This window comes from Frieseomelitta varia, unplaced genomic scaffold, assembly GCF_011392965.1.
Source record: "Frieseomelitta varia isolate USP_RPSP 00005682 unplaced genomic scaffold, Fvar_1.2 scaffold_936, whole genome shotgun sequence".
NCBI classification, from domain to species: domain Eukaryota; kingdom Metazoa; phylum Arthropoda; class Insecta; order Hymenoptera; family Apidae; genus Frieseomelitta; species Frieseomelitta varia.
Genome location: NW_025110741.1, coordinates 1819 through 73907, shown reverse-complemented (window position 1 = coordinate 73907; position 72089 = coordinate 1819). Strand labels below are relative to the sequence as shown.

General features: G+C 48.0%; 2 protein-coding genes across 2 annotated transcripts in view; both read left to right on the top strand.

The window, feature by feature from the left end:
• LOC122537862 (multiple inositol polyphosphate phosphatase 1-like) overlaps window positions 1–32 on the top strand; it is a 16653-nt gene extending 16621 nt beyond the window's left edge. The window contains exon 10 of the transcript XR_006308711.1: window positions 20–32. The gene's annotated coding sequence lies outside the window, so the exon portion shown is untranslated. The remainder of the gene's footprint in view (window positions 1–19) is intronic.
• A 24697-nt stretch (window positions 33–24729) lies between these two features.
• Window positions 24730–39301, top strand: LOC122537854. Its single transcript, XM_043671464.1, has 2 exons — window positions 24730–26553; window positions 38922–39301. Exon 2 carries the CDS (start codon window positions 38951–38953, stop codon window positions 39299–39301), a length of 351 nt encoding a protein of 116 aa, XP_043527399.1. The 5' UTR covers window positions 24730–26553; window positions 38922–38950.
• Window positions 39302–72089: the final 32788 nt, after the last annotated feature.

The window sequence follows — 72089 nt, the reverse complement described above, 5'->3', positions numbered from 1 at the left end:
GAAACGGGAGCAGCTGGAGAAGAAATTTCATCTTTCGCGATGTCGTCGAGAGATCGGCGACTGATCGGCGAGAGATTTATAAAAATCGGGAAACGTTAAATAACCAGAAGAAAGGGGTTGGAACAACAGCGGAGCGTTCGGTCACGAGGCAGAGAGAAGCGATTGAAGCGAACAAATGAAGCGGAGGAGGTGAAAGGGCCCCGGCGCGTCTGGTGGGAAGGATGGAGAGCAGACTGTAAAACTGGAAAGAGAGACTCGCGTCTGTCATCGGGTAAAATCGATCTCGGGCAAGCGTAAGACAGAGCGGGAAGACAGAGAGCGAGAGGCAGAAAAGCGAAAGAGGGTGTCGCAGGAATGAGGCAAGTGCCACGCCGCGAGAAGCGAGTGCGTAGCTTAATTTCCTGCTAAATTACTACTTTAATAGGAAAGATGAACGCCGTTGATGAGGAGGGTGAGCCAGAATATAAATAGGGGGTACTCTCCCTTTCCTTCTCTATCTACTCGACGCCCCTTGACAGCCACCGCCACCACCTTTTCCCCCCTTCTATCTCTCGTTCTCTCTCTTTCGCATCCCCTTAACGCGAGACATCATCGTCGCTCGGTTAACAGCGTGACAGGAGATGGAGGATGATGATTCACGGGCGTGACGATTTCACAAAGAGTTTTTTTCCCTCGGATGCTGGCCAATTTCACGTGACTTTACGACCAGACGACGACGACGACGACGACGAGATAGGAAAATCGAGAGCTCGTGGAGTCGGATGGAAGCAGAGCGCGGCTCCCTCGTTCACCTTTCGCAAAGAGGACGCAGGAAGGAAGAATTGCGAATTGATTAATTGGTTATCCGAAGGGAATCCTCTACCTTCTGAGTGAATTTTTATTTTTACACGTCGTTTTACAGGAGTGCCGAAATATTTTTGACTGTACACGTACCATCTTACATAGAGATTAGGGGGATCTTCTCCGATCGTCAATGTCTGACAAAAGTCTTTCGATTTCAATTCCGTGGCGTCTAACTAACTCGGAAGGTCCTAGAGAGTCACGAACGATGGAGTATACTATAAAATTTACGACACGAGCGTCTCGTGGCGCCACGAGATTCTTAAAATTAAAGGTCGTCGGGGGAGGACGCTCGAATGAGGAAGAATTCGTCCGATTAATAACCAAGCAACGGGGGAAGGACTCGCAATTAAAGTTCGATGCGGCCGATAAATGAGGCGAGGGGGCGAAGAGGGGGAGGGGGGGGGGATGGACCGGAACCGGGGCAAGAAATTCGCATAATAATTATCGATCGTTCGTTAATCTCTTCTTTGTTCCCCTTTCTGGTCCCCTTTGTGACCCCTCCCCCCTCTCGCCCTGCTTCAACCCCCGCTCCCCCCCTCTCGCCGCCCCTGGGCGCGCATTTCAACAGAGGAAAACGAGCCCGCCACAAAGCGGATCGCTTTAGTCGTCTTATACATCTCGTGGAAGTTAACAAACATTGTGTTCCTTATCTCTCCCCGGCACAATTAATGCGAGAGTGGAACCCTTTGGCCCTCTGCCGCGCGGCACTTTCTTCTTCCTCCTCCTCGTTCGCCGTTTTCATCCAGCATCGTCGCGTGCCCCGGGACGCCTTTGGTGCTTTCCTTAACGCGGCATTACTTATGTAGATGAGCCTCGCAATTCCTATACATTATTTGCAAAGAGCTTCGACCCCCGAAGGCCGAAAGGCGGCGAAGAAACGGCGAGGCCGTCCCTCTCCGGACAGAAAGAGAGAGAGAGAGAGAGAGAGAGAGAGAGAGAGAGAGAGAGAGTGAAGGGGAACAACGACAAGGCGAGAGGATCTCGAACTTTCGAGATTGCGCCGCGGCGCTGTGCAAATTCCGATTCGCGCCGCGGAGAACAAAGAGAAAGGCCGCGCTCCGGGTGTATTGGCCCCGCTGTCAGCATCCTCTTCCGGGGGGAAGACGCGTGTCGTTTAAACCCCACCTCTTTCGTCGAACGCCCCGATCCTTTGCTCGTTCTTCACCTTCCTTCTGTTCAGAATCGTCCTTACCAAAGCTTCACCAAAGATCGGCAGAAGTCTCGGTTTAACCACTTGCGCTGGCAACTGATTGCGGACCATAACGAGTGACCAAACCACAGTATACACACAGGATCGAAATTATTGGAGGGTGTGGTAAATTTATTATTTGTTTTGCCTATTCTGTTTTACTTAAATATACTTGAAACTGAGAAAATAGATACAATTTTGGATTAATAAAAAATTCTCGACGTGCGTCTCATTCCAGCTTGACTTGTTTAGATCTCACTTTTTAATGATTATGACTTTGGTAAAATCCCGAGTTGCAGTAGTCGTTGCGTTCGACGAATCAAAGCGCGGAACAGCAGGCTACCGATAATTAATTCGGTAATCCTATCAACGATTTCTTTCTTCGAAGGTGTCATTGAAGTTTACCGCAAAGTCGATGCTGCGTAATGGATCGCGAGAGCAAACGAAAGATCTCTCGCATCAGCTTTCGTCTTATTACGAAATCACGGCTAATCGTTAAATGTCTGACGGTTTTCGTTGATATACGACAAGAGCTCCGTGACTCGAAAAAACCTTAACAGCGCCGCGAGGCAACAGAAAACGTGACACTTTTATCGTGTCGTATATTGAAATGTAAATTCAATCTGTCGCTCGATGGGCGGTATATCTACTTTATAGCGCCTATTTTCGGGGCAGTGATATCCTTGCGCTTAATGTCGCAGCATTTGAATACTCTGCGCTCTCAGCATAAATTCATCCACGTGTGCGTCTATCGTCTTGCGACTGCGATCCGTGCGAGATTTGAAGTCTTGCTTTTTACATCGTCCTCCGTGCAAAGTAAACGATCCGTAAAATCTAACCTTTTCTTTCAAAAAAAAAAAAAAAAAAAAAAGTACTCTTGCAAGCACTTATTGTTAGGGAAAAATGGTACTTCCAGCTGGAAGATTATACCCGCGAAGAAAGAAATACCTGCCCCTGATAATCGACGATAACGTTTCAAGGCGCACTAATATACTGTAATTACACGCATGATAGAGGCGCACGATAAGCAAACACGCGAGAGAAACGCGGTGAGAGTCGCGATGGAAACCTTCGAGTCTCGCGCGAGTCATTTCGAGTTCCCCCGCATCATTGCGAATTAAATGACCCGTGGTCGGCACAGTAGTCGGCCGTGTTTCCATTAAGGCAGATCGCGCGATTACAAGCGCGATCCAGGGTGAACGGCACGAATTCGCAATAAGAAGGCTCGCATTAAGGTGGCAACTGGCTGGCGAACGGATTTACCACGGCACGCAGCCGGTACGCGAGACTGTAATGAGAAGGACATTGGAATCTTATCGGCTACACCCACGGAGCTGGCTAATTATCCAACCGCATTGATTCCAAAGCCGGAATTAACGAGCGAGCCTTTTCTCCTCTCGCGAGATCGCGATAAATTACGGTGACCGCGGCATTTCGAGAATTATCATCTCTGAGTCAAAGGATGTTTTCTCTTTTTCAACGTTATTTCTTTCTCGCGTTATTTAATCTCGAGTAAAGTTTGGTCAGCTCTCGTATTTAACGACGGGCATTCCCGCGAAAAGAAAATTCTCGAGGGTTACTTTGTACTTGAAAATTAAACATCCAGAAAAGATACTTGTCGCGTGTTTAAAGAACGAAGGACGTATCTTTGAATTATGTAAACTATCTTTCAAACTTTCGGCCAACGTGATCGTTGTTAAAAGGTAGAGAAACTTGCCCTCCCTTTGAGTGGAGGAACGCGAACGAGCACGCAACGAGAAGCCATTTTCATCCTGAGCAAAACCAAAAAAAAAAAAAAAAGGAAAGAAGAAAAAGGCAACAGAGAAAAAACAAAAAAAAAACGAGAGAGAGAGAGAGAGAGAGAGAGAGAGTGAGCGGGGAGAAAAAGAGAAACACGTTCAATCAGTTTTAAGCGGCAGAACATTCAAGAAGATTTATCCGGAAAGCGTCCGCGTTCCCAGTTCGGTTGTAAAAATTGCCGGACCATTACTAATTGTCCCGTGTAATTATTTCATGCCGGTAACTGGTAACTCCGCGCGGCGGACCGTTGGTCGGAGGGTGAAGATTCGTCGTAAAAAGCTGCGGTGCATCGTTCATCCAAATTTACTTTGCAACGCGGTTAAATAATAAATAATGCACTCTGTCACGCTGCCCCGTAACTTCCTCCATTTTTAAAAGTCGCGCTTCATAACTATTGGATGCCACCGCTTCTTTCCTTTCTTTTTCTTTCTTTCTTTTCCTTTCCCCCCCCCCCCTTTTTCCCTCCGCGACTGACGTTCACCGCCAAGGCCGTCATCTCTATCTCTCTTTGCCTCTGGTCTTTCTCGTTTACAGGCTGGTACGAGAGTAGCGACGATTATCCGACGTCTGCGAAAATATCGGCACCGATCCTCCCCTCCGCGCCGTTTAATCCTTCGTCGTCTTGCCGGTCGTTTTCGTCGTCGGCGAAAAAAACTGGGCTAAAAGTCGCTCCGTGCAATCAACATACATTTACGCGCGTTCACCTGTATATTATACGCGTCGTTTCACGTTGCGTCTGAGCTGCGTACCGAGAGCCTCGGACAGCAGACCCCGTCGATCGGGCAGGAAGTTGTTCGTCACGTCGGTTCTTATTGAAACATTCACAAAAGGGCGATCGTAGCTTTATCTGCAGTTTGATTGTAGATTATTGATGTTCCTCCCCGTGTTCGTTCATCCAGGCAAGCGAGGGCCGTCGCCCGTAAAAAAAGCCCCGAAAAATCGACGGCAAAGGGTGGTCCACCCACGCCACCCTCCACCCTCGCCCTCCCCCCCTTCCACCAGCATCCACGGTGGTGTCTCCCCCGCTTCCCTCTCGGCCCCTCGTTCCCTCTTCTCCGCCCCCTCAACCTGGCCAGTCGAATGCATGTCTCTCCCGGTGCACTCTCTCTCGTTGCACGTAAAAAAAATATCTACGTCCTCTCTCCCCGGTACGGCAGCTCGGCGAACCGCTCGCTCGCTCGCTCGCCAGCTTTTTTTTCCACGCGTGTGCGTGAACCTCCGGCCCTGTTTTCCGCGTATGTATACACACACCTGTGTGCACATTGACGCGGGCAGCGGCGGCGGTCGTCGTCTCTCTGCCTGTGTGTACGTGTGTTCTGTCGTCGAAGGGAGAGAGAGAGACAGAAAGGATCGAAATCGAAAGAGAGAGAGAGTGTGTGAGAGAGGGCTAGGGAGAGTGAAAAAGGGAGAGACGCAGCACGCGAGCGAGCGAGCGTCGCCAACGTGTGTATGGCAACGATGTAGGTGGACGTGGACGCGTAGAGACAGCGGCGAGAGCGGCGAACGTAGGACCCGGGCCGCGTTGTTTTCGCGTATGTAATCTCGATTCACAATGATTTCACATACTTTTGCCATTAGAGCCGATTCACAAGTGAGCAAACAATGCGTCCCATTCTTCCGATCGCTACAAAAGGGTTTTTGGCACACTTTCGCGCGCGCTCGAGCATACGCGCGTTTTCAGCGCGAGAGCAGAAACAGGACGGGACGGCGAAGAGAAGAGAAGAGAAGAGAAGAGACGAGAAGAGAAGAGAAGAGAAGAGAAGAGAAGAGAAGAGAAGGGTTGGGAAGGGAAGGCTGAGCGGGGAAAGGAGAAACAGGCATAGAACGCGAGACCGGTGAGAGCGAGGGAGGAGCATAACCGTGGACTCTGCGGGAGCGTACCACCGTGGATAGAGGCGAAAGAAAGAGGGAATGAGGCGAGCGTGCGAGTGTGTTTGCACGCGTGTGTACATACACGTGTCTCTATGTGTGTATGTGTGTGTAGGGGGAACAGGCGAAAAAGGGAGGAAGGCTCGTTGCGAAAGAGGCGCCCACCAACGGAGGGACAGAGAGAAAGAGAGACGGTGGGGGGACAGAGGGGAAGGGGGGGGGGGAGGTGAAAAAGGGGTGGTTACCCACCCGTCTGAATTGCATCGTCGATGCACCGGCGCATCGGATTTCCATGCGACTCTTCCTGACAATCGCGGTCCTCCTCGTTGGCAAACGAAAAGCCTCTGCCTTGCTTGCACCCCGTTACGAGGAAAGTTTGGCACGGCTCGCCGAAGCTTATCTTGTCACGGGACGATTAGCGAATCGCAGATACCGAACAGCCGATCCGGCGTGCACACCACGGCGGCGGGATGGGGGGAGAAAAGAAAAAAAGAGAAGAAAAGGGATTCCACGAGGGATATTTTCGTGGCTCTTTCCCCCTCCATTAATTCCATTATTATACAGCACGTTTGTTTTTCTTTCTTTTCTTTTCGTTCGTTTTTTTCAAAGTCTTGAATCGGTTTGGAGTACGTTCTATCGAATCTGTCGAATATATACGGCACGCGATTCGTTGATTCTCCCTGTCGGCGGTTGTTCAGTGATCGGTGACTTTTCATTCGGACAAATCGATTTAATATGCACGAATTCGTGTAATCAGTCGCCGATGAAAATTTGTCATCCGCGTGCGAGAAGACTGAAGCGCGATCGTCCGTTCGTGATTCTCCTGTTCGCACGGCTGTCTCGATTAATTGTCTTAATTAATTCGAGGACTTTGCGATCGTATGTAACGAGAGGAACAATCATTCAGACATGTGTTCAAACGACGTGTTTTCCACGTGTTCTAATTACCAGACACCTTAGCCTTCGTCGTTCCCCTTCGCCTTCATGCTCCTCACGTCTCTTCTTCCTCGTTTTTTCCCACCGTTGGAAATTTCGTTCTTCGATGTATTTTCGCATCCCGGTAACACGATTGCCGCGAATGGGAATTCCTGCTGATGGGAATAAACGATTTCGAAACAATATTTGTTGTCTTTCCAGACAGCAAATACACGGGCACAGGGCCGTCGCGTACCGGCGGCTGTTACATAGAAATCAAAATGTAGAAACACGCGCGCGCACCACTTGAATATCAACTGAATTGGATATCGAGAGCCTCTCCCCGAGTGAACGCACAGGGCTGATCAAATATTTTTTTTTATGTATTTTTTTTTTTTTTTTTTTTTTTTTTTTTTTTTATTTTTTTGTTCTATCGTACTTGACGAAAACACGTATCTGCACCGGACTAATCGTTAGCAGCAGATTCTGAGCACATCTGGGGGGAGAGAGGGTGTGTAGACGTCGTGCGGATAGGGTTGCCATTCGTCGTTATCACCCCCCTCAATTGGTTCCACGCGTTGCGAGAGACACACCAGCTACGATAGTTCCAACTGCGATAGTTACAACGAGTGATTCGATCGCCACATCGTTCCAGTTTCTTAATGTCGGGTTGGGAAAACTCTGAAAATCCAGTGCGGGTCAAGAAGAGTCTATTTTTTTTTTTTTGTTTCCACTAGACCGGTGGGAACCGGCGCTCTCTAACCGATCAGAAAAATTGCCTTCGACCTCCGGTGTTGGACAGTTTTCGATGCGACTGGAACTCCCTCCCGCGACTTTTAGAAATTGGACGTCGAATTTCATTCCATCGAATTTTCTATCGAGAGATAGAGCTCTTCCGGTTCGGATCGAAGGAACGCTGAAAGAAATTTATTAGAAGGTGTAAAGTGTAATTGACGTTTCTCTGGCTGGGTAATTACTATACTGCGGGTTTTCGTGCATCTTTGAATTTTCGTCAACGTATATTATCGTAAATGTCCCTTCTGCGTGAAAATCCGCAGTCCAATAACCACGTGATTATTATACTCCATTCCAGCACCCGGGAAACACGGAAATATTCGGAGCTTGACGATGATCAATCATCGAAAATCGGAGGCATCGCGAGCGACGGGGTGTTTACGACAATAGGTGCGTCGGCGGCGACAGGGAGCCGTCTGCTCAGCTGTCATCGTCGGATAGAATCCTAAAAATTCCGCCTTGAAGGCTCGTTAGGTGAACGCGGTGGGCATCAGAGCGCGGGGGCTCGGTTGTCTGGTAATATATCGAATGATGAATCCGCGCATCGCAAACCCATAAAAACCCGTCAAGCCCCCGGACAGATACGAGATACGCCCTATTACTGTCCACCAACACCCAAGCGGTCCACCGGGCCGCGTCCGAGCTCGCAACGGCTAACTAAATTACCAGTTACATTTTTTACTGTCCGATCCCTGGGCGTTTTTTACCATCGTATCGAACGCAATGAAATGCTTCCCTAGGTCGTCGCCACCGTTACCGCTGCCGCCACCGCCGCCACGGAGCGGAGGCTCTGAAAGGCCGGCTGCGCGCCCCCCGAAAATGTTGTTCGCGTGCTTTTTTCCAACCCTACGTTCTCGCCCCTCTATCACTGCTGGCCACGCAGGCTCCGCTTTTCCTGCACACTCGCCGCGCGATGTGCTCCGGTTTTAAAACGATAGGTTCGGCCCGAAAGAACGAAAAAGAAACGAGCGGGGGAAAAAATAAAAATGTGCATATACATACACATATATATATATATATATATATATACACATATACATATACGTAATAATAAATACGCTCGCGTAACGGGCATAAATGCGCGAAAAAAATACGACTCGTATCCTGGCTCCCCTCCGCAGCGCTCCATCGAGGGCGTGACACGTTTCGCTGTTTTTGAAAAAAATGCTCTCGCCCGTCGAGAGCAGCAGCGCTCTCGGTGCTCGCCGTCCCAGGGTATCGAAACATATTTTTATAGGGCACGGAAAAGGTTTACTAATGTCATATAATACCGCGCGAGAGGGGAGATTCGACATCGCCGTTGGCGTTCGCCAAACGACCGAGAGCGAGCCTCGCGAGAGATCAGCCATGGCGTCGCTCCGAGCCCCGCGTCGACGCAACTTCGACGACACACAGCGACTTCGACGGCCGGCAATAATTATCGGCGCTCTGTTTAATTGATGAAATTGGACCCGACCCGTTCGCGATCCGCCAGCCACCGCTACATGCGGCGCATCGTTGCACGTCGTTAAGAAAACGACGTTCTTAAGTGAGCGTAATTGGAGGAGGATGTAATTAGAAGCTTATTACTCGGAACTGTTTTGTCCTCTCCGACGGACTATCGCTGACGAACGTTCACGTTCGACAGGCATCTCGCATCGGTAAATTATCCAACGAAAACCACAAAATTGATCAGTTTGGACAGATTGTTGAGAAGTTTTCTCGACGATGTGGTCTGGGAACGCAAGAACATACCGTATCCTGCGGAATGTTTATTATCGTCAATTGTCGAGGCTTCGTGGCCGTCCGTTCTCTCATTTCCGCATTAGCTGGACAGTGTAACCGATATCGTCTCGTCGATACATCGCGGCCAACGAATTTCCGCAAACACGGCACCCGTGGACCACGGGAGAAAGAAATTTATTAACTGCGGAGGGAACCCACCGGTCGGGTTTCTCGCACAAGCGTGATCGGTTTTCGGGACGAGGAGATGGACAACGGCGATTTCATTCTCACGGAAGGATTTTATTAGGCGCACGCAGAATCATACAGTCGGTCGTAACTAATATTTTACCGTTGTGCTCTGGACCAAAGAGGGGGCGGTGCGGGGGAGGAGGCAGTGGGTATGGGGGGCAGAGGTGTAAAATAAAATGTTGCGCCCCGTTTATGCAACTGCCGGCCCACTCGTTTCGGAAGTGAGACGGTGTAAATTTCGCAGCGCGCGAACGATAAACGTGCGCGCCAGATGAAACATGGTCCGGACCATTTTTCTTCGCCATCCATTTGCGCGTAAGTCACCGTGCTGGCGCTTTTCTCCCCGTCCCCAACTCCAACCCCCCCCCCCCTCATCTCCCCCCTTCACTTTGCGCGCGCGCGTGTTTGCGTGTGCGTGCAACCGGATCGTTATCCTTGGATCATAATCGTTTTCGGACCGGGTACCACATCGAACGCGTACGCGCTTCCGAAAACGACTCAGCGAGGCAGAGGGAGGGATCTTCGAATTGGCCGGATCGTCCGATCAGAATCGACGAAACGATCGCACGGATGATAAAAATTACCCGCGAAAGATTTGTCATCGTCTTACGATGGAAACACGACAGATGGTCACACTCTCGACACGGAGAAATCAGTTTCTTGGTTTCCTCAGATACCGAGAGAGCCGAGCGAAACGACGAGTTTCGAAAAATGTGGGGAATGATAGTAATTTTAACTCGCGACGCGAAAATACAAGGCAAAGTGGCAACGTGAAGAAAACCCAAAGTCTCGTCGCAAATAGCAGTCCGTAACTACGAAGAAACTCGCCTTTGTTGCACTTGTCCCTATCTTTCGCTCCGTCTGGTCGTGAGGTTTGCAACTTTGTTGCAATTATAGAAAACGATAATTCCATTCGAGGGGGGAGACCGGGCAATTACGTATCACGATGAAAAAGATTACGCTCTCGGGGAAGTTGAAAAACGCAACGTTCCCGCTTGATGTGCCAATTTCCCGGAAGGAGTGTACCGTGCAGTTAGGCTAATTTATGCCAATGTCTTGCCGGTGGCTGGAGAGAAACGTCTACTCTTTCGAAGAGGTTAAAGGTACTGCTCGGTTTTTGAGAGCCAAGTCGGCTCGTAATACGGATAGTCCGCGTTCAACGTGGCTAACAATAAGTTACGACCACGAGCCGGCCCTCGGCTTCATCCCTCGTAAAAAAGGCTGGAACGACCTTCCGAAACGAGGCAGTGCGCATAATTATCCCGCTGCGTCCCTCTCTTAACTTTACTGTCCGGCAGGAGAGCTGTGCTGCACGCCTGTCGAAACTTTTCTGAAATTGCGCGCTGGCCAAGTCAGCGCCAAACCCGCGATCACGCGCGTCCAAAACGTATATCTCGAGAATTTCTTCAGTTCGCGAAGAGTTGAAGAATTATAAGAAATCACTGAGAATATAGGAAAATGAGTCTAGATAGTTCTAGTAAGCAAAAGTAGATATGTTAACGCGTATCAGTGTTGCAAATTGGCGAACGAGCTGTTTTCAAAATTTCACTGTCGTTTTTATTTTATTTTAAAATTTATTTTTTACAATCGTCGGGTTGCTCGTGAATCTTTGCTTCGGCGGACTTTCAGTGACTATCACTTGGACGAAATTGCAGAGAATTCAGAAAATAAAGAGGCGACGATGAATTTAATCTCTCTGCGCTGGAATTGACGTGCCATTCACGTCTCAAGTTGCAACATTTCCTCAGTTTCAAGTATATTTAAATGTAACCCAGGCCAAACAAATGATAAGTTCATTACTTCTCGATCGTTCCTATCCCAATGAAAAGAAAAAGAAAGCGACGAATTATTGTATACGGTCACTCGTTATGGTCCGCAATCAGTTGCCAGCACAAGGGGTGAAGGCAATTCGTTGCATTTGATCCGGAGAAAGTCCCCGTGCTTGTAAACCGATTATCGGTTGAAAACGCAAGGAATTTGAGAAGAGCAGAGAGAGAGAAAGAGAGAAAGAGAGAGAGAGAGAGAGAGAGAGAGAGTTGATTTATCGAAGGGAATCCTTGACTGAGTTCATCCGGCGCGGATTATAATCAACGGCGCGGAGTTGCTTCCTTTTCGGTGAATTATATCGTAATCACTGAAGGAGGAGGTTCATCAGTTGCGGTAATTGCACGCGCGGAGAAGTAGTATTTCAAGGTTCGACGCTGGAACCAGGTAATAAAGTCATTCGAGTAGCTGATCCTAATTTATTCGTGGAGGCTGACGACAAGGAGGTCCGTTAATTCTTTGATCGAGGAACATTGTCCGTGTTTCACGTTATCCCGTCTTTATAAATTATAGCGTGTAATTATCGTCAAGTAGGTTCAGCCATAAACAAGAGGGGAGAGTAAAACGAAACGTCGTATTTGGATAACAATCTGAGGGATTGTTGAGATTATTCGCGCGTCGCGTGTATATACAGTTTCAGCGCGGATTCGTTTCTTTTTGCGTGGTCCACGAAGTGCGACCACGTCGATATCGGTCAGAATTTCGCGCAAAAAGGTGCGCGAATACGTAGCTACGCGGTTATGGCTCAATTAAGGTCGCGCAAGGTGCACAAGTCGTTCAAAGGGTAGAGAAGTGCGTCGCACCTGCTGACCGAAATTTCGCCAATTTCTCGCGATAGACGCAGTTGCACGCGCGACGTAAAGTGTGGCTTCTGATTGTCGTGACGAAAGAAAAAGGAATGAAAGAAGTGTCGTTTCGCGCCGCGGAATTAAAGTCACAGTTACGTGAAATTGTTGGCGCGATAAGTTGCACGAGGGTGCCATTTCGCACTGGCTCTGTTCGAGGAATCAACTCGCGATCATGAGCGATTTTTAGGTAATTTAGCTGGTAATTTACCCAGCGAGGGTGCCACTTTGCCGCGCAATGGTTTCGCGAATTATAATCGCAATTAGGGAAAAATCGGTACGGCAATTTGTCCGGAGTGTGTTATTTCTAACGTTTGGGGAAACGGAATCATAAAACGGGGAGGAACGAAGCCTGCTGACTCGCACGAAGGTGGAAAAAATTCTTGTTGCTGAAAATTCGCAAGGCGCATCCGCTGTTTTGGTAATTTCAACGCAAGTCCACGCGTAATGGATGCAAACAGCCGAGCCGATCGGCCCTGTAAGGGGTTGCGGCCGCGATAACGATTAACTCTTGGAGCGCGTAACTGGCGTAATCGGCAAGGCGGGCGCATAACCGTGCCGAGTTATCAAACTGATCGGGCCGAAATAATCTCGATGCGAGCGACCGGCTCGGTTATGCGCCATAAACGCAGCGTACGAGCAATACCGCGTGCGAGACGAGTGTGTCGAGCTGGCCAATGTTCGTGGGATCGCACACTGTCACATACACAGAGACAGAGAGTGAGAGAGAGAGAGAGAGAAAGTAACATAACGTAACATAACCGGTGTCACGCGCAGGACTTTACAACTCTGCCGCATCTCGTCCTCGTTGGTCCTCTCATCCCCTTTTGCGAGGTTCTTCCCTTTCGAAATCCGTCTCCCCCTTCGAGGTCTACGCCCCGCGATTTGATTTCTCCGACTCGGGGAAATCTACGACTCGTCGAGGTCGAAATGGCGTGGTTTTCCCAACGGAAGCTCGCTGATAGAGGCGGGGCTACACTTTTGGGGAGACTGTTGATTCTCTGCTCCGTCATCTGATCAAGAATCTGAGGAGTAATTTTTTTTCAATCTCGATGATTCGTAAACGAATGATTGCACGCGGGGGTCGACAGAAATTGGCTGATCGTTATTATTGACTCTCGGTGACATTCGGTGCTCTCTGTCATTTAGTCATTTTTCTCGTAGACGACGCGCTACGCTTCAAGCGTCACTTTATTATTCATGAACGATCTCGCGCTCGAACATACGCGCCGGTTCCACCTCTTTATTTTCCACGAAAGATGTAAATGCCTGTCTTTTCCGTTTCGCCAAGAGATTTTATTCATCGTGCGATTCTTATACCGTGAGATGAAAGTTAAGTTACGGGGGAATAAACTGTCGTGTCGTAATATTCCATGACGTGTAATCAAGTGTCTGAAGACGTTTAAACTGCAGTGTATATTAATGTACAAGCAAGCTGCGGTGTAATTCTCCTGAAAAATTCATAATCGCAGAGAATCTCAAACTTTCTTCGTATAATCAGAGAGTTTATCGTCTTATAAACCCTTCGTAAAATGTGTCGTTTGTCGTACGTTCGCTCGCTAGTCCGGCAATTAAACAGAAGTTGTCAGCTTGCGCGAAAGTGCTCCGTAAACATTGAAGAAGAGTCAAACGAAAACACAGACACAGTGGGCTGGCCTCGCGTGAAAAAGCAACTGATGCCTTCTTGGTAATGGATGTGGAAAGAAAGGTGGTAGCGTGAGCGACTGGTCATCGAAGTCTCTGGGAGTGACAGAATGACGGTTAGAGATAGAGTTCTTTCTCGGAGAGAAAGAAGACAAGGACCACTGGATGATGTAGCAAGCTGACTGGTGCTAACACTCCAAGGCTCCAGCACTCCTCTGGGTGCTGGCAGATATTACTATAATGCAACTCTGGACATAAACGCGTTTACGACGCGCTGCGTTGTCATTACGCGGCCCTTGCATCGTTCGCCAGTGGCTTTAACTTTATCGGCACCACCACTACCACCACCACAGTCATTGTTACTACCACCAAAAACAGCCGGCTATACGAGCAAGCGTCTTCCCCGTTGCTCCCAACGAGGAGGAATGTCCCTCGAGCCTCGAGAGGAACACCTGTCCGCCGGTGCTTTACGGTTCACTCGTAAAAATTCATCACCTGTAATTAGAAAAATCGCGAATGCGCGCGAGATGTGAGATTTTTCGGAGCTTCCCGCGCTCGGAGGGGACGTTTTACGATCGTTGGGGGATCTTCTTCCATCTTGCGCTTTATCGTCTCCCTGCTCACAAATGGAAAACGGCACTTGCAAACAAGAATCGTCAAGATTTCCTTGCAAGATTCGTCGTTACTTTCCTGAAATCTTTTCGCCGCCGATAGAGACGAACACCTTTGTGTTCTCAAGTCTCGAATCCGCTCCAGCAATTATTCAGAGAGTTAGAAATTTTTCAGGGCCTTGGGAATTTTATTTTCAGCCTGGTGGAAGGCAGAATTTTTATCGTGGTTTCAAGGTTCTTTAATTATCGGCGATCCTGAAGAATTGATTGTCCGATCGAATTTCCCTTCCACGTCGTCGTCGCGAAAATTTATTCAGTCTGCAAGAGAGACAGATTTGTCCACTAGTTTCAAGAAAATCGCAGAAATTCGTTAGTTTCCCGTGCAACTTCAACTTCCGCCGTCTTCAAATTTATTCCGAGAGATTATTAAATTGCCAGATTACAATACCGAAACGAGATGTGATGTCGAGTCACTCCGCTATTGATTTATTTATTCTAATCAAGCCACCTCCCGATGGTTGCATTGTGCCTGTTTAAACCAGCGCTGACATGACAGCGGAGCGGAGAGAAAGCATACAGGAGGAGATAACCGGCCGAAGGAGCACGAAACGACCAGAAGAAGACAAACTGCCTGAATATGTATTCGCGCGTGCGTTATATCCGTCCGTGAAACTTTCACGCTCTGCTCTGTCGGGGTGTTGCGGCAAGGAAGGGTTTAACGATTCGCGTAGCTGCGTCGATTTACGGCCTCTAAAACACATCGAATGCGCTTTATATGTATGTAAATTAGGTCAGCCGCTTTTGGCTCGCTCGTGCCCCCCCTGCCACCTCTTCGAACCGCAATCTTCGCGGTACAAAGTTCGTCAGGGTGGAACGGCGAGTACGCAGAAGCAAAATTATGACGTTTTCGTTTCGAAAAGTCCAAGTGAAAAGTTTGGCCAGCGTTAACTTCAACCTCGGTACGCGTGTGCCAGTGTCTGCGTGCGCTCTCCGCGACGAAACACTTTTCCCCTGGCCGTTGAAGCTCGGCTAATGAAAGGGAAGAAAGGAAGAGACTCGCGAGGGAACCGGTATTTTCTTAATACGTTGCGCTGCAAACTGCTGGATTCTCGGAATCGTTAAACGCTTGCGAGAGAAACATGGCTACCTCGCTCGTGTCGGATATATAACTTGCAAGTATCGGAGTCGGTATTCTTTTTTTTTTCTCCAAATCATCGAGTAGCAACGAAAGAGCGAAGGATCACTGTGAGAAATGTCACCTGAACTTGCTACTTCTCTCCCGCCGCTGTTCCAAAAGAAGAAACAAAGAGCAGGAGGGAGCGGACAATTGATATGGAAAAAGTCAACAGAGATAACGAAACGCAGTAGGAGAGAGCTCCAAATTCGAAACTTTAGCGAGGCCACGATATTCGTTTTCGTGGAGAAGTGACGCTGGTTATCATTCCACTCTCCGATTACCTTCACACTTGTTTGTCTTGCCGAAGTCCGCTAATGGCCGCCCTTGAGTCTCGCTCGGTGAAAGAGAGGGGCTCTTTCTCTCTCTCTCCGTCCTCGTTTCTCTCAGGCAGCAGCGAAAATCACGGCGTTTTGCTGGCAATAAATTGTAACAATGCGGCAAGAAGGTCGAAGAAATGGCGGATTTTGATTTGCGAGCGTCCGGATCGCGTCCGTAATTTCAGTAATAGCTTACGCGGTTTCTCCGCGTGCCTCTGTTCCGACGAGAAAAGGGTGAGAAGGGAGAGAGAGAGAGAGAGAGAGAGAGAGAGAGAGAGAGAGAGAGAGGATTGAGGGGCCACGACTCAAAGCACCCGCTTTCTGGCCGTGGTAACTTCATAAAAGAACCCCCTTCCCCCCTTTCCCCCGCGTTCAGATGATTCTCTATAAAACAGTATATCTCAATTCTCGAGGCTCACCGGCACTCACACTCGCAACACGTCCCTCCGTACGTTCGTCGTCGTGAATGTAACTGGTGTTCTTCGATCTTCTTTCGCGTGATCGACCAGCTTCACCAAGTTTGAGAAGAATTTGGACGAGTTGCGAGGGAACATACCATCGCATCACGTCGGCTTTCGTGCTGGGGCTGGTTATCTTTTTCGCGAGTTGTTTTTGTTAATCATTTGTGAATTCGAGATTCGAACGAAGGAGAAAAAAAAAAAGAAAAAATGAGGAATTGAGAAAGAGTCGAGGTAACCTTCAAAAACATTTACTTTTAGAACTGATTAAAATGTTATGAATTACCGTGGAAATGAATGCAGCGCGTTCTGGAGCTAGTTATCTTTTTCGCGAGTTTCTTTGTTTTTTTTCTTTTTTGTTTTTTTTTTTTGTTACTTCAACATCACGCTGAAACGCGAATTCGAGATTCGAACGAAAGAGAAAGAAAAAAAAAAATGAGGAATTGAGAAAGAGTCGAGGTAATCTTCAAAAAACGTTTACTTTTATAACTGATTAAAATGTTACGAATTACTATGGAAATGAACGCGGCGTGTGGATACAATGGGATTGGAGAGGCCAGCACTGGAACGAAACTTTACGATCACCCGGTACAAGTTGAACGGGAATAGCGCGAGTTCTAAAGGCTGGAGCGCCGCTGCCTAGTAGGTTGCAGTTTGAACTATAAAACGACGTAAATTATGGCCGCGGATTGCAATATTATGAGGCTATATACGCACGTTTAATGATCGAAGCTACCGGGCAAGGGAGCGCGGCTAAATATTGTCCGGAAATGGTGCGAGAGCAGCAGGGCTGCCACTCGTCTTCTGCCACTGACTGGCAAGTATTGACCGATATCCCGTTCGTGACTGCACGAACCGAGAGAGTTTCCACGATCATCTCGTGAGAGAAAACGCCTGGACTGAGAAACGATCGCGAAAGAAACGATCGTGGATCTGAGGGTCGTGACTCGGGACAAAATCAACGCCACCGTCGGGCGAAATCACGCCGAGTAAGCGCATTACGGCCGGTAATAATTGACACCTGTTTAAAGCAGCCAACTCTCCGCGCTCAAGTTCCCCCTCGATATTCGTTTCAACTAGGCTTTGCCACTTTCCCGTTCTACATTGGCGTATCGTCGCGATTATCAGCTCCGAGGTTCTTTAATTTTTGATCAGACAACCTCTTGACGTACATCGACGCAGATCTACTGACGATCAAAGTTCAAACTCTGTAGCAGAGAAATGAAAACGAAAGGAACAGGAGAAAATTTACAATACGACAGAGGGCACAAGCTTTGATATAAAAGTCAATCGAATCTCTGAAGATACACTATTATAAACACATAAAATTTCCATGAGAAATTCTAAAATTTCTGGTCGTTTCCAACAGAATTTGATAGTTTGTTAAATTTACTCGAAATGAAAGATCAAATGTCATTTATTGGTTGTACCGAGTTTCGTTCAATTCGTATGCCAAAAGGTTAATGTAAGTGCCACGCGGCCGCGCCTCGAACCGTTTTTAAATCCCTCCATCTCCCCAGTTTCCGGTACCTCTGACTCTCCCTCGCGCCGCGCGCCCTCGAAAAGTATTACTCCTCGTTAAATACTCCGCGCGGCGGCGGTGGATATTCCGAGTGGCGTTCCGCAGGAATCCGTAAAAATCTTTCGCCTTGAAAACACTCGATCCTCCTTCTCGCAATTAACCCGATGCCTTCGCTTTTTTCTCCGTTGGGAAACCTCGTTGGATTCGACCCTTCTCCATAAAGAGAAACCAGAAGGAAGACGCACAGGACGAAGAAGTAGAAGAAGAAGAAGAAGAAGAAGAAGAAGAAGAAGAAGTCGATAGAAGGAATTATTCATCAAGCAGCTCGCCTGTGTTTCTTAAGCACAAAGACGAGGGAGTCGTTTGGAATCCATTCAAACAAGGGCCAAGTGTTTCTCGTTACCGGATCACGGCGGGAACCTAACCGAACGTAACCTCGACGGTGACACGAAGATGCGGGTGAAATATCAAGTTGCTGTCGTTTCGCGTCCTACGTACCTGTCACGCGTTTTCAAACTCGTAAGTTGTAAACTTACTTTTTGTCGTGTGAAAATCGAGAGAAAATGAAACGCTGCAATGCAAACGACGCTATTGTACGTGTATACGTTCGAGGCTGAAAAATCGTGAATCTCGAGAGCTAGCTAAGGACGATAATTTAAGTTAATTGTGCCGTTGAAAGAAGCGACGTTTCCATTGAAATGCGGTGTAAGTAGAGCTGAGGGGCGATGAGAAGCGGATGAAGCGTTTGCTAACGAATCGGAACGCCGGAAGGGAGGCGATCTGTTTTTATTATCGGCGCGTGAATCGTGCAATAAACAAACGACGGAAGACAAGACTTGTACATATCAGGGGTTGCTGTCGCGGCGTTTGTGGTTTTGTTCGTAGACAATGTGTCTACAACGTGCGATGATGATACTTTGAAGCAAAATTAATTGCCCAAGAGATCTTGGGATCGTCGACATCGTGCCCTTTGACTGAATCGTCGGAAGAGTTTCAAGGACAGTCGCCCTTCCTCCCGGGGAGGAAGAAACAGCTAAAACAGAAGAAAAGGAAGAGGCTGTCTGAAATATTTAAAAAAAAATAAGGAAAAGGGACGAGACGACGCGCAACAAAGCGCAGGTTATTCCGTGAAAACGCGATAAAGGGGCGAACGAAGTTTCGACGAAACGGACTCATTGTGCCGGTTGTTCTTCCGGAGAAACATAAAGGAAGAAAGTTCTTTTTAGCGGCGATGTTGGCCTTTAGTTTGCCGAGTATACGTAATACGTATATCGAGAGGGCAGTTATTACGGCAACAATGATGCGCGAAATTATCGATCAATGGGAAGTTGATACAAAGAGATCTTCCCTTAGATTACTTTGTTTCCCGGGAATTCCCGACCGGACACGACACATCGCACATCCTCGCGGTATTATCATCATCAACCACCTGCTCTTCTCTTCCCTCTGTTCTCGACCTCACCTTTGAATATACGTCTATATAAGACGCGAGTTTTCGGCGCACCGGCCGTGATCACGCGACCAGCAAACAATATATTATACATAACGTTTCATTTGTACTTCTATTCCCGAAACAACGTGAACCGATCCCATATGGGCTTTCTCTCGGCCTGAGCGCACTCCACGCGAGAAAAGGAAGAACAAGACGTATCCCGTATGTCTGCATGCGTGTATATGTGTGTATCCTCCTTTCAATTCGCCCTCATTAGGTAATTATTCCGACTCCTTTTATGTTCTCCTTCCTTTTTCCTCTCTTCTTTTCTTCCCCCCCCCCCCTCGCTCATCCGCCATTCTTCTCCGCGTGCGTTCGTTTACCTCATTGTTTTCTCGCCTTTCATCGAACGTGCACCGATCACCGGGAGAAGTCTGCGATCACGCAACAGCGTCGTGCCGGTCGCCACGCTCTCCCGCGTTAATTAGCCCCGCAAGGAACCGGCGAGGAGCCAACCGGCATCGGGAACCAACGGCCCAAACGAAACAGCCGTTACGGGCCCGAGGAGCCCGAAGTGGGTTTATACTTCTGGGAAGATGCTCGTAAAGACTGCTTGGCTCTCGTTGGCTCTGTTATTAGCCGCGCATAGTTTGCGACTTGAAACCTCGGCCAAACCTGGACGGAGCTGGATGCGGTACCGGCCGTGGAACCAGAGTGGGGTGGAAGGTAGGGCCCCTCGAGGATATAATCGCGCCACTCTTCCTCGCCTTTCACCCGATACCACTAATCTTTCGTGGCTGCCTACCAGACGCGAGAAAAGGCGGCCGCGCCGGGATTAAAAGGCCACTTGTTTCCTTTGGAACTCTGTTTCCTTCCATCCGCTCGGATTGAGCGATCCCGGGGCGAAAGAATCGGGGGATCGACCGCGAGCGTTTCCTCCGCAGCTTGAGAAAGAGCTGACTCGTTGAATGGAATCTGTCGAGTTTGTCGATCAATCGGGTTCCGAGAGCGTGTCTCTTTTCGTGATGCGCGCGATTTCATCCTTTTTTGCCCCGAGTTTGAAATTAATCCGTCTTCGTCCGGAGCGTGTTGGAGGAGCAACATGTCAAAGAACATTTTACACACGCTCCCGAATCGCTTCGAAATCCGTTCAAACGGCGAGAGCTGAAATATCCGCGGGATTAGACAGTCAAATCGGTAGCTCGTCTCGCATAAAATGACCTCTCCTATTAAAACGCTTGCTGAAATCTCTTTCGATCGATCTCGCCGAAGAGAGACGGAGAAAGGAGAAGGAACCGAAACGAAGTATCGTGAAAAGCGGCAACCGGTGAGAGACAGAAAGCGTGAAAGGAACCGTAGAGCGAACCAAGTCACCCGGGGGTAAGATCATTAGCATCCGTTCGGCTGGAAGAGGGTGAGTCCAGAGGGTGAGAAGTAACGTCCGATCGGCGGCGGCACGCCACTGGGAAAACGGAGAGAAAGAAAGGTCCCGTTGAGCGCCACGCCGCGGGACGAAGGCAATCCCCGTCGGGATGGAGAAGTTTTACGCGGAGATTATCAGGAAGTGGAGCGGACGCCCATGAATACGGAGATCCTGCCCGATAAAAGGACGAAAAAGAAAGTGACGAGGAAAGGAGAGAGAGAGAGAGAGGAGGGGGGAAAAAGGAAGGAAGAAAGAAAGAAAGAAAGAAAGAAGGAAGGAAGGAAGGAAGGAAGGAAGGAAGGAAGGAAGGAAGGACGATAAAAAGAAAATACGAACCAAGGGAAGGTAGCGGTGGATAGTAGAAAGGCGGCGAGAGGGAGCAAGACGGAAGAGGAAGGGGCAAAGTGGGAAAGACAGAGGGCCAGAGGCAGTAGGGAAAGAGTTGGTAACCCAGTGCCGCCAGGAGAGTGCCGGAGCAATGTAGTCGACCACGAATGAGCGTACCAACGGATGGAGAGGCAACACTTTGTAGTTTTAATCGATCCGGTGGGACGGGGGAGAAAGACGGAGCAGCAACCCCCCTTTTCGTGCTCCCTCGGAGCAGAGGGTGAGGAACGGCATGTGCGGCAAGGAACGCGAGGGTGAGGAGGGAAGCGAGCGAGCGAACAAGCGGTGCTAGAGTGAGTGAGAGAGAGAGAGAAAGAGAGAGAGAGAGAAAGAGCGGAACGAAGAGGGTGGCTATCGGCGGAAGAAGGACGTGCCGAAGTGGCCGAGCAACGAGCGAGGAGACGATGGTGCAAGAGGGATGGAAGGAATACCCAGAGAGAGAAAGAGAGAGAGAGAGCGTAGAGACCCACATCCTGCCGACTCCTACAACTTCAACCACCAGCTGGCTACACCTCCTGCCTCCGACCGGGGGCGAGTTATATGTGAAAAGCACGTGGACCTTCGGGAGCAAGAAGGACGGCCGGATTCATTCATTTCCTCGTATATTTCCTGGAAAAGATCCGCACGTACTTTCGTCAATGTCGCCGAGGTTTCAGCCGCTGAGAAACAGGTGGAACCTGGTCCCTGTTCCTTTCCAAACGTTCGATCGTTCGCGTTTCGCGGGGATGATTCGAACTCGCGTGTGGAACAACTCTTCGGCAAAATTCGAAAGACAATTGGACGTTGAAGGAATATTCCTGAAAATGAAAGAGACATCGTGTCTCTCGTTACGATACGCTGATTCTCATTACGAATTGCCAAGGACTAATCGGAGGTTTCGCGATCGATGGATGGACGTCGTCGTGGCCGAGCATGGGACAGCACGTAAAGAAGTACAATAATTTACTGTCAGCTAGCGTGACCGGAGCGCGGTCGAACTCGAAAAGCTCGCTGTCTTCGAGCGATGTTTCGGGCCGAAATGTATTTGTAGCGGAGAGACGCGCCTCCAAGGGTCGAATCACGACAGAATATTGTCGAGGTCGATGTTGGAGAAATTGAGGGGAGAACATTAAAACACCGAGGGTGCGGACAGTAATAGTGGCGCCGACGAGGGTAGCTCGTCGCTCAAAAGGGGTAAAATTTGGACTTAATAAAGGCTGGCTGCGTAGTAACGAAACACGCAGTTATATTTACACGAAATTCGCCGTTCGCGAATATTTTCACGCACGATGAAGATCGTGGGTGGCAAACGCGCGAGTTATGAAATAATTTCCTATCGTCGTACTGCTCTTTGGCTAAATTCTACGGACTTTTCACAAGTTGTTGATGGAAAAATTAGTTTCCAAACGAAATGAGAGATGGTAAACGAGGAGGGACGCCGGTTTTCTGTAATTTCGTCGCTGATTTTCGACGGAAGAAAGTCGGGGAACGACCTGACCTGAAAATTTCGCTGAAAGACGAGTAGCAGGGCAAAGTGTGAAACGAAACGGCCAGTGGTACGAATTTTGCGGTACAGATGGCGGAAATAATTAACTTGTAAGTACGCGGGGCATGTGCCGAGTCAAAGATAAGGTGCGAAAACCATTCGTTATGTATTCAGCTGCGAAGCGACCAGGCCACTCGTCCAGTGGGCAAAAAATTTCAAAAGATTTACATCCTATGGTTGAGCGTAATGCTTGGGATTCGTCGGTCAGATCGACGCTTCAGATTTTAATACATATTTCTTTCCAACTCGTGTCGATCTCTCCTCGCTCGACACGATGAAAATTCAAACCGCACGTTATTTCATTCGCCGATGTTCCGGAGTAAGAGGGAACCGTATCGTTCCCTATTTTCCTCGATGGTCCACCATAAAGCCATCTCGTTCTTCCTCGTCCCCCGATATTTTCCCGATTCCGATTGTTACTTTCTGTTACTCGGACGCCCGATTATTCCAAACAGTCGCGAAAATTTTCAATGCGGGTTCTCCTAATAATTTGTTAGCCACGGTGACTTGTCTCGAAATTCTTTCTCGATCCGTCCGACAGGTCGGTCGAAATTGGCGAACCAGTTGTCCGGTCGTTTCCATCTGGGAGACAGAACGAAACGAAAATGGCGCGCTATCGGCTGGTAGCGTTGCAATTACCAGCCACGGGGTTCATCGCGCCCCTGAAGATAAATGAGACAGTGGATCAACGTCGACAAACTCCGACTTCTCTGTACGACGATTTATCAAAATTAATGACCGCCCAGGCCTACCGGGCCGACCGACCGTACGTGTAATTGGAGTGCATCTGTGACTTGCAATTGGCAGATACTTGAAGAACATGGATGGGACGTGCGTAATTCGCGGCGTGCGTTTCCTTGAAAATTTTCGAGCTACGAATGAAAATGCCGCGGAGTTGTAACAATCTTGGAAAATGCTTAAGAGCGTTTTTCTAATTATATATCATTCCTATATTATTCCTCTATTCGTATCCAGAACGAATATAGAGTGTCGTGCATGCTTTTTTCATTTATGATCACGAAATCTGCTTTCTCGGCCGGCAGACTTTTAAATGAACAAACTTCAAAGAGATTTTGTAAAACTAAATTTCAAATTCTCAAAATCTCTCGCCTTTGTACTCGAAGAACAAGTCCCAGTTAAAATGAAACAAAAACGGAATTCACCCGGATGAATCCCTCTTTTTCGTCGTTGTTCCAACCCCCGCGAAACTAAGGGAACCACCAGTCCGCTAGTAAAACCTCCGTTTCAAATCTGCAAGAAAAATCAGAAGAATCGTGGGTCGTGGAGACCATTCGTCGACTTTCAACTCCCCCCCTGTCACCGATTCCGCAGCCTGCACGTGGATGTGAACCCCCTGCTGTATAAGGAAAGATTCGTCAGACGGACGAGCCCTTAAAATCACATCGTTAGGAGGAGGTTGGTGTCAACCGGTGGTGTCCGTTCGGCGCGGAAGAACCGAAGCGGGTGCCGTGAGATCGGTCCTCGCCGGCAATCGCTCCTCCCGGGCATCCCCGGTCGAAGTACTCTTCAGCCCCGTCGGGCTGATTTGCATCACGGTTACGAGCTCGTTCGAGCTCGTGGTGGTTATATTACAGAGCGAGGGAGAGAGAGTGAGAGTGAGAGAGTGAGAGAGTGAGAGAGAGCGGCAGCAGGTTGTGGAAAAAGGGGGACAGAGGACGCGCGGGTCCCTCTCGCGCGCGCGACGTTCCACCCCCAGAGCAACCTCGCTGGAGGCAGCTCGGACACTCATAACAATCATAACAACGGGATCCTCGCGAGTAACTCGCGGACCACCTCCGCGCATCGGCACCGCCTCCAGTACCGCCTCCGTTACCCCTTCCTGATAAAACGAGCATTGGCTGGCGGCTAGGCGGGAGAGAAGCCACGGCGGGTTGCCTTCCCTCGACTCAACAGCGGGGCCACTACGCAGCCAGACTGCGGACCGTCAGGATTCAGGTCCAAGTTTTCGCGCCGAGCTTCGACCGCGCAACGTGCACACCACGCTGCCAGCGACACACGAGGACGAGACGACGTGCCAAGCCAACGTGATCGAGCCACAGCGAACCACAGTCCCAACCAGCTCGATCCACCAGCTCTTGGATCTCGCGGTCGATCGATCGATCGATCCATCCATCCATCCATCCTGTTCCACGATCTGAGGAGAGGACGACGATTGGAGCCGGGAATCCGATCTGAACCGGAGGATACTAGACGGAAAGCTTCTTGGATCCTGGACACGGGCACACGGGCCGTCGAGTTCGAGAAAGTTTGTGAAATATAATACAAGAAGCCGGTGACTAGCGGAGTGTCGAGTTGGTTCGAGTGTGATCAGGAAATCAGAGCGTAGAGGTGCGTGCGCCGTTCGAATCGGCACGTGGATGAGTTCAAAGATCGACGAAGTTACTGCATCATAGAGACAGAGTCAACGATCTTCCTGACTGTTTGATTGATCGTTGTGATCGACAGTGGTATCCGACAGATAATATCACGCAGTGGAATATAAGTGCGAATCGTCGGTCGTCTGACCACTACGTGCATAGACTACTACTGTGCGTCGTCGCGATCGATCAGCGACCGAGCTTCCGCGGCTTCCTTCCTACCCGGATCTCTGCGAACTCTTCAGCGATCGAAGCCTTGGTGCAGCTTGGCTTCGGCTCCAGCGGAGATTCGAAGACTGTCGAATATATATATATACATATGTATATATATATGTATAAATATATGTATAGATGTATATATATTATCGCGGTGTGAGCGCCACGTGCGGGAGGCACTAAACGCGGCAGGTGCTACGGACAGGTGGTGGGCCGAGTTAATTGCACGGCAATAAACAGTAGACATTCGGCAAGAAAGACTGATCAACGAGCGAAACTCTGTGTGACGTACGTGCGCGCGGACGGGACGGTGTGCGAAAAGACGGTGTGTGTGTGAGTGCACGAGGAGGAAGAAGCCGCTCGTATCATTCCGTTTTCTAACGACCGCGCGTCGCGCCGACGATGCAATAATAAAAGTGACGGCGATACAAGGACTCGGACTCTAATAAACTCCTAATTATAGCCGCTGGTAATTGCGACACGCACGTGACCGTCGCCGTTGTGTTCTCCGAGGTGGAATCGCGCGCGATAAGCACGCTGCGCCGCGCACATCGCCTGACAAATAGAATAATTAAAATCGCATTAAAGCAACGCTCGTCCGCGCGCTTTGTGTCCGGCTCCGTTCGTCCTCGCGTTACACGGCTATCTTCGAAGGTGAACTGACACACACACACTCACACACACAGACACGGGCACGGTTCTTTGGCTAGAGTTGAGAATTTATCCTGCACGACGACGACGACGACGACTACCAGGACTCTCGAAAATTGTCTCGGTGTGAAACGTGTTGTTCTTTCCCTGTAAAAAGATAATTTTACGTACGAAAAAAAAAAAAAAAAAAAAAAAGGGAAGAAGAAAAGAAAAAATAGAAGAGGCATCTGTTCCTTCCGGGACCGGCAGAAACGATCGAGGGAATCGAGTCTCGACGTATTATCGGGCCGTGAGCAATTAACTGTTTGCTTCTTAATCGCTCCTAATTAGTCACAATTACCCGGCGTAATTAAGTAGGCTGATGTCACCGGCGGTCGATGTATTTGTGAATCGTTTGTCCGTCGACGTCGGTCCACCGTCGCCATCCGGGCTGTTGCCTGTCGTCGCTGCTCGTTGGAAAATTACCGGAGGATCGTGAGAGAAGAGAAAGGCACGAGAGAGGAGACGAGACGAGAACGGCGCGGTCGAGGAAAGTCGCCGATCGAGACAGAAAAACCGGAGGTACTTGCGGTCGAGTCCGGTTGGTGTTCGAGAAGAGTCGAGAAGAGAATTTCATACCCGAGGCAAGCACGGCCAAATCCGCCAGACTGGGGAATCACGGCAAGAAGATTCTCAGTTGGTTCGAGCAGGTGGCATCGAGCTGAACAAATAGAGCCAATCAGTCGAGAGAACCTACGTCAGGACGACGTCCCACGTACATCAATCGCAGGTCACCTCAGGTGAGTGTGTCTGTCGTCATTTTTATCCGTTCTCGTGCCTAGACGAAACCGTAGGCGTCAATTAAAAACATCTGTCTCCCTCGATGGTAGATCAGTTTCGTAGAAACTAGAGAAGTATCGTTTGACAGAACGTGGAAATATATCCGATGGTAATCGGAGGTTCACTCGAACAGGAAATTCTCAGATAGACACCGTCCAATTTTACAGATAAGATTACGCTTACGCCGTCGAAACGAGAAAGATAAAAAGCATTGTTTGGTAGGACCAGGTTCGTCTAATAGAAAAGGCCTGTAATCGTGGTAATTGATGGTAGTCGAAAAGAGGAAAGGGGAGTATATGTATGTATATATATGTATATATATATATATATATATTTCCATCAAAATTCGGTTTGCTCGATCCAGCCGTGTATTTATATCTGGCCAGGCAATTGCGAGGCTCGCGAACGATAATCGTTGCCCCGATAGCATGAAGTTAATCTCTGTAATTAAGAAAGTTACTCGGGGGGGCCCCGGCCACGCGGGAATGTTGCTAGCGAGAGATTGAAACTGGCAACGGGTTCCGCGCGCGCGAGCACGCCCGGAGAGACCCGGTGATAATTCCCCGCGGCTACTTAGCTGCGTTCCAATAATTAGGGTGATAATTATGCGCGATCGCGTACGTGCCTGCGTGTCGAGTGTGACCTGAAAATGCTAATTGAAGGATCGGCCAGGCCAGGTGTACGTAACGAGCTGCGTGTTTTCTTAACCTTCGCGTCGTTTCGCGATATAACCGTAAAAATCTCAAGTTTCCGCCAAAGAAACTCTACCGAACGAAGTCGTGGCGCGTGTTTTCGAAATTTACGCAAGGTACGAAGCATTCTGTCGTGTTACTCCGATTATTCCGATTGTCCATCTCCAGGTATACGCGTACTTTCACACGGGGGAAGAAAGAAAAGTATAGGAGAGAGAAATAAACTGACTGAGGGAAGCGTCATCGTGAAATACCAAATGTCTACTGGCGACAGTAGTACGCGCGCCAGCCAGCTCTTCGTTACAACGATTCGATGACTGCCCCCACCGCTCTGGCCGACAACTGCCCTCGACCGTTAAAAAAGAGGCCGGTGTACCGCGCGGTTTCATCGAAATCATCGGCGGAATGACGCCGAGGGGTGAGGGGGGGAGGGGGGTTGGGAGAGGAGGGTGTGAGGGTGGTTGCGCGTACGCGCGGCCCCAAGTGCGTGTCGAACACGCATGCACTCGTCATGAATCCAATTAACCCAGGCGCGCATACGCTGCGCACCAGATATTTTCGATGAAATGACACCGTCAGTGAGACCACGCTGGCCACCGTGGCTGGCACACACGCTTCCCACCGGCCATGTGATTGGAGAGGTAAACAGGAGCACGTGTTGGCAGCGTGACTACCGGCAGGGTGACGCCGCGGGGGTTGAGGGCGGATAGAAAGCGGGTAGGAGGTTGGACGAAGGGTGTGCGGAGTGGACTGTCGGATAGGAAGGGTGTCGAGGGTAGAAAATCAGTGCGAGCAGCCAGAGGGTAGGAGAGAGTTCTTTGCTTGCCGCCTCGGGACCATGGTGAGTCGCTGAAAGAGGTGGAGGAGGCGGAGGAGGAGAGGGTTGGCGGAGGAGGGTTGGCCCGAGAAAGAGGGAGAACGGGGGAGAAAGAGAGGGCACCGCTTTGCTCAACCTGGAAAACGAACGCGAGGGGAACGAAAGGAGAAAGAGGAGGAAAGTGCCGGTTGATGGAGAGTCGAAGGCGGAAAATCCCAAAGGAAGCACTCGACTCGCGATATCGTTGGGACGGTAGTTCTCTCCCGGTGGCTGGCCAAAAGAAAACCCAACCGGCTCTCCCTTATCTGCTGCTCTCTCTCTCTCTCTCTCTCTCTTTCTTTCTCTCTCTGATTCCTTCGCGGTGTTTGCGACACGGTGGTGTCGTAAATTGTTTCGCTTAACCTGGTCTCGGCTGCGAGAGGGAAAAGTCTTTTCCGAACGACTCGAACGATTTTTTTCTAGAGAATGAGAGAAACACCGCAATTTCTCTTTCGTCTGCTTGCTCGCGTTTGCTTTTCCTTAGCTTCGTCTCGAAATTAAAATTGAAAAGAAAACGTTGAATTATCGCGACAATTTCAGCGACACTACAGAGAAAGAAGAGAGTAAGAAACGAAACGTTTTAGGTGGAGGAAAGGAAAAGGAGAGGGGGCGAAGGTATGAATAACACGGATATTGTCCAGGTCAAGAAAAGTAATCGATGCTTCACCCCTTCTTAAATCTTTGCACATTTCTCCTCGTTCCTCCACGTTCATCCACCGCTTCTGTTCTCCTTTTCCCTCGGCTCGCGTCAACCCCCGTTTCCAGCCCCATTCAAGCTCCCTTTTAGCCGATTCAACCCCAGCCGACGATCCGGCGCGCGATAACGTTTCGCTCGACAACTTACCCACTTTCAGCTCTCGCTTTGTAGCCTTGCTCCTCTATTTTCCATTCGGCGCCCTCCATCGATTATTATCGACTCACGAATCATCGCCGCTGAGCAAGTTACGCCGCCGCCGTCTTCGAGCGTCAAATGTGAATCGAGTGTTTCCCACCGTTTTCGTGCTCAAACGCGATATCGCGTATTAATCGTCGGCACATCTTCTCTCTGTTTAGACTCGATTAAGTAATTTTCCTCCATTTGGAGTATCGATTCTCTTCGGCTTTCGAGTTCGATTCGGATCGATCGATTTGTTTGTCCCGAATTATTCCATCGAGCATCGTTTTAAATCGCTTAAATTGGGAATTAATTGCGTTGTTGATTGATATTGATCACGACATCGTGGAATTGTACTTTTTAACATTTACGATCGTCATTATTAGCACGCTTTCGACGCGAGTAGAAGTTGGAATTGATTTATTGACTCCTTCGAAGGTTTCGATATTCGATTATTTCAAAAATACGTCGTAAACACGCTGATTGGCTCCGAAATTGAATCCGCGGCCCAACAGCTGGACAGATTGACAAATTCGCTCGGCGACGCTCAACTTATTCCACCGGAGGAGAAAATACGCAGGAGAAATTACAAACTGCTACCGGTTAGAAACGATTTAAAAAAAAAAAAAAAAGAGCAGAGCGAAGAGCGACTGTACGTTTGTCTGGTCTGTCTAAATAATCCATCGTATTAAATGATGCATCGACGACGCGCGTTTGAAAAACAACGCTCGCGTTTTGCACGAGTGGTTGTTTGAAAGAAGGCAGAGAATCGAATTGTCGGGAGGGTTGGAGGAGATAAGGAACGGGGAGACCCTTTAGCAGTTGAAACTCTTTTCTTCCCTTTTTTTTTTTTTTTTTCTTTCTTCTTCTTCCTTCCCTTTCGAGGGCGAAATCTCGTGCAAGCAATTGGACGACGTGACGCCCTATAGCGCGAGGCGATGCGTGAGGTGTCATTAATTCTAATAATTCATAAAGAAGCACGCACGTGCGTAACGGGGCGGGCAGGCAGGCAGGCCTGCCGAGGGACCAAGCGTGATGCCACCGCGGCACGAGTGTTTTTGTACGCACGATGCTCCTAATAGACCTAATTTGCGTGTAAAAGCACTCCGGAGATTTCCTCGTGCCTCGTCGTCCTATTGAGCGCATCTCCTCGCGTTCGCTGCCGGCAGTGAACGAAGGGTCCCTGCCAAGAATTTTAATTCCTCGAAGAATGGAGGCCCATGTTCCGCTCGTATTTCACGTCCGAACTGATACTTGATTTACACGTCTCGGCCTTTGGGCGGTCAGTTTTGACGCCTTGCTCGTTCGGCTTGACGAAGATGCCGAAAACTCCTCACCCGGGTACCGTCTTTATTTCGAGAGAACACGTCGTAATTTTTCGACGAATCCTTCGATGCCTCGAGCGGTTATTAGTTTCTAAAAATTCGAGCGATCCAGTTAGTAAAACTACAAAGCGCAAAGCGCCAGTTTACAACGCCAGTTCACTTTCCTTGTTGATCGTTGAACAAACACAATCGCTGCGATCGTGAGACGCGGTGTCGAGAGCCTGGCTTGCGATTTCTCGCACTCGATCGAGCGAATACTCGTTGCGATACGCGAGCATCGTCGAACCATTTGGACGGTTAATCCGGCTGAAGTCGGGTGAAAAGAAGGGTCCAATGAACCGAGGCAGCTCGTCTTTGGGCCAGATGTTAATTCCAACGACTCAGCGTGAGCCGCGAAGGCGGGCTCGGTACGTAAATACATCTTCAGCAGGGGGGCACCCATTATAATGGGCATGTGCGGTTAAAGTTCTATTTGTGGTAATTCGGAGTTTAATGCACTCGCGCTCTGATTTAGCCGGCGGGCTGACACTTTTTTTGCCCGGCGCACAACCCCAACGACGCTGGCGCCGTAAAACATGAAATATTCTTCCTGCTGCGGCTCTCTTCTCGATGGCCTCCGCCCGTTTCGCCTACGTGCATCGTAGTCATATCATATTTTCCATCCACCGGTGCCAAAAATTTCACGCCACGTTATCCCATCTTTCTCGTCCCGCTTTTCTCTCGATTGTTCTCGCTCTATTCTATGCTCCGACTTTCGAGAATCAGGACAATTTCTCGGGGAACACGAGCGAAATGCACCGATCTCGCGTGGTCGCCGTGAAAACCAACAGATTCTGCTAGATCAGGTTTGTGAATTTTGTAAGTTTCGCGCCACCGGTTTCAACTCACGCTGGAATATTAAAACATTATCTTTCTCTAATTTCACGCCGTTGTCAGTTTCGAGTCGTCTAAATTTATCTTCGAATCGAGAACCCCTGTTAACGTCACTCGAGGACTTCGAGTGACGTTTTTAGCGCATATTAAAATTCGGTAAAATTCCTGATAGCCGAGGGATAAAACTTCTCGTCGGTGCAAAGAAACTTATTTATTAATGCGAACAATAATTCGTTCGCAAATAACTTTTGTGAACTGACAAGAAGTCCTACTGCGTTTCATCGCGAGAGCGTTCACTGTCGTCAACCACGAGTTTATTTTATGTTTTCCTTCGACCATTTGATTTTCACGAATTAGAGCAGCAAAACATCGGCTCGGAAGTGATTGGCCATCGCCAACTAGCCAACTTCTATAAAATAGGATCCTCGCTGAGAGAAGATTTCGATACCGTACAAATCTACTTAAATTAGCAAAAGCTTGTTCAAGACAGACTCACCTATTCTTCAACAACCGAGTGATGTACGCAGAGGCACCTAACCCGAGTGTCCTTGACATTTTTGTTCGCAAGCAGACGCGAGCAGATTCCCTGGGAAACTCGGACTTGGACGCGTCCGTTCGAACGTCAATTCGGAGATCCAGTTGGATCGCCGATTTATGGGCGAAGATCCGTTGCGTTCACGCACACTCGTCCGGTCGTATCCTCGCCGAGGTGTTCGCATAGCCGCATTAGCAGGCCTGTATACGGTTTAATCCTCGCGTTTCGTGACTCGGGACAAAGCCCCTCGGATTTCTGACGGAATGGTACCGCACGGAACGACCATTACCTCGGCCGGCACTTAGCCGCCGCGCTTACACACATACGCGCGTTAAAGATTAATTCGAATCACTCGATACCGACCTGGCGACCCCCAGGGGGAGGGAACATTACAGTCGACTCGGCTGCATGGTGACCGTGTCCCGTCGTTGTACCCTGTTTTCGAGCGTTCGGCGAGCAAGCACGACGATGATACGAGGGACAAGTATCCTTTCGTCGCTGTGGGATTGCGCTTTCGAGTTACCGAGAGGGCGATCCAGAGCGATCGAGGGTTAAAAGCGGGGTCGAGCCGATGAAAGGAACGAAAAGGCTCGGGTTTGGCACACCGCTGCGTGAAGCCCGATGCCTTCAGATCATGCGAGCGACTCTTTAGGAAGAGATTCGACTCTCTCATTGAATTCGTACTCGACGAGCGGCGAGGGAATTTTGTTGGAAGATCCGAACGATTGTTTGTAAAAGGTCCGGAGAGACGCGATTTTTTTTCAATATTGAATTTATGCATTAAACCATACTTTTTCTTTTTTCTCTCTCTCTCTCTCTTTCTCTCTCTCTCTCTTCTGCAAAGTGTAACTGACAAAGGAGAACTCTGTCATCCGATGCAATATTTTTTTTGTTTTAATCAATCGCTTCGCTCTGAAAGGGGAGTACCGAATCTGTAGAAATAAAACAAAACAAAATGAAAAAAAATAATAATAATAATAATAAAAGAAAAGCACACGAGTATCGCAATAGCCTTTGTCACCCTCGGTCCCGTCCAATCATTTCATACACGGGGAAACGCGTTTCAACCTTCCTTTTTTGCCCGGCCTCTTTAGCATTATGAGCACGGTCAGGCGCCACAAAGCCGCGATTATGCGTTGCCATTAGACCGGTCGATTGATTACGGGATCGTGAAAAAGAAGAGAAAAGAAAGAGCGAAAAGGAACCAGCAAGGACAATGTCGCGATGGGCGGTTGCCAACTGGTCCCGCTGGGATCATTTTATTGGCCGTGTTTCAAGTAGGAGGGTTACCCCGTACGTACTGGCTTCTTCTACTTTCTCCCTCTCTCCTTGTTGTACCTTTTCTCTTCCTTCTACCCCCTCGGCAAATGACCTTGTACCTTCGTCAAACACAGTTCCAACACTTCGCCTTTCCTCGCGATGGCTCGGAGATTTTGGTCCATTTGCCTGCCGCCGAAGACAACCAGCCCTCGATTGGGAACATGATTGTCGTTTAATTCTCGTTGGCAGGTGTTACTCTCGTGATCGAGGGAAGAGATTGCTCGATAACGCATTTCTCTCCGATATTTCTAACCCCAACGCTCTCGCGAATTGAAAGAAGACGTAACGCGATTCTTCCAATCTGGAAGTCGAAGATCGTCGGCGATCGTCTGCGAGGTATTTGGTGGCATGCTCGGCCATATGGCGATTATCCGCGGTTATTTATAGCGGTTGGTGGGCAAGAACGTTCGGTGTAGCTCGGTGGAAGCAGTCCGCGTTTTCACTGTGAATTGGACCGAGCCTAAGATTCTAAAAGCGATCTCTCGTACATACGCGAGTCTCTCTCTCTCTCTTTCTCTTTCTCGTAAATCGAGGCCTGGATTTTGGGGCGGTTTGTACGCACCTCCGTGCAACGCCTGAAGCCAAGGTTCGCCTTGGTGCGGGAAAGAGCGAGCTGGACGCGTGTGCACGCGTAGATTAAAGGAGGACAGGACGATGGATACACGGGCGTAGGTAGGGAAGCTAGCTGGTGGCCAGAGGCGCACGGTTTCTAAACCCACCTTATCTACTATCCCCTATAATAAGCTGCGATCTGAGATCGTATATCCCAGCCAGCCACCTACACACACACACACACACACACACACGCGCACACATCAAGGCACGCACACCGAGAGCGAGGGAAGAAGCCAGTTCAGCGTAGACACGTTCTCCAAACGTTGCTGCATACATACATACATACATACATACATACATACATACATACATACAAGCAGGGAGCAGGGAGGTGAAGTAGTGGCGGTCAGTTCGAAGGAAGGAGCTACCCGCAATTCCCAGCCGCTTGTACGCGGTGTTGTAGGCCACGGAACGCTTGCAATTACAAGCTGGTCAACATATAATTATCCCCAATGACCATAAATTACCGGATTTTTATGCGCAACATTCTTAATTACCCTTTGAATTAACATCAATCAACCCCCTTAATTGTACGCTGCTGCTGCCGGCGTCGCTGACGCTGCCTTCGCTTCTCTCTCTCTCTCTCTCTTTCTCTCTCTTTCACTCGCTATTGGTTGGTCATCTCTTCCCTCCGTTTTCTTGAGCTAGCGCTGCTCGGTTCCTTCTACGCTCTTCGTCTCCCTCGACTCGACTCGGGTAGGACAGCGGTACGATGATAATGCGAAAACACGATACTCGCCCCGAAGCGAGGACAAGAGAAAGAGAGAGAGAGAGAGAGAGAGAGAGAAGAAACAAGGAGGCAAGTAAGGGAGGAGAGGAAGGTTACGAGGGACGAGGAACGGTTGCGTCGACAGTCGCAACGAAATTGGTTCGAGGGTGAGTTTTCAGCGGTTAAACGTCTCTGATCGGTGGCTGCAGCGGCGGGAGAAAGGGGTGGAGGGCCTCGCCACGGGGTTTGTGACGACTCGTCGCATAATGCACGCGTTTTAATTGCCTCCCTAGACACTCGACCGATCCTCGTATCAATGGGTCCCCGTGTTTTAATTGCATATTCGATTACGTGGACTTTCACCGGCTGATCCCGCAATTATCGCTCGAGAAGACATGCCAGGATGCACCCGATGAAAGCGGATACTCGTTGCCCGATCAAGAGAATCAAGTCTCTCTATTTCCCGGAGAAAATTGACCGGACTCGTTGCGCCGCTGCGCCTCTCTCTCTCTCTCTCTCTCTCTCTCTCTTTTCTCTTTTTCTCCGACGTTAAATTTCCAGAGTTTAAGTTTAAGAGGGACGTTGTTCTTTCGCGGAGGTGGACGACTGTACGAGCAGTTTCGTACTGACATTCGTTTCATTCGCGAATTACACGACACGTTTCGTCGTTGATGGCGAATTTTGAAGACCAAGTTCTCTGTTATTGAATCGTTCTGTCTGGTGTGTCAACGTGAGCGTGAAAACTGCGTCAGAATATTTTGCGACACGTCCGATTTTACATTTCATCATCGCGACGGTTTCTTTAAAAAAAAAAAAAAACTCCATTTCTTCAAAAAAAAGAAAAAAAAGAAAGAAACGATTGACAAACGTCGTTCGCAAAAACATTCTTCTTAAATCGATCGTTTACGCGAAACATCAACGATGCGCGTGTAATTGTCGAACAATCGGGTTTGCGATAACGATTAATTTATCCTGGTGCCCTGAGATCGAAACTAGACAGCTTCGAGCTGGGGATCTAGCAATTTTTAAACTTCGCGGCTCAGTGACACATCCGTAGCGATGAACGATCGCAATCACCGTCGATTTCTTTGCCCTCTCCCCCGGTTTCGCAAGGATTCTCTTTCCGTTTCACATATCATGATCGTCAGGGAAGAAGAGACGACTAGCGGGGGGGAGGTGGGTGGGAAGGAGGGGGAGAGGGAGAGAACGAGCGATGCCGATACGCTAATGAAACCGCACTCTCATTAAAGCATCCAAATCGACGATACTAATTGGCTAGCTTTCGGAATACCCGGCATTATACCTCAGGATGCGATATAATAATCGTTGCGGACGAATTCGGGCCGGACAGCCGGTGGTTAAAGCGTCTAGTAATTTCACGGGCACAGCCCTAGAGCGATTAATATGATTCCAACGGGAATTAACGACCGCAAACGGAAAAAAGGGAGGCTCGGCTGACCACAGGCTCGTCGACGAGCGGTCCTCCGACACGAGAGGATCGCTTAAGAAACGAGCAGTTTGCTCTCTTTCAAACGAACGTGAGCGTCGAATTGTGTGAGATCGTGTCGACACGTCTAGAAATAGTATTTATAATTTTCGTAGCGGTCGGGCGACGAACGATTTTTCTGTAGGAATTCTTCGAATACTGTTTGAACGTTCTTTGAAATGTACTTTCCGATTAACTTGTCGGTTGGATCATCCATACGCAATGGTTACGCTCTGCGCAGCCATGAGCCCGAAGATTTCGACAGCGAGGTATCTTTCGATTAATCAGACTCCTTTCTCCAAATTTTCCACGCAGAAGTTCTTCGGCAGGCTGGCACAATTGCTGCAAAGGCTGCAGAATCGTCGTGAAATCGGGCGCCTTTCACCAGCGGTTAAACGTTCGCCTATAAGCTCCCAGAAATTCTCACGAATGATGCAATCCAGCACGTTAATTCACCGATAACGAGACACAAAACCACGGTAATTACGTGTTATGTAGCGCGTGTACGTATGTGCCAAGAACCAGGCACGTTTCGTAGGCTGTGTGTGTCTTTCACGCGATAGACTCTCTCTCTCTCTCTCTCTCTTTCCTCTTTCCTCTCTCTGTTTCGTAGGAAAGAACCTTTATCACGATAGAACGCCGTGAACGTGGGCGGTCTTTAAAAAAAAAAAAAAAATCCCGTCCGAGAAATATTTACACGGGTTGCCATTATAAAACGCCTTTTATGAGGAACAAAGTAGCTGGCGGGCAGAAGGTTCGCCCTTTGACAATAATTTGTCCAGAATAACCGGCTTCACTTTCTCTCTCTCCCTCTCTCTCTCTCTCTCTTTTTCACCCCTCTAGCCCATTCTGCTTCCGCTCGATCATCCATCCAGCCGTTCGTCATAGGCGCACGGCTTTTAAAAAGTGAAGCGCTGGACTCAGGCCAGCGCAAAAATAGAAGCAGATGTTGTTAGTTGCGTTTAGCAAGTACACGAACCGCGGCCTCGACGGATGGATCTCCGAGCTCTCGCCCTCGGGTGAAAAAGGGAGGAAGAAAGCGATCGAGGGAAAGAGGAAGATCCAGCCAAGACGCACGGGAAGAAAGACAAACGAGAACGAAAGCGATAGAAATATAGAAGAAAACGAAGAAGATGGAACAAGGAGGATCAGAGGTTGCCTCGGACCCCTGTCTCGACGGCAGCCTGATCTCATTGCCCTTGAATTCTTACTAACAGGCCTCTTAGATAAAAATAATTAGCCAGATAAATGCGAGGTGTAGCGCGAGGTTTGGCCAGGCTGATTTTATTCTTGAATCCATCGAGGAGCCATGGTCTCTGTCTCTCTCTCTCTCTTTCTCTTTCTCTCCCTCTTTCTCTCCGCTTCGCCCTAACGTTCTCGTCTGGTCCCGATGCCATCGACCAAATGTTTTTACTTTGAAGTCGGCAAGATGAACGGGGGAACCTCCTTCTAATTTCCACTGTCTGCATTCTTAACAGCTGCGCGCAGCACGCCTCGATACGGCTGGCGGGAGTCCCGCGTTTAATTAGTATCGTGTTTATGCGTGTACCGTTCCGCGCCCTTTCAAGTTTCCCGGGGACCGAAGTTTCCAAATCGATCGATCGCGTCGCTGTTTCCGCGCAGTTTTGCGATTTCTTCGCGACATTCAGAAGGGAGGGGGGAGAAGTGACGCGACACTCGAGGCGTAAAGTTCGCGCGTTGTTGTCGCAAGGTGATTTCCTGCTCCGTTTTCTCGAAATCGACGTTTCCTGCGTAATTTTTGGAGATGTCACGAACGTTTTGGAACAATGAAGGGATCTCGGTGGTAAGAATACGTATGATGTTATATGACAAATTGTCGGTGTGGGTGATCAGTATAGGTTAAATGTCGGAGGGATACTCGTTTACATTTTTATGAATTCGGTTAAAGAAACGGAGTACAATAAGAACTTGTTTCGTGCACATTACACATTATAACGAGTATTGTACTTTAAGTAGTTTATGCATCTTTGCATATTGCGTGGATATGATATATGTACACGCGTGACGTACGTTGTATTATACGTTGTGGATCTACACATGTCCTATACACAACATACATACGTACATACGTATATACATATATTCTGTGTACAACTTTGAAATCCAGAATTTATGCAATAAATATATATATAATAAACGTAACAATATATCGCAAGTTAGTTTCCTTAGCCATGCTCCATTACGAGGTTACAATTTCATCCGTTTCATTTATAGCAGCATTTTACTAGTTTAATTTGCATTTACGTATTTTCATTGATAGAAGACAGTTCCATTATATTAATAATATTTTGTTAGGTTTGTTAAAGAAAACGTGTTTCGAAGCATCTTCGGTTCCAGCGCATCGTGCTCCGCGGCGGATGTCAACAACACTTTTTGCCCCACGACCGTGGCACGGATAATTAACTCATTCTCGTAATGTTTTCAACGACCAGTCGAAAACAAAACAAGAGAGCATATAGAGTGCAAGTGCGTGTGTCCTGTTCATAGAATGGAAATATTCAGACCAGTTGTTACAGGAATGTTGAAGCATCTCGTTCGAGTAAGAGAAGTTTTTATAGGTTATGTATCACACTCTGTCACACACTGACGTAACCGTTTTGTCAGAGCGACAGTGTCTTCGCATTTCTGGTTAACTTTGCCGTGGTTGAATTTGCCATCAGAATTTTATATCCTACATTTAAATGTATTACAAATTTTCGTTTCCACGAGCAAACAGTTTTAATATTTTAATATTAAAAAAAAAAAAAATCGTCGTGTATCTCCTCTAAATTTGAAGAATTCTGTCGATAGAAAAATATTGTGCCACAGCGAGGCGTTAAAGCGCAGGGTTTCGTTACCGAAAATTGACTCGTCGGACGGCATCGGATGACACGTTTCGTTCGTCGTCGGACGTCGAAGCGGGGCAAATAATATTCCCGGCATTATGGGATTGGGAAAAGGTGGGAGGGCTGGGGGGGGAGAACGTGCGGGCGGCGATTTCAACTATTAGATCGGTCCTCAGAGAGTTTTGGTCGATTTGCAGATTACGAGTCCCCGGGATGCAAGGCTGACATGGCAGAGGGTTCGGCCGAGGAGGAACAGAGCAGTACCGCTGCGCCCGCTTCCCCGCCAGCTGATCTTCGCACTCTGAACACCCAATTGTCGCCGCCTTATCATCACCAGTCCCATCTCCAACCTCGTCTTCAGCATCTGCAGCATCCCAACATGTTGGCGACCGCCGTGCCGCCCAGGCACAGCCACAGTATGCTGTCTCATCAGGTGAAAACGGAAGCCGAGTTGGACGCGCCCTGCGACGTGCCATTGAATCTGAAGAGCGAGGTAAGTCCCCGTGAATCCTCTATATACGTATACGTCTCTGTATTTCCTCTCTGTCTCTCCCATAGCGCTCGCTCTATGAACTAATGTACCGTGATCGATTAAGACTCGTTCTAATCAACGCGGGAGCAGCCGCCTCGTGAATTTCGCGATGCTCGTTAAACAACGCGACGAATTATACTACGAGGTTTACCCGCCAGGTCGTTCGTCTGGAAGCCGTTCGATTAATAGTTTCAGATATTACAAGAGAACTTGCCGTTAAATGACGACTTTGATTGGAATCCTCTTCTCTCGTTTCTTCGCGATTTCAATTTGAAAGAGTGTTCGGAGTGTTTTTTCTTTCTCCTCTCCCGAGACGTTTCGAGGGTTTGTTATAATTAGAATCTGAAATTTTTCGTTCAATTGTTCGTTTGGAAGAGAGTGATTTTCTACAATTCAATAGTTTCTCAATTTGATTAACTTGGAGAACGAAAGCGGTTTCATAGGCTCGCGCCAAGACTAGATGGTTAGTTAATAAGAAAGACCCTCAGTCGAAACGATCGTCACACTCGTTAGTAACGGTTTTGTGTGTCAATGACAAGCAATTGTCTGGTTAAGTAGCTGCCGCGCCGCATCCCAACCTAAATCGGCCAATGGTCTCTCTGACCTGTATACGATTAACGTACAAAACAAAGCGTGTCGAACGACTTCCATGTGGACGACGGGGTCAATGTACCAGCCCATGATTCTTTCTTCGGAGATTGCACAACGCGTTGTACCATTGGCTCGAGCCTCTGCGTACATATGTTGAATCTAAACCGCGTCCTCGAGCAATTCTTACGATTCGAAAATCTCTGCCAAATTTCCGTAATTATTTCCAGAATTCAGTCAGACAAAGTACGTGGAATCAAATTTCAATTTCCGCTTGAATAATTTCCTGTAAGTTCGAAGTCGATTTTTACTAGTTTCAGTCTTCTGTCGAGCGGATCGAGTGCAATCCTTTGACAGTGTAGCAACGAGAAAAAGATCTAGAAACGATAGAAAATTATTGTCGAGAAACTTTTGCATTCTCTCAAGTGAGATACGAAATTTTTCCAACGTTATATTTGACAGTTTGTTCTACTTTCTCTCGTGTGCCACATTGCGCACAGGGTCAGCACACATCCACAAGCGAATTCATACGCAATTTTCTAACAATTTTACAATTTCTCTGCAATCAATTGTACAATCAGGTAGTTCATTGCGCACGCCATTCAATATCTCCGCGTGGATATCGTAGATCACGCGATTTTACCAAGTCCAAGCCGCTTTCTAAGTTCTTGTAGCAGAATAGGAAAGAAACGAAAGAAAGAGAAAAAAGGACAAAGGCGTTATCGGGTAGTTACAAGTAAATATACCCACATACTCGTACCAATCTAATCTAATCCATGTACACGCGGCACACATGCAGCGAGCCGGTTGGTGCATTAAGAGAGCGGCTGACTTCTCGGGTTATTACCACAAAACTGCCAGAAAAGGTTGCTCCCGTTAGTACCGTCGGGCTCCGTGGGAAAATCGTAGCAGATAGAATGTCAAAGTTTCTAACGGGCTACCGCGCCACGGTATGCGACTTTTCCTCGCGCGTGTATACACACGACATTTGCCTAAGCGTTTGCATGTGAAAGACTTCCGCGTTCCACGCGTATGGAGTAAAGTCTAATCCATGGTATCCAAGCCGCCATATCCCCTCCATGGAAACCGCCGCCACGGTTCGATCATTTATCAGACTGTAATCCGTATCAGAAAATCGACACTCGATCTTTGCCGATCACAATCTATCGTCAGTTCTCGTTAACAAGGATACTTTCTTTCTCCCGTTGAAATCGAACACGGCTCAGATCATATATATATATATATATATATATATATATATATATATATATATATATATATATCGCGAAGCGTAATTGTTTATTATAATACGTACCTGGAACTCGGGGAAATCGGGCGAGGTATAGACTCGTTGCATGATCACGAACTGGCCTGAATGTTATTTCGGTGTACGTGGAACGGAGCTAGTTGCGTGCAACGCGCGAAATTAGTATTTATGGGAGGTCTGTTAACGAGAGCCGTTTTGTTCGGTTCGTAAGCGGTGAATTACTTGGCCGCCAGGTATTCGGCAGACAGGGTACGGTGTGTAATTCGTATTGATGGCTAAATTTGAGCTAAACGTCCTTGCGTTTGGGAAAGCGGGATATTTCCTTTCGTTTGTTTTATTCTCGTGTATAATTCCATTTGAAGAAACTTCAATTATCAGGCTTGCGCACTGACGAAAGGGGTCACTTCGATGGGGCGAGGGAAAAAGTGTTTTTTGAAAAAAAAAAGAGGAAGAAAAGATTTTTTGAGAACCCCCGAAACGACAGATAACACAGCGTTAATGCCGGGTGTAATCCTAATCGTCGTTGCATTTACGCCGGCCTGTGTTATTAAAGTTCGACAAAAGCGCTTCTTTTTCCGCGGACACACACAGAGGCGCGGTTGATTCGCGGCTTCACAGGGACCGGCCCCGGCAATTCGTCCGTTCAACAATGCACAACAATGATGCCAATTAGCCGACGAAAGAGAATAATAGTATACTAGAAGAGAGAAACGAGGCGGCGAAGCCTCGAGACTAGAGTCTCGAAAACAGCAGTCTCATCCGTTGGTCCACGCTTGGTCCCTGTTCATCCATTACACTATTATCCCCTCGGCAAACATCCAGGATCCATCCGTGGACACTCCACGCACGGACTTAATGCCTCGGCGGCCCGGTCTCCTCTCGTACCTCCGAGGAGCATGCAATTTACGCGTAAAAGAACTAGGATGTGTTTCATGGCGGCGATGCAAAAAAGAAACGCCTGCTCGCTGCTTAACAGGGTACAGCATACATAATAATGTCGCCGGTGAGTTTCCGCCGGCGGTGGACGCGCCTCGTGAAATATGAAAAGAGCCCGGCGAAAAATTGCGATCGTGCCAGACGCCGGCTACGATCTTCTTATATATCGATGTTAATATGTCAAAGATGCTTAGCTTTTAGCCAACGTTCTTAAGACGTTTAACTTGTCCTCTCTCTCATTCTGCATTCCAACAGTTTACAGCTTTTATCGACGATAGGCTTCTCGCATTTTGTTTCAAGATCGGATGATTTCCTCTCGTCGTTTAGTTATTTTTAATATTGCTCTAAAATTTTTCAATAACTTCAATCTGCCGACTAAATTATAGTTCGTAAACTTTCCCGCTTGGAAAGTCGAACGTTCGACGATCGTAAATTATAACGATTGAGCCTCGTATTTTCAACAATCTCCTCAATGCCACTATAGAATCGTTCCCGTCTTCTTAATTACGGAATATCTTCTTCTCGCGAGGATGATAGATATTCAGTGACACTAATAAGTACGCGAATACAAAGACGCGGTTCTCCAAGGATTTTTCGTTGGACGTGCGAGGCCGTGTGTGCATCAGCAATTAGAAACCATAAAAAAATCTCGGAGGGAAACGAGTAACCGTGCCGTTTGATAGATCGCATTCATCGCTATCGGTCATGGTTTTCTCGTGGCCATTCGTGTTTCTATTGATTCTCTTACTCGACGACGTATTATTCACGTACGTACACACTATCGATCCCTTGTTGTTCGATTTTCACGTGGGAAAATTCCGCGAACACACTGGCGAGGACACAGAAGCACGGAGAGGAAAAAAGATGGAATCGAGCGTTAGAAGTCTCGGTTCTAATTCGGATTAATTCAAAACTTGAAATTGAAGGATTAAGAGGTCCGACTCGAAAATGTCGACCAGAAAAGATTTTATTTCCTGACCCAGACACGTATGCCTGTGAATATTAACATTTGTGTCAGCTACTGAATTTCAACTTCTCCAGTCAACCGAAAATTTTATGTTTTCGCATCTTCGACGACACTTGAATAATTTCTCCTCTGCCGAGAGTTCGCCAAATTTTCACGTCGAGCCCTGCTTTCCACTTTGCCATCCGATCGAAGTCGCCGTAGAATCAGTCGACGACCGCTAAAAATGAATGGCGTTAGTTGCGGCATTTCCTCGATTTTATCGCGAAACACACGAAGTCGAAAGCACCCTCCAGAGCATTGAAATCACCGGGCGAGCGGCGTTAAAAAGAAAGAGAAAGAAGGTGCTCCGGCAGAAACGACCAGCGCAGCGACTCTCGGTGTCGCGAGATCCAATTTCTCCGCACTCGTCGTGCGACCTGTGCAACGGCTCCAAATAAAATAGAAGCGCGTCGAAATACATGATGGAACGCCCGAGGGCGAGGTGTGTAGCCAACGACCAACCGCGAGAGCCGATACCCATCTCTGCGAGTCGGAGAATCTGGTTAAACATCGCAATAGTTGCATCGTCACGTGCAACGTGTCTCCTCTCGGATCCACGAGGCGAGAGTCCTCTTGACGAGGAATGCCGCGGATGATATCCGAGATTTTCGCCAAGGAAGCGCCCTCCCTCCTACAAATCTTTGAATAATTCCGAGGGTTGCGGACTTAACATAATCTTTGACATCATCGACCGAAAGTTACCGTGTGTTAAGGCACTTCTCCATTTGAGAGTAAAACTGTCGCGAGTGGCTACTGCTTCTGGGTGTTACCGTCTGAGAGTTACCATCGCTCAATTGTTTGAGAGAAAGAAATGGAGAATACTGTGGAGGCAAACAAAATTATTCGAGAAAAGAACAATCCAGTTACAGTGGCAAATTCCGCGTTATTCGAATCGGGCCGAAATTTCGCTGTTCGATTTTTAAGCGATCGGAAAGCGACGATGAATCGATAGGTTGCCGATGCTGGTTGTGTGTATAAAGAGAGAGAGAGAGAGAGAGAGAGAGAGAGAGAGAGAAAGACAGAGAGAGAGAGGAGGGCCTTAAGGCGCATTCCACGCTGATAGACACGAGGCCGGGACCGTAAATGCATCTGTCAAGAAAGTGATTGAAGGCAAACGGGAGGGATGCTGGCGCAGCAAACCGGCCCCGCTTCACGTTCGGATCTCATTACCTTCACTGGCTCATTTCACCGAGTCAATCGGGTTTCGATCGAATTTCACAATTATCGTCGGTTAGCCCGGGACAAGGTTGCGCTCTCTCCGCGGATTCGATGATTCCGAGAGCGGTTCCTACGCTGGTGACGGGATGTCGATGTTCCGCGACACCGTGAAATCTTTCCCAACTTCAGCAAACTGCGAAAGCTCGAACTTGCGCGCAAAGTCGGTGAATTTTTCGAACGTGGGAATTACGAGTTCACTGGTGGACAGATGCTCTCGTATCGAAACTTTATGCTCGCATTTTCGCAAAAATCGTTCTCTATTCGCTTACATGAAGCGTCTGCAGCGTGCAATTTGCTACTTTGTGCTTCCAGTTCATCGACCGACGCCGTTTCTTCTTCGAGGAACTTGCTGTCGTTGAAACTTGCCAACTAATTGGTTTACCGGCTAAGTAGTTACTCATATTTCAAACGCGACATTGTCCGTTTCGTGCGAGTGGCAGGCGACGAATTTACGGGCGAACGTAAACTCCGATTCCTCGCTTCCTTTTACACGAATCACGCGAAATTGGGTAATCTCGTTTGAAGGTTTTAACGTTTGAACCAAATATGTATGTATCGTAAATCGCCTCGAACTGTCGTCGATTCTGTATAAATACAAGCGGAGGAGGGCACAGACCGGTGGAAAGAGCAAAAGCGATACCGCCGATAATTAGCCAAACGGTTCGTCTATATCCTTTCGAGTATATTCAAACTTCGAAATTCATAAAGCATCGCCGGACGAGTGGACGGACGTCGCTTTATGGATTGGAAAATCTGCGATTTTATGACGCACGATCGTGTGCTTGCCGCTCGCCGAAGGTTTATTCAGCCAATAAAGAATAAAAAAGAGGGGGAGGGAAGAAAGAGAAAAAAGAGGACAGAAGAAAAGAATCGAAAGGAAAAAAGCCGGGGGGGAAAAAGGAAGAAAAGGGTACCGCTCGACAAGCGGCGTTCGGTAAAAGCAAGGCAGCCAGAACGACGTCGACGAAAACCTACAAAAAAAGGACGAAAAAAAGGAAAAAGAGAGAGAGAGAGAGAGAGAGAGAGGGAAGAACGGACAGAAAGGGAAGAGAGAAAGAATGAACGGAGAACAGAGAGTAAGAGAGACAGAGACGGATAGAGAGAAGTACACAGTGAGAGAAAGGGTGACTGTGTGTGGTAGAAGGGGTTGGGAGCGAAGGGGGTGGAGCGAGAAGGGTGATATCCCGTCGGCCGACGGCTCGTCTATTTCTCCCGCTTGCTATTCGCGGAGTGATGGAATGTTTATCAATAGATTAATCTCGGAGATCGGCGTGCGGCTCCGCACAATCGCTGGACCGGACTCGTCGATTGCGATTAAACATAAAAGTATTATTTCAATCTGGCCCCTCTGCGCTTGCCGTACATTCAGACTTCGTCGTTCGCGCTCTTTCTCTCTCTCTCTCTCTCTCTCTCTCTCGCTTGCTCGCTGTATGTGTTCATACTTGTACATATGCATACACACATACACTCAGCGAAGAGAAAGAGAGAGAGAAAGAGAGAGAGAGAGATCCACGGTACGAGCGTGGTAAAGAGAGAAACAGGCAAAGAGAGGAAGAGAGTGAATGAGTGAGCGAGCGAGCGAGTCGCGGCCGAACATACATCCCCCGATAGATCGGGCATTTTTCCATTAGATTGGAACTTGATTAAATTGAAAATCTGTCAATTTAGGAAAAAGCATCCGACAGCTTATATTGACGGTGGACATTATACGCCAGTGGCCAGGCAACGAGGCAGAGAACTCGTTGGCCTGACAACTCTGCTGCAGATAAAAACCCATCGTCGCGCGAGGACCCCGCCACGGCGGCGGAGTCGTACGCGCCCGGCCCACACGGGCCGCTTTTCCTCTACCGCTTTTTGCCATCCTTTTTGCGTCCTTGTAAAATTAATTGCCGACGCTCTTTGAGGGCGACGCTCCCGTCGCGGCGCGCACCGCGCCACCAAAACGATTCCCCACTCACCCTCTTCCTACGTATACACCACCACCTCCCCGCCCCCCGGAAATTCGCTCGCGGTCTGTGTCATTCGTTCAATCTCCACCCGATGCGAATCTCCGCTACGTGAATATTCGCTCATCTTTGAAACGACCGGCCCGATCTCTCGCTTTTTTTCCCCTATGACGATCGATCGATCGGTCGTCCTCGGCTTTCCGCGTGTCGGCCATCCGAATGATTCACCATGATCTCGCAAAGAGCTCGCTGGGATTTGCTTGTTCGCTGGGAGTTTCTTTCTTTTTCGAGACTTCGATTTCGGTTAGATTTCTCGAGAGAGAGAGAGAGACAAACCGATCGACTCCGCTTGTTCGGTGCTTGTTGTTAATACCAATTTTGATGAGAAACTTCGATGATTCGCGAAGGTTCGGCTTTTGAACGAGAATCAATGATCTGCGATCGTCAGTTCTGGAAGTTTCCGGTCCATTAAAACCCCGTTGCTTCGATTTATCTAAATTCTGTAGAATTTCGGTGGCGGAAGTGGTCCGGTGAAAAAAAATATCTAGCGAATCCTCCTAGAAATTGCCCGTCCACGGCTACGGTATATTAAAAAAGCAGCACGTTCGATAATGTACGTTGATTGAAAAAAACGGTAACTGAAATGTTGCATTAATGCAACGTCGGTCCTTAATGGATTAACGAATCAGCAGAAATTACTATTTCCGCTAACTACGCACTCTAGGGCATTATGTCGCCGTAACGTTGACTTTCCGAAGCTCGTGTGATTATCTCGTTGCTTCAAGGCTCTTCTAAATTGTTAGAAAACCTGATGACGAAAAGATTGTTGCGATGTAACGTGCAAATGTCCAACCATGTCGTTTTTACAGAAATAAGGATTGGATAACAGGAAGAGAGAGAGAGAGAGAGAGAGAGAGAGAGAGAGAGAGAGAGAAAAGGTAAAACATTACAAAGCAATTGTAATCGTAAGTTCAAAACAAAGAATCGACGATTCTCCGACTATTCTCGGCTAATTATTAATCAACGGGCATTCATTGACAAGCTTAAATTCCCCGTATCCCGCGCACGGAAACAAGGGATTTTCTGCCACGTAGACGCCTAATTTGGTATAATCAGTCAGGCGAGTGTACGTGCGCGTGTGTACGCGCGCGGCCGACCAACACAGTACGCATTTAGCCAGAGATTGTTCCTTAACGAGATTCTAAGAATCCATTTGGAAAATACTTATTAAAACGACGATCCCTCTCGCTGCGAGCGACCAATCAATTACACGCTCGTATATACGTATATAAATCCCCCCGAGATCGTCGCGTCGTGAGAATCTTCTCTTAACCCGGCCCATTAAACTCACTTGCATAGAAAATTATTTATAAACGTCTTTATTCGTCTGAAACGTCGTTCTTACCGTGTTCTCGCGAACGCACGAAACAAGACGACGACGACGACGAAGGAATTGTGTTTTCGATGCAATGTCGTCATCGGTAGAAATAAATTTGTCGTTCTCTAGAATGACACTAAATTTCCTCTTGCAGAGAAAATTTGAAAAAGAGGAATGTTTCTTTTGTATCTCGCGAGATCCGACATTTCTCGCTTGGTTTTATTTCACGTTATATTTCGCGCGTAGCGCATACTTGATAGTCTTCTTCCTCTTGCGTCGCCTTCTTCTGCTCCCTTTGTTTATTCTAATTCCACTTGCGTATATCAGACGGAGGCAAAGAAGCTAATTCGAGCGGGGGCTTAGTCGCGCGGAGCTGGTAGCGGAGATAATTCGCCGATTAGGCGGAGCATAAGCCGGATAACATTATCTCGACTGATTTAAAACAGTATCTCGCGAAGGAGCGAAACGCTAAGCACCGCGGGAAAACGTGATTGCGATTCGCTTCGCCGGCCGTATATGGCACCATTGTCCGGACCAGTTCGATGTTCGCCTCGCAATCGAGAATGTATTACGCCGGCGATAAGGCGGTCGCGATTGCGCGAGATATATTTAATTGAAAATGCGGCCCGCCTTAACGATAGTGCCACGCAACCAGCAAGTTGTGTGTGTGTGTGTTGCTGCGTCCCGTTATTAAGTAATTTAAACGGCCGAGATTGTACGCGCTCTTCTTATGATAATTCACGGATCACATGTCGCAGTCGCACTCAGTCGTTCGTGCGTATTGCGAAATCTGCGTGCGTTCGTTTATTCCTTTCGATGAAGACAAGTAATCAGACTTGGAAAGGTACTCTCTACATTTATGAGTTTGGTTTTATTTACTTTTGAATCGAGGGAATGTGTTTCGATTAAAACTATTTATTTTTTTTTTTTGCTTTTCCCTGCAAATGTAAAATGTACAAAATGCTCTTACAAAACTGTTATAATTATTCAAAGTATTTCGTTTTGTATATTTTTTCTCACATCTCCGAAGGTATTCAGTTGAGCAAAGTCATTTAAACGCAACAGATGCGCAAAAATTCTTCCCAGTCGAGTTGATCCGAGGGTTAAGAGGTCCTTCCGGCTTGATTGAGGACAATCGCGCCGCGGCAGGAAGAACCGCGGATAAGTGACGGCGCAATCGTGCACCGCGACACGGCCTTTTAAAGTAGGAAACTCGCCGGAAACTAGCGGCCACACGGTACCTAGAACTCTCCGGTGCGGTGCCAAATAACAATGTTGAATCTCATAAACAAGGAGACAAGACAAATACCCGGCTGGCCGGTGGTCCAAGGGCGCGGAGTGGACAGAGTCCGTTCCACCCAGCCACCCCCACGGGGATGGGAGACTCTGCTGGTAATTTCACGGTGTCTTGCATCCCTGAGCCACCCCCTCTGGCACTCTCTCCGTCGCAGTCCTCTCTGTCCAAAGCTGCGCGATACGTTCACCATATTCGTACACGCCAGTCCCGCATTATGATCGACGTTCGCCGCATTAATCGACAGCGAGCTCTGGCTATCGCGACGCGTTGCTCGAATGCCTCGACTCTCCTCCCTTGAAGAGAAACGAGAATTTTTCAAAATTCACGTCGACGGGGAGAGCTATCAACAGACGAGGATTCGGGGAAGTTTTCGCAAACAGAGTCGCCGAGAGTAATGGAATTCTCGATATTTTGGATGTTCGATAAATCTTGATGTCTCCGATTTTCGAAAGGAAATCGAATCGATGAATTCTCGCGAATCTGTACAGGACTCGGGACGTTGGAAAGTAGGAACTCGCGCGACGCGACGCGACGCGACGCGACGCGCAGAGCAACACGGTGTCTCGATGAAGGAGCAGGCGACGTCTGGAAGGGTCAGCGGGATTTGCGCGAATGGCCGACGACTTAATTGATCGAGGGCCATAAGCGAATTAGGGATGACCAATGTTCCACGTGCGGAGCTCAGGAACAGAGCCGGGGGAAGACGCCGAGTTAATTCAATTCGAGGAAGGCTGAAGGGGTTTCGGGACGTCTCTCTCGCGAGACGTAAATTTGCGTACCACCAAGGCCCCCCTCTTTCCTCCCCCTTCTCTCTCACACCCTTCTTTTCGTATATCTTCTCTTATCCCCAATGGACGATGGGCACTCGGCAAATTGCATCGATGATTTCGAGAAGAGGAGAGGAGCCCCTGCTTGGCCCCTCCTTTTCTTCGCGGTTAGGCGGCCAGTTTCTCGATGTTTTTTAGCCATTTTCTTTCCTCCTTCTCCCCCACCCCCTTTCTTTCTTTCTTTCTTTCTTTCTTTCCATCTCGCTTCCGCTCGAACGGCCGCGAGTCATAAATCAAATTATACGCTGAGTGAGATTAGATTTCTGTTTGGCCACGTTCGAGTTTGGGTCCCGTGGATTCGACGAGGGTAAGGACTGCTGCGGTGGCGTAGACCTTCCCTCCTAGCCTCTCTTGCATACCGGTTCCCTTTCCCTCCTTCCTCGCCGTGAGCCGTGTGTTGCTAGCCCCGGTGATAGTGGGCGACGATGGTCAGGTTGCTTTGGTAGTAGTGGTACCGGCACAGCGATGCTAGGCAGTGGTGGTAGTGCACTACGAGGTCCAACATTAGTTAACGATTAATCAAGGCGCTTGTAGCTCAACATATATCATTAAACTAGTTAGCGAAGTAGGGTCGGCCAAGTGTGCTGACCACTGGCTACCACCACCCACCCAGCCTCCACCTCCTCCCTTCAACCTGACCAACCCCCTTGACCGAGCAGCCCCCATCTTGTTTCCGCGGCCGATCCAACCCTCTGGCGACGTGCTCACGTACCGAACGGAACTCTTAGAGACTCCGGAGTTGAACCTCGTCGTCCCTGATGTTTAGCCCGTTTCCACTGGCTGCCAATTGCTCGTTAAAGCCCGAGCGCAACGAGCGGTAGTTTCGCGGATACGGGAGTTTCACGAAACGAATTCGGGGATCGAGCGAACGATAATCCCCGGCGGTACATTATCCGCAACCTCCCCCCTCCCCCACCCCACCGCTTTCGTACCGTTGCTACATAATGAACAGCCATCGATTGGGACGATTCAGGAGCCGGTGTCCATTTACGATTTAAGATGGAAATCGGACTTTAGGTTAACGAACGACGACGCGCGTTCGTTCGTTCGTTCGTTCGTTCGTTCGAAGGCGAGTGTGTGTTTGCCTGGACACAGCCAGGTTTCTCACAGATTGTAGAGAAATTCAGGTTAGGTTCCGGCGGGTGAAGGGGAGCGGGAAGAGGGAAACTCAGAGTAGCATAAACTGACCAGTAGCGCATCAGATGCACACGTAAATATTCTCTCGTATTCCGGGGAACTCAAACCTAGAGAGATCACCCTTTCCTGAGGAGTATCTTGCTCTCTCTCTCTCTCCCTTTCTCTCTCTCTCTCGCCCTCCCTCCCACTTCGATTGGACACCACAGTTCCCAAGCATCTCCGCCTTGCTTGCTCTCTATTCCTCCGGCTTGCCGTCTCTTTCATCCACGTTTCGCCACGACGTACTCGCGCGTACAGGCCCGATCTCAATGCCTCATCCCCTCGGTCTCTTCTAGTTTTAACCATCGGAGAGACGGCTGGATAGCCTCCTGTGCGCCCGCGGGCGCCCCTTATAAATCCTGCAGGACTCCTGCAGGCACTAATGTACGACTGTTTGCGGGTATAACTTGGCCCCGACACGAAGGATAGGGGATGGTGTTTCCAGTACATGCTAAGCCGGGGCTAAAGGCTCGCTAGACCGAGCCATTCCTCACTGCCCTACAGACTTACACCTCCGCCGCCGCCCCTCGAGCACCCAACCCCCCTCCCTCTGCTCCTCTCGTCTCGTGTCCTTGTCTTTGCTTCTTATCCCTAAGCAAATGTGGTCACCGCGAGGAGGGCGCCGGGATTTATTGATGGATTTACGACCTTGATGTTTAGATCTTAGAGTAAGACGAATGGAATCTTGAAATCGCGGGCGTCACTCGTGTTTAATCTTCGTTTGCACGATCGTCCATCCTTTCTTTCTCTCTCTCTCTCTCTCTCTCTCTCTCTCTCTCTTCTCTCTGCTCTCTCTTCTGCTCTGTCTCTTTCACTCGGAGGCGGAGGATGGGATGTTTGTTTCTTTGAATTGACGTCAGAATCGCCAACCCCGTGGCGTAGCCCAGGGACAAGCCGATGGGAATTTTCAATTAATACTGATTGCGAGCGTGGTGACTGTGGACTTTTTGCACGGTGAATTTAATCCTTCGCGCCTTTATTGGACCGTGTAATCGAAGCTGCTTAATTAAACCAGCCTAACTAACGTCTGTCGGAAAGAATTATCAGGACCCCGTTAGTCGGACGTTGAGAGAGAAGAATCCTCCATCTATTTTTTCCTTCTGTTTTCTTTTTCTTTTTTTTTTTTCTTCTTTTTCTTTGTTCAAAGTTAGTTGGTACACGAAGAGATTAGCAGTCAGTAGCCAGTTGCAATAACTCCGGAATAATTCCCGTGAATAGAGAACGAAGCTAATGACGCCAGAGGGGGTGTAGCAGAAACGCCTTTAGATTATCGACATTTCGAGATGAAGCAGAAGCCCGAAGGGACTGGACACATTAATACCGTCGCAGGGAATCACTTGGCCGAAGTTATTTGACCACCACTGTTCATCCTGGGAGATGGTATTAAATCCCTCCCCTCCCCACCCTCCCTCCCTCCCTCCCACGTCCCTCCCAACCCTCTCCGGACCCACCTTCAGTGGTTCGGACAGACTTGTACCAAGGACCAGAGCTAGCTAGGCACCAGTGTCCGGCGGTGTCGTCGGCAAACGTTTGCTCGACAAACAAACTGAACTCCCGGTCCCTGCTTCACCATTGCGCGACTCTGTTTTACTATATAAATGAGATGGTCACCCTAAGTACGGGGGTTGAAAGGGATGATACTGTACGTGTGTGTCGCCGCCACCCAGGCCCGGTTTCCACCTTGATGACCGCAACCGCCGATCCTTCGTCCCTTGCTCTTTAACTTTCCCTTTGGAAACCAGGCTCGAACCTATAGCAGTAAGAAGTTTCTCGATTAACCGTGTCGTTAACGCGAAAGAAATTCGTCTCTGTTCTTCTTTGGATTACTCGGGTAGATGCGTCTGCCCCTTTTTGGAGTTCTACTCTACGGATTTGAATCCACGCGAGGCAACTGACGAGAGAAAATTCAGCGAACACGACAGCTCGATTGAAAGTGTTAAGGTTCGACTTTCGAGATTGAAAATTCTCTCGGGGAAAATTCCGACGCCTTCCGATACAAATTGTCCGCTATAAAATGTCAGGTGGCAGGTTCTAAGAATAACGTAATCCTCCGGTGTACGCGGAAGCTACTTCGTATTAATGTTTGCCCCGATATCTGTAAACAGGCATTACCTGTATCTCTGCACGGAGGTGTAACTATCTGCTCGGCGAGCTCGCCGTGGGTTTGAACGTTAGCCGGCCACAGGGATTAGGAACTTCCTTCGGCCGGGTCACCCGTGCACGCCGTGTTTGCGCTTCCCTATCTGCACTATATATCGCGCAAGGAAAAGAGAAATTCGTATCTCGCTGGCTTCCCTCCACCTGTGTTGATACGAAGATTTTAACTTGGCCAACTGCGTTCTTGATAACTTTCGTCCTTTTTTTTTCTTTCTTTAATTGACCTTGATACTGGTAAGAGGTTGAGAGAAGAGAAAGAAGCACAAGAGGTGTTACGAAAGCTAGAAGATAGCTTACTGGCACAAAAGCAGAATCGAAATATAATGAGGTGTACAAAAGAATCAAGACAACGAGAACACCGACATATTTAACAGGAAAACTGAAGAAGAACAAAAGACGCATGATCGCCAGATTATGATAGATGCGGCAATGAATTCAGAGGAGGAAAATATTGGAAAACTGAGGCAGACAAGGCATGCAGACAGTGCGGAGAAGAGAGAGAAACGGCAGAACATGAGAATACATAGGAAAGTAGGTGAAAACAGAGAACTGGAGGACTTTCTGGACGAATATGGAAGCGGGGTGGAGATGATGGAGAAGATCTTAGAAGAAAGGAAAACAGAGTTGAACACGTGATAAAAACTGGTACCAAAGAATACCAGCCAAAGTTAAAATACAGAAAGTAAAATGATAGGGACATTGAGAGAACGGAGGAAAGAAAGCAAAGAAAGGATAATTAGGCAACTAAGTTGAAGACAGGAGGTAGAAGTAAGCACAGATAGTTATAGATAGACAGCTAAGGAGATAGGTAGAGACAAAATCAAACTTAGATGTAAGACAAAAGACAACCGCTTATTATTGCTGAAAGTAAAAAAAAGGATAGGTATATAAGCTAAAGAAGAATGTAAAGCGGAGTCATCCTAAGCCGCGAGGCAAGGATTATGTGTTATAATAATAATAATACTGGTCAATTGAAAACGCATTTCTCGTCCCCACTGGTATTACCGATCACAGAGGCTTAATTTTCCGAATTTTCTGCTTTCAAGCTCCAACTTTTCAATTAAAAATTCGCGTTACAGCATTTAAAATTTTCCTCCTCACTGCGATTAATCGCAAAAATTTCAAAATCTTTGAAATTTAAACCCTTCGACTCCCCGTGAAAGTTGCCGTGGTAGAATTTCATTCTCCGTGTTCACGATTTCAGATGTTTCGCTTCAGGGAAACTTGAGGGACCTTTTCGCGAAACGTTTCTCTACGTAGAAACGTTTCCTCGTCGGTGAAACAGTGTCCGGTCGTAGTGTAGATTCCAGTCGACCCATAATCGCCGAACGAAGGGGTAATTTATCGGGGAAGGTACGAAATCGACGGGAGAGCTAACGCATTGGCGTTGAGCGCCGCGTGAAATATGCAATACTCGGATCTTGCCCACTCTCCCTGGGCGCAGTTTATCAGCCGTCGTTCGCCCTAAATCATGGTATTTTTAACGTTTGTCATCGGCGACCGTGCAATCATCTATATTACGCTGTTTGCTCAGATACGTTTCGGAGCGGGAGAATAAAAAGGCCTGTTCGCAAAGATTCATTGTTTACGATAACGCGCGAGCTCCAGCGAGAAAGAGCGCGGCGGTGAGGCGAAGGGAGAGTGAACGAGGCAAAGAGAGAGCGAGAGAGAGAGAGAGAGAGAGAGCGATGACACACTGGCATTACCGTAGATGACAGAGTGGCCGGTTTCATTCACACGCGTGCGTGTACGTTGGACGGTGGTTAACTGACGCGGAATATTTACATTGTGTGGCGGTGCAATTAAGCCTCGTATCCGGCATCAAGCGTAGGAAATTCCGTGCGGACTAACACCTTGCTCCCTGCTTTCATGCCGCCTGTTTCTGTTCTTGTGACAAGCGGACTGTTCCGTGCGAAACAGGAACTTCCAACGACCGTGTTTTCTCCCACTCTTTCTCCTCCACGCGCTGATGACGAACCTCTTTTCCACCCTTTTTTTCATTCGCCGCGTTTTGCCTCGCGGCCTCGTTTCCCCCCTCGATGAAACTTCTCGCCTTCTCGCATAGATCGAATTCTTACAATACGCACGAATTTATTAACATCCCTTTCGTATCCCCAGCCAAGGAAATTTATTTTCTCTCCGCGTTTCTCGGGAAAAGAAATTACGTCTTCTCTCGATTCCGCGGGCAAACCGTTGGCGAGCAGCAGCGTCTCGGTAAATCGTGTGATTCTAAATTCGTAAAGCAATGCACAGCGGGAAAGGAAGTTCGATCGTTGGATATCGATCAGCAGTGCACTCTGTGCACTATATACGGTGTATAACTGTTTCTACTGCTCGTAAGGGAATTCCAGGCTCGAGTCTGCTGGGAAACGCTCGGGGAACCGTTTCAGAGAATCGTTAACGTACCCTCGACTCGAGCACACACCTTGGCGGATGATTTGTCCTCTGGGGCATGGCAACATGCGATTTCCATGCGCAACGGCTACTCTTTCCGTTTCTTTCTTCCGAAGAAGAATTTATGAAACGTCGAGACGAGATACCGATAAGCTGGTGATTCTGTTCGCTGAAAATGATCGGTTATTTTATTGGAACAGTTGTAATAGACATCAGGAACCCTGATCTCTCTCAGAAACAGATAAAAGTTACGTTCTTGGAAGTTAATTGGTATTAATTTAACGCCGGAACTATCGAAATGACCGACTTCTAATTTTTTATCAAAATTTTATATATTCATAACAGCGTATTGTTAGATACTCGAGCGACTTTTAATGAAATACATTGATAGAAGCTTGCGTGTTAATACAAAGTATAATAATGGTACAAGTATTTAATAAAGTATATGATAGAATTTTTTTTCTACAAGTATTATATTATACTTTAGTTGTTAATGAAAATTTATCGTCTTGCAATAGGCGGAGGACATTTTCAAATCTAGACATTGAAAAATCCTCCAACAAGAGACAGACACTGTTACAATTGTTACTCGACATACGACTATTGAACTTTCCACTTCTTCGAGCATTACGTCCTACGTCTGTCGACAAACAGCTGACGCGCCTAACTTGGCCAATGACTGGTTCATCCGAGTCCTCTCTGCATATGTGTTTTCTAAAATTATTTCCTACTTTACGGCAATCAATTGCTATTCCTTCCATCTTGACTTTGGCCATAAGACGACGACGAAGACGACGACGATCTGCGAAACAATGGGACATAGTAGGTTAGGGCGAGGCGATATCTGCTCCTCGAGAGTCTCTCTATCTATCCAGTTCTATCTTTTATTAGCATCCCGTAGAAGCTATTTCGTGGCCCTTTCTCTATCGGCCGACCCCTATCCCAGGCAGTTTCTCTCGGAGTAGCGGGCGTTCCGCAACCGGAGTTAGAGTAGCAGAAGTGCGTATTTACGAGCGTTCCCGTCCATAAAGCAACCTCGCGCCTGATTTTGATACATTCTCCATTCGCGGCACTATCTCACGCGCGAATACGACCTACGTAGCCGTACCACCTTCGAATTTATGGTGATACACCGCGATTGTTCCCTCTTTTTTCTCCTCGGTATTTTCGCGAATTGTTTCCTACGGGTTTTCTACGGGAAAATTTGCGTGTCCACGGGTGAAGGTGATCCGTGGATTTCTACAGGTGTTGACTAATTTACACAAGGCCAACTCTCTTCGTGTCCTTCCCTTCATTAGAAAGATAAGTCGTTTTCGGCTATTAGCAATGGTCAATCCCATAAAGTAATTTTTGCAACTATACGTTCCTTGCAGACATCCTTGGAGAACTCGTTTCGTCTCTGTGATTTAATTGTTCGCGTCGGTCGCGGAGAAAAATTGTCTCATGCTCTTGAATGAAATAAGAATTGAACAGACGCGCGCCGTTGATGTCTCGAAAGGGGTAGCTACCCCTTCACGAAACTCGTCCTACAAACGGAACGAGATCTCCACGAGGAATGGAGATCGTGACCGAACGAGCGGAGAAAGGAGAGAGCGGACAGCCAGCCCGACGGTGGCCGGGGGGGGGGGCGGAAATAAAATTAAGACAAACGGGATAGTATCGCGTCCGACGGCGGAATGTATTATTAAAATATACATTTAGGCGTCGGAGGAATAATGACGTGAGAGCTCGATTATGCAGGAATAAATGTATGGGGGGAGGGGCGGGGGGGTTGAAGAGAGGGTGGAAAACGTGGAGAAGGGCGATACTGGTATTGGTGTGTACACTGGGCAAGGGGCATTCGTCCGGACCCCGCGCGAATATATAAGCGTCTCTGCATATCGTAATCACAATATTATGCTGAAATTGGGAGGGCCGAGTTTCCCATTTCTATTTTAATGGCTTCGGGGATTTCAAACGGGTCTGAGCCAAGCGTCGCGTAATAACTTGTATTCCCCTCCTCTGTTCAACCCCTCCTTCACCGACCCTCTGCCCAACGCTGACTGTCGAAAAAAGAATAAAAGAAAAAAAGAAAAGAAGAGCGAAGAAAAAAAAAAATATATATATATATGTGTGTGTATATCTGATAGGCCCTGGGATCGTGAGTTTTTTTTTTTTTTTGCGATTCTCGTTTTTCATCCGGCGTATTTTAATAAACCTTTCGTCCGCGTTGCCGAACGAATGAAACATTAAGCGGCGGCGCGGATCGAGAAGGAACAGAGGGGAAACCCGATTCGCGATAGTTCGCTTTGTGTCTTGCTGCTTCCCGATGAATTTAACATCCGAGTGATCGGACGTATCAGTTCCCCGTCCGGTTTTTACTCTTGAGTAACGGTGTCGTTGCATTAATCACGGCGAGCGGTAAGTTAAGACGCTTGGTAAACCGAAATTTCGTGGAATTTCGGCAAAACGTGGACACCGAGTATAACTGTAGGATGCATTCGTCGCTCATTTGTGACATGCACACAAAAAAAAAAAGGAGGGAACAAGCAGACGATCGAATCATAACAATCGAAATTGTCGGTTATACCTCGAGGTTCGAGGAATTATTAAAGGCCGTGACAGTTCCAGTTGGTTCGAGGCTGTAATTGAAAAATCGCACAGAGAAGTATGGCAGTTTCTTCTTTTCTTTTTTCTTTTTTTTCCTCCTTCCTTTGAGAATTATTTACGCGGAAAAAAATTTCGATCCGTCCGAATGATTCATTGGGACATAACGGTAAACGTTTGGTTCGAAGCACGGGGAGATTTGTTTCATCCCCTGTTTGCAAGAATTTCTCAGCGATGAAAACGGCAAGGATAGCGATTAGCGACGAGCAGCCCGGTTGTAGATCTTCCTTTATTGCCCCCGATGCAACGCCAGTTGGAAAGATTTTTATCGCAAAAATGCGATAGTTTATCGCGATATCGTTTTGTACCGAGGGAAATCGGAAGATGGATCTCGCGCTGGTTCGCCGACTTTTTTTTTTTATCCTTTTCCTTTTTTCCTTTCTTTTTTTTCACCCCCGTTCTCTTCAGAAACTTCTCCCGACAGTTCGCGAATAGAGACTGGCGCGAAATAAACGGACCCGGCGGAATTAGCATAATGTATGTCGTAATTACGGCCGTAATCGCCCAAGTTGCTGGCAACTTATTTCAATCTGGCGACGTTCTGCTTCTATTCTCGAATATCATCGGCGACAGCCTCGCCGAACTTAACTTTACATTCCGAAACCTTCTTCCTTCCTCGCCAAAATAGAAGTGAGAAAAAAGTCGAAAGGGAAGCTTGATATTTGATATTTTTCTCGAAAATGTCGCCACGTGAAACGAAAATGAAATAAAAAGGACTTCACTGGTGCACGGTGTACACGGCGAAACAAACGAAAGGATGAAATTTCACGGAAGAGGAGACAGGGAGAGAGAAAGGGAAGGGAGAAACGTCTCGGCAGATTCGATGGCCATAAATATCGATCGAATTATGCCGCGGCTAATTGGAAATTAAATACATTAGGTGTCGATGGCGTTGGACGGAGGACAGGGACGTCGTTGCCGGTTGTTTTACGGGAAAGAAAGTTGGCTGGAGGAGGGGCGGGGGGCTGAAAGTTTACTTCGTCCCTCGTTGAACGGCGGGGGAGATGGTCGGTGGTCTGGGTAGGGGTGGAGAGTGGGTGGCTGACGGAGGTCGGCGGTCGGTGAGAATGACTCCAAGAAGTTAGGATCCATGAGAAAGGAGTCTGTAAAGTTGCTGGAACTTTTTAGCAAGAATTAATCACCGGAAGATGGTGACTGGTCCTTATTAAATTGCGACCTCGCCATTTATTTCGATGCGGTTAGTCCTAACGATTCAATTTCGCCCGGTGCCCCGGCATTATGCGAGTAAATTATGCGAAATGACGACACCGCTGTTACTTAGCGCCGGCTAATTTACGGAAATTTCGCGAGTCCGCGGGAATTTCGTTACGCGAATTCCGCGGGATCGTTAAAACTTGCTGCAACCCTCCTCCCCCCACCCCCTTTCGTCGTTCCGCGATTGTTCAATTTCTAATTTATCGTCACCCCCTTCCTCCCCCCCTCCCTTATATTCGTTCTGGTTATAAAAGTCGTCAGCGTCAAACGCGATTAAATGTTATCACGCCAGATATACTTCGTGGACTTTGATTTTTTGGAAAATTTTATCTTCACTTTCTCGAAGGACGAGAAGAATTTGCGTTTATAACGCGCGGGGTTTGCGAAACGCAAACAGGGTCCATTTAAGTCGTCCACTTAAGCTTTTTCGCAACTACTTTTCTTTCTTTTTCTTTTTTTTTTTTTTAATCGTTACAGTGAATTCCAGCATTATTTTGAGGGAGGAGAGTGTATATTACGCGTGCCAGATGCCTGTGAATAATCTAAGCAAATATGTACCCAGGAAACTCCAATAACTCGCGGGAGAGTCTTTTTTTCGCAAGCTGTAGCGGGATGAAGCTTGAGACAAGAACGAAATACATCCACGGGTTGTTTGTTCGAAATTTTTATTCGCCCCCCCGGTATTGATTACATTTCGGCACGTACACACCGACGTACACAACCACGCGCGAAACGAGATTAATATATACAATGGAGTCAATGAATAATCCGGTTTTACTTTTCGAAGAATTGATGAAAATTCATTGGAACTAATTGTGCCGTTCTACCTGACGTTGACAGAGGGAGTCATTGTTCGACGCCGGAGAGTCAAAAATTAATCGTTTGTTAATTACAATTGGAAACGGAACTCCGATCGCGTCGAAAATCGAACGAAAATAAAAAAAAAAAAAAGAAAAACTGAAAGCCTCCTCGATCGGGACTTAAAACATTTTTCGCCCTCTCGCGAAAACTTGTCGAGCGACGCGGGAAGCTTGCGTCGGACCGCAAGCATCTCGAAACACGATCGCGTTTACGGTGCTATTTTTATGCGGCGCTAACTCTGCTCCGGCCCCTTAACTCGCCCGCATAAAAACCGATGTCGAATTTAATTTCTCCCACCGATCGGCGGAGGCTCGCTCGGAACGAAAGAGAAAACGAGAAATGCCACGGGGGGTTGGGGGAGAAAAGCAGCAACAACGAAAAGAGGGAGGAACGAAAGGGAAACGAAAACCTAACGATTACACGTATTCTTCGAGCGCGTCCGCCTCTTTTGCTCGTCCCCCTCTGTCGGGACGAATCGAATTAATCCGGCGCAAAATTAAATACACGCATTCTCATAATTACCACGAGCCGCGAAAATTCTCGTCACGCGAGCGAGAGAAAGAGAGCTCCCCCTCTCTTCACCGCCGTGTCTACCTTTATCTGCACTTTTTTGCCCGGCGAAAAATATTTTCATCCCACTCCCCCGTCCGCGACGAATGAATTATCCTCCCCCCCCCTCCGCCCATTCTCCCGTTCGTTTAATGAATATGCGCGAGCGAGATCGCTCCGGCGAACGTTTCCCGATCGGACCGAGGGACTGTCGCCGAAAACACGCGCGTCCACGCGGCCGGATGCGTAAATGAATTTTTGTCCTGAATGGCCGAGGAAATTTCGAAAAGGTCTCGCCCGACATCTCGTCGGACGATTTCACACGCCTTGCTCGCCGAGCTCGTCGAATTTGAACGATAGGTTGTGCTTCTCTTTCTCTCAGACGCGTATATTTATAAAATTGAACTGGAGCGCCAAGTTGCGCGGAACTCGGTCAGAGATGGGAATGAAAATATTGAATTTCGTTAGGAATTTGTTTAATGGACGAGTTTTGGGGTCGCGTCGATAAGAATATCCAGGTGTCGTTTCCTCGCGAGAAATTCATAAGATTCGAAATGTTACGCCGAGAAAATTGGGATTTACAGAGAACGACCGAGCAAATTTGAATCGCTCCTTTCATTCGTCTTTCATTCATCTTCAATGTGTCCTCGCACTCCTGTAATCGTTTCTCCCAAAAGTGTTTTCGTATCGCGTAACAAATATAACAGCAGAGAAACTGTTTCGAAAAACTCTGTCACGAACGAGTTGCTGTGCAACTTCTTTTTTCGCCGAGACACTGAATTAATTCGAAAAATTCGACGACTTCTCTTTCCGAAGTTTTCCGACAAACTTCAATCGCAACTCGTTGGTAATTTCCTTGGAAAAACACGCGGCGAGAAGAGCCAAAGAATGTCGGTCGTTAAACCATTTGCGCTGGCGATTGCGGACCATAACGAGTGACCGAACCGTAATACAGTAATTCGTCGCTTTCATTTTGTCGGTATGATATCACTGGATAGAAAAGTGATTGAGAAGTAATAAATTTATCATTTGTTTTACTGAAATATACTGAGAAAAATAGTACAATTTTGGAACCAAAAAAAAAAAAAAGAATTCTCGACGCGCGTGGCACGTCATTGCAGCGCAAGAGGTTAAACGCACGAGTAGAAGCAGCATCGCTGAGGACGGCTTTGTCGTTCGCATGATGCCGAGGGAACGTTGCCACGAAGCAAGTAGGGAGATCTTGGCGACGATGTCCAGATACCTCATTACATCGCTATTGACCCGGATCCTTTATTATCCGTCGAACGTGCAGACGTAATCCGCGAGAGAGGCACGCGGGTGGGAGTGACTGGCGCTCATTATACTATGGAAAATAATCATTATGCCTATTGAACGTCGCGCACCGGCAATTTTATATTTTCTGCGTGCGGGCTCGTCGGTGAATACGTCTCTGATGACGATTAGTGGCCCCCGGCATCCTTAATGACCACTCACACGTGTACACTTACACTCATGCGTGTACACGTGTGCGTGTCTCGTCGTCCTTCTCCTCACCTTCGTCGTCGTCGTCGTCGTCGTCGTCGTCGTCATCGTCGTCGTCGTGGTCGTCGTCTTCGTCGTGGTCGCATGCACAGCGCGGTGACACACTGGCTGATATCTAGATCGTTCCAAGCCAGCGTTCTGAATATGATATTTCGAACGGAGAGCGTTTAATTAGGCGTCACGCGAGTTCGCGTCGTACGAAACGACATCGCCCTATCCCGATGCGAAGAACACGATCCGCGGGAGGACGAGGTGTTATTAACGACGTGAAAATGAATCGAGCTTTCGACACCGGTGCCTCGTTGATTATAGTTTGGAAATTAAGTTCCTCACGCTTCCCCTGTTACACCCTGTTGTAATTGTTCCTGCGCGGCGTAGAAAAGTTTGAGAGTTCGTTTGTGGGGACGTTCCGTTGGCTCGCTCTGTTTCTGTACAATTCCCAACAAATTTCTGAATTTTCGTCACACATCGTCCTCGATCATTGTGAACTCTACGTCGGAGAAGATCTGTCGTACATAAACAGAAGCGAAATTGTCGAATACGTGGCCAGCTTATTAAAAAAAATTATCGAGAGCGGGGTTCTCCTCAACTTCGAAATAACAAAGAGGGGAGAGAAGGTCGCGGGAAATATTCATTATTCGAAATGAATCGATGTCCCTCCTCGAGCTACTTACCAATTCCCCCCGGGATTTAAAGGTTCCTCGAGAAATAATGACGGAGTGTCGAAACGATGCCAAGCATCCTCAAATTCATCTCTGCTCGACGAACGGGGAATTTTTTTCATTCCGCGGGAATCACATTGCGCCGATGATTGATCACTGACGTAACCTAATATTATCTTTGAGATCAACGAGTGGACACGTAACAGGGCTGCGATACGTCCTGTAATTAGGAAACAGATTTCCTTTGATTAGAAACCTTTGACGAAGGAATGCTTTGGCACGCTTGATCACTTAATGAAATAGACCTTCGCATATGCAATATGGATAAAGGCCGTTCAGAGCAAGTATCTGCGAAATTTGTTTATCCGTGTCGAATCGTTCGTGATTCGTTCATTAGCGGGACGAACTACCCTTTAATATGCAAACGACGCCGCCTTTTTTCGTCGACGAATTTCTATGAAATTCAAATTCCAACTCTGCCGCGTTGAATCTCGATCGACGCGTGTGAGAATTGGAAGCTTAAACAACGACGCATACCTCAGAATTTTCTGCAAAACTTGGACTCAAGTTGATCTACTGATTGACAATATTTCGTATCAAGTGCCGACGAAGCAAATTTATTACGCGCGTATTAAAAATTGAAAGGCTTTGAGATCACAGGGAAGAACAGTAGCTGAATATTGCTTTTATTGATATTTACTATATAAACAGAATAGAATATGATAATGCAATAATTTTGATGGGGTTTTATTGAAACAGAATATCGATCGCAGAATATTATAATTTCCTTAGTCACGTTTCTTCTGTAGCAGTGTTGTATTTCCTTCGAATTTACAAAATTTCCTAACTTTCATAAAATCGTGTCGAACCGGCGGAGAGAGACGATAAGGAGAGACGGCGTAATTTTCAGAGAGATTGGCCCAACTTGGCGATTAACAGTTCCCAGGAATCCAAAGTGACGGCGTATACTTACCCTCCGATTCCACGAGCCTCGCGGCAGATTTCAGATTTCAATGAAACGCGATCTGTCAGGGATCGGACTCTGCCAGTCTCTTTTCTCTAGTGAAGGAAATTAAGGAGAGACCTCGATACCGAAGGACGACTACGAACAAAGGGGCGGAGGAGTAACGGGGTAACAATTTAAAAATCGGCGTAATTGATACGGCGCTGGCTCGCGGTGCGAGGTTGAATTCGAAAAAATTGCCGTGGAATCTGTTCTATTATTCCTGCGGCCGGGCTTCAAAAGACCCGAGCGAGCGAAACGGTCGAAAATTGAAAAGGGCCGGGGAAATGAAAGAAGCGATTAAAGAAGAGGGGGGGTGGGGAAGGAGAAAGAAAGAGAGCAGCAGCACGTTGATGAAGACCGAAATTCTATTAAGCGGAAATTCGGGTAATACAGAGCGAGAAAGGGAAGAGAGAGAGAGAGAGATGGAGAGGGTTGCAGTGAATTGTGACCTTGAATTCGATGAAGGAAATCGACGAACATTGGAGGAAACACCGAATCACCTTTACTTCGATCTCGAGAGGCCTACTCGAGATCCCCGTAATCGCGGTTAAAAGCCGAGAACCAGAATGGCAGAGAGGGTTGGAAACGACCCAGCAACCCGGTGAACGGGCGCTCAGCCACGGCCGGGTGGGTGAAAAAGAGACGGAGTGAGAAAGAGAGTGAGCGGCGCCCCACCGGTGGAAATACGAGAAAGAGAAAGATAAAGGGCGAGAGGGGAGGAAAGTGGAAAACCGAATAATCGTCCAGCGTCGACCTCGGTGTCGGTTAGGAGCCGACGAAAAAGAGGAGATGAAATGGACCGTCCGACTGACAGGAATTTACATCCTCTCGTGCGCAATCTGCGTGAGTGAATTGTGTCGTGTTACCGTCCGGAGAATTAGATCCGGAAAATCCGTAATAATTACTCGAGCGACGCTCACCGAAGCATCCTCTTCCCTCTGACTTTGTCATCCCTCGACCCCTCGTTCGTTCGTTCGTTTCGTTCTCGGCTCGTCCTTCGCGCGTTATCTCTGTCAGTCACCCCATCCTGCCCTCTCCTTTCCGCGTTGTTTCACCGCGTAGGCACGCAACGTTTCCCCTCGTTCTTCGCCGTCTTCGTCGTTTGACACCCCTCTACGCGCGTGTCCCCGATGCTCTCGGTCGTATCTCTCGTTTCCACCAAGGTGGCCACCGCCACGTCTCGTTCTCCGCTTCTCCGTTTTGTCCCGCGGCCACTCGGCAACCGCTCGACACCGTGAAACGCAAAAATAAATAATGATTCACCGCGCGAGTCGGCATTAGCCCGCTAAGAGAGAGAGAGAGAAAACGTGTAATTTTCCTGCTGTGGAAATTCCTTTCGCGTGTTTTACGCTATCTCTTTTCTCTAATTTCATTGCGATTATTGAATTATTGTTTCTTCAGTCTCTCGCGAGCAGACAGATTCCAAAGCGTTATCGTTATCGCCAGTGTTGGTCCCCTGGGTGGAACGAGGCGACGCGGGTTGTGATTTCTCACGATCGTGACAGGAGAGTTGCCGCGGCTCGCATTCCAAGAAGTCGTTAAGGAGTCGTTCGGCAGTAGACGCGTTAAATTCGTTCGGTGTTTCGGCGGCGCCGCGCCGGTTTAGCCGCCGCTAATGTGGCTGCTTAGAGACGGTTGCAATTAGCACGCTTAATGCCTAATGATTTATACCGCGGCGTTCGCGGCGATTTGGGTTAAACGGTGCGGCACGTGCGCCGCGAGTCGCTGCTCTCTCTCTCTCTCTCTCTCTCTCTCTCTTCCTTTCTCTCTGCTCCGCCGCGTTCAACACTCCGAGACTGAAATTCACCAGGCGCCTCGCCTGAAATTCGTCGAGTTGCTGCTCGACGAGTTGGTGCTTCGGTTCTTTTTTTTTTCTAAGTTGCCGTGTCTCTCGTTGTTTGATAATGGAGACACACACGGGACATCGCCCGTGTTTTTGGCGATGAGAGACCGACACACGTTAGCACGTTAGTTTCGGGTCAATTTGGGATAATTCCGCGAACAATTTCAGTTCCAGGCTTTACGAGAGATCGTCGTTTATTTGGCCGTCGAGGCGGAGTCGCCCCGCCACGGCGATTTTTCCGGAATAAACGAGCGAAACGCTCAGTCGAACAGTTTCACCAGACAATTTTTATAATCTTTCCCCGATTTTTTTCGAAAAAATCCGCTTGAGCTTTTCGCGGAGACGCGACGGGCGAATTTAGCCACCGGGAAAAAGTTTCATTGCCTCCGACCGACTTGAAGATCTCCACAAAAAAAAAAAAAAAAAAGAAAAAGAAGAAGGAAAAAAAAGGAGAAACAGCACAGACGATTCTTCTTTGCCGGCGTAAATAAACGATTGATATCGCGAAAGAACAGTTGCCAGTGGAAAGGGCGGCCGGCGTGTGTGCGACGACTATATAGCACGGTCGATTGGTTCGCGCGAAATTCGAGTTAATGGAGCGCGCGCGAGTAATCAGGCTGGAATTCGAGTTCATCACTTTCTCGATGACTATTTTCGGGTCATCGTTCAACGGCTCGTGTTACCAATCGAAAATAATAATTTTCTTTGTCAACATTGCCAGCGGACTGCAACGTACCGGCATGTTTGCGTACACGAGGGCCGCGCGCGTGTACACGTTCGTTAATCGATTATCATTTTTCACGTGGCCCCGCGACTGTTTATCACGGTCGCGGCTTTTCTCGATGATCATTGCCTCGATCGATCACACACGCTCGCGCGCACGTACACGTACGATTCTCTTCGAGTCTCTAGTTTCGCTATTTTAATTTCACGGCCTCCGGCCGCCGATAGCGAGGACACTTTTAATTGCCAATTATCGATTTATAAACCACTTACACGACACCGCGCGAGATCTACGCGGGCTGTTTTCACGGCCGACGACTTTTCGTGACTTCTTCTCCGTTTATTTGCTTGTCTCTTCCGAGGAATCGAAATTGAATCGTGTTCAATCGCCGATACAAAAGATCTCTCCGATCATGCTTCTTGTGAGAAAAAGACCGTTCCTTAAGAAGAGGATATTTACAGTTCCTTGGTCAATTTTTCTTTAATTGTACGTTAAAGTAAAATTTGTGATAAATTTAATCAAACGATTTCATATATAATAAACGCAACAATGATAATTTTTCAATGAAACCAAGCACCAAACGAAACATCGAAAAAACGTCTGACACCTTCAACTTTGAGGGTAGTTTTCACCCCCCTTTGATGACAAAAGATACGAGCCAAATATTTTTTTGAAAATTACATTTTTTATTCCAAATTTCATTAAATCATCGGTATGTTCCCTTGTGAGTCGCCCGTCGTAGCAAAAGAGTTTTTCAAATATCCAAACACGCAGCGCGACTTATTCCCAGATATATTGTCAGAATCAGATCCCGTTGTTTCGTCGGATACAGCTGATCCTCCAAGCAAGAATGAATCCCCGAAATGCGATAAATTAGAGAATTCTAAATTTACAGTTCATCGTAAAGTCGCAAAGTCGTCGCCATTCTCTGGTCGTGACGTTGATCAATGCAACGTTGCTCTTTTGCGCTCATTCTGCACATCGTCTCGAAGATCCTTCATCAGGGGCGACGACCAAGCCCCCTCCCCCTTCCCCGTTGGACGTTGATTTCAATTCCGGCCGGGTATTCGCCGCGACTTCTTGGTAATAATTCCAGACGAATTGCACGTCCGTCACCGGCGAATTGCACGTACGCGCACAGAGATGCTACCCGGTAGAAAGTCACGAGCACGCGGTGACACCCCTTCCGAACGAAAGGGTGAAAAGGATCTCTCGTTTGGAAAGACACGAGACGCTTTTCAGCCTCGCGGACGATAAAATTAATTTTCGTTCGATTCGGATTAATCTGGCTTGTAATCGCCAAGTGAAAAATAAACAGGCACGAGGAAGAATAATTCCATACTCCTGTCCCTAAGTGTCTCCTTCTCTCTCTCTCTCTCTCTCTCTCTCTCTCTCTCTCTCTCTTGCTCTTTGTTGCAACTCTTTTTTTTTCGATGCAAACGCGGTGCCCTCCCCATCCTTGCCAACCCTTCCATTTGTCCGTCTGTCCGTCCGTCCGTCCGCCCGAAATGGTGGCGAACGTACGGCGGTCGCTTTAGTTTTTCAACAGATATATATTTTCTGTGTCCGGCCGCAGCAGCGGACCGCTCGCGAACCGAAACGTAGCGAATGAAAAAAAAAAAAGAAAGAGAGAGAGAGAGAGAGAGAGAGAGAGAGAGAGAGAGAGAGGGAGAGGGTAGGGAAAGAGAAAACAGGGAACAGGGAGAGACAGGGAGACGTAGTCGTCGGGGTCTGGTGGTGCGGGTGGGGGACAGAGAGTGGGATGAAGCAAAATAAAAAAAAAAAAGGAAGAAAAAAAATGGAAAAAAAAAGAAGAGAAAAAGGAGAAAAACGGACGTGGATGAACTATTAAAAGGCACGTTCGGCCGGGCCGCCTGATGGTCGGGGGTTTTCATTAAAATTCTTTCGATCTTTTAACATTTCCAATCGGTGTTTGTCGGAATATCGAGTTCTCGCGCGCGTCCGTGGTAAAAATGTAAAAGGCTCCGGCGCTCTCTCGCCACCGGCCCCCCGCGTGCTCTCTCAGCGCGATGCGCCGTCGACAGGGTTGGTCCGCGCGCGCTTATAAGCGTCCAGCCGTGTCGAATCAAATACTTTCGGCCCGCGATTTCCCATTGTTCGTCGCTTTTCGACGATCCGACGAAAGATTCGAGCGCAGAAGCTCTCCGATGCGTATGCACGTAATACGTATATACGTGTGCGCGCGTATACGCGTATAGTATAGTAACGGTTAGGGCTTGTCGGAGGGAATGGTCGATCGGTGGAAAAAAAAAGAAAACAATTTCGGCGCGGAGAGTTCGGTTCTCGCGATTTTTCAATTAATCGACGGAAAAAATGATCGTGCCCCGAGTCTTGCGCAAATATTCGATAATATTTTCATTGTAGCTGCGTGAGAGATCGCCCGGGTTTTTAATTAATTCTACGACCGGTGGTACACGCGTATCGACTTCCGGCAGCTTCGCGTCGCGGAGGGTGGTGGTTCCGCCCGATTCGTGTAACGCGAGTCGTCTGTGAAACGTAAGAAATTGTACGTAATTTGGAAATCTGACCGATTACAAACAGCGTGGAGGTGTACCATTTTTTTTTTTTTTTTCTTTTTCTTACAAATTCGACAAATGGATAATAAAGAGACGTGCAACTGCAAAGAAACGAGAAATTATGCAAGGATGTAAATGTAAATTCTCTGTTGGAATCGCTGGATAAATTGAGGATGCCGACGTTCCGCACACATCTGTGTGTGACATCTGTAGGAAACCGCGCTTCGTCAGACTCGATTCATACCATCTTGTTATCCTCTGTACAGCTCAGCGTCAGAACAAATTACCACACGATGCCATCTTTTAAGACGACCGTTTGGTACCATTGGAAAACATGCTTCTTCTTTGGCAAATAATATTTCCTCGCGTTTCTTTAGCCTCTTTCTGTGAAACGAGGCAACTTTTCTTCGTTCGCGGGAAATCTCGCTGCCTGAAAACTGCACGCGCGCGACAGGGAAGATCGCGCTGGAAGATTCGAAGGGGACGCGCGCGAACCAGAGCAGATAGAGTAGAGAAACGTGTTTGTTTTACCAGCAAACACTCGTTCGCACGTATCGTGCCTTCGTGTGCCTCTCCCTCCAGCGATCTCTCGTCCTCTCCTCGTTCACCTCCCTTTCGTTGCTCTCGGTCTCTCGCACGGGGGCCAGCACACGTTCCGGCTTCGACCACGTGTGTTACTCGTACGATCTCGCGTATACGGCGAAGAGTGGCCAGCCTTTCATTTCCCACCCCACTTGGAAAACGGCCGCCAACCAATCGGACCTCACCCCGCGTAAAAACATTGAACTGCACCGAGCGGGTGGGGGTGTCCGCGACGGACCGGGGGTTGGGGAAAAAAAATCGTTCAAAATTAAAACAGTGAAGCAGACAAATAATCAGATTTCCGCGTATATTATTAACGAAGATACGCCCGGCTGCGGATGCAAGTATCGACGCCGATCGACGCCGGATCCACCCTTGTAAATTGTTGGTACTCGTGACTCTCTCTCTCTCTCTCTCTCTTTCTCTCTTCTTGTAGAAATTTGGATAGATAATTTTATTTTTGCGGACGCCACAGGCAATGTATGCACATACAGTGCACGAGCCGCCGGTAGATTGGACAAAAGAATCGTAGAATGTAAATTTTTTGTATTGATTATTTGATTCCCGTTTCGCCGGTTGGGGGTGTGTGTGTTTGGGGTGGTTTGGAAAAAATTTTGGAACGCCCTGTATCCGTACGAATCGATCCCCGGGCTGTATATGTAGGTTGTTAATTCGGTTCTTACGTTTTATTTTAAAACGAAGCGTTCATTGATTTCTGCACAATGTAAATTTATAACCGTATTAAAAACCAATATCAAAAAGAGGCGTAAAAGTGTGGAAATTTAATTAAGTCTAATGACTCGCGGACAGACACACGTACACACACCGACCGGGCTTTCGAAATTAATTCCCAGTTCTTCGCCCAGTGTGCCTGATTATAACGGACCTATTTTATACAATCATTTTAACATTCGGTAACGTTGCAAACGCGGTAACAATGCGGCGTAAAAATATATTGGAAATATATTCGAGAAACTGTCGAAACTGTATCGCGAAACTGCTCTCGAAAAGCTTTGAAGAATCCCCCTGAAGAAAAATATATAAAAAAATAATCAAGAGAACGAGAGGTAGTGTTCTTTAGAAATTACCGACTGGATATTCTCTAAGATATTCTCTAAGAGCGACTTACGCTCTTTATCCACGTTCGAAACTCGACTGAAGCACGCTCGCGCTGTCGCGTCGACAATTTCTAATTGCCAGCGTCGAATCGGCGCTGTGTATTCAACTTCAACGCTTAAATTGCACGCGGGCTCTGTGTGTAGGCGTGGAAGCGCGTTTCGTGGGGGTGTCGGGCATCGACTGGGGCGGCGAGGGTGACACGAAGGGTCGAAGAGGGCGCACAGGCCGGCTGCTGTCCGGCGCAGAGAATTTATAATGTGAAAAAAAAGGAAGAAAAAAAAAAAACATTAAAAGAGAGAAAGAAAGGGCGGCACCGCAGCGCCGGGGTTGTTTAAGCGGCGTCTCGCGCCGCGTAGGAGACACCAACGGGCAAATGGTGTGCGTAACGCGAAACCCGGAATTTATATTTCGAAAAATCGCCCCGGCCAGACGGTGTGTTGTGAATGGAGACGCGTGACTTTTTGATAGCGGCCGTTCTCTCTCTCTCTCTCTCTCTCTCTCTCTTTCGGTCCCCGCGCACGGTTCGCCGGCTCTTTTTGCGGGGGCGTAAATTATTTTCTGAGAATCGCCGCTCGCTTTTCGCCGTCACCGCGCCTGTTGGCATTGTTGCCCACCACCCAGTCGCGGTTTTGCCAGCACTGTTTTCCTCGTTTCTTTCTCTCTCTCTCTCTCTCTCTCCATCTATCTTTTTCTTTCGGTTTTTCCGCGCGAGGTGAACAAATTGGGCGATCTTGATAATCCATGTTCTCTTTCGTTCCTTCCCTTTTTTCAAATTTTGGACGGGATACGACAAATTGAGAGCAACGCTGCTCCTCGTTTATAATCAGACGCGGTGTTTTTCCAGCACGTCTGGCAAACTAATTTCCTGTATTTTTTTTTTTTCTTCTTTTTTTTTCAATCATTGCGCGCCCGAAATTCTATTTAACGCACAATACGAAGTCAATATCAATCCCTACCGTCATTAACGACGTTTTTCAATTGTCCGACAAACCCAGCCGAATGTAAAATCGAAATTTTCCGCCCCCCTACGCATTTCCGTTTCGAGCGTCGGAGCGCCGGATCCATTGGACATGGACGAGAAGTTAATTTCGACATCCTTAATCGAGTTCGATTGCATCTAAATGGAAAGACGGAGCCAGGGGAACGGGAGGGAGAGAGAGAAAGAGAGAGAGAGAGAGAGAGAGAGAGCCCCGCGAGCAGGAAGTTGAGACTGAAAATCCGGGTCAAATGTGTAAACAGGCGTAATAGACAATACGAGAGCGCGACAGATACGAATTCGGAGTCGTAGTCCCCGAATCGAATCGTTACTCGAACGAACACCGCAAGCACGATGCTGGACAAATACCTTCGTCGAGGTCCTTCAGGAATCCCTGGA

Bases quoted from the DNA above. Each gene is read 5' to 3' on its own strand.
- LOC122537854 (XM_043671464.1), top strand. From the start codon at position 38,951: ATGGCAGAGGGTTCGGCCGAGGAGGAACAGAGCAGTACCGCTGCGCCC.